Source organism: Triticum aestivum, chromosome 5B (genome assembly GCF_018294505.1).
Source record: "Triticum aestivum cultivar Chinese Spring chromosome 5B, IWGSC CS RefSeq v2.1, whole genome shotgun sequence".
Lineage (NCBI taxonomy): Eukaryota > Viridiplantae > Streptophyta > Magnoliopsida > Poales > Poaceae > Triticum > Triticum aestivum.
Window position 1 is genome coordinate 47945559 of NC_057807.1, and position 72089 is coordinate 48017647.

Below are 72089 nucleotides of genomic sequence, written 5' to 3' on the forward strand. Positions count from 1 at the left end.
CCTTAAAATCTACTCCGTAGTCAAGTTCCCATATGTCTGCTATGTAACCATAATATGTGTCATTTCCATTGTCGGTTGCTGCATCGAAGCGGACACCGCTGTTTTGGTTGGTGCTCTTTTCATCTTGGTCAATCGTGTAAAATGTATTCCCATTTATCTCGTATCCTTTCCAAATCATTACAGTCGAAGATGGTCCCCTGGACAACAAGTACAGCTCATCACAAACAGTGCTGTCACCTCTGAGACGTGTTTCCAACCAACTGCTGAAAGTCCTGATGTGTTCACATGTAATCCAGTCGTCGCACTGCTCCGGGTGTTTGGAGCGCAGACTGTTCTTGTGTTCATCGACATACGGGGTCACCAAGGTAGAGTTCTGTAGAACTGTGTAGTGTGCTTGAGACCAAGAATATCCGTCCCTGCATATTATTGAGTCCCTTCCAAGCGTGCCTTTTCCAGTCAGTCTCCCCTCATACCGCGATTTAGGGAGACCTATCTTCTTAAGGCCAGGAATGAAGTCAACACAAAACCCGATGACATCCTCTGTTTGATGGCCCATGGAGATGCTTCCTTCTGGCCTAGCGCGGTTACGAACATATTTCTTTAGGACTCCCATGAACCTCTCAAAGGGGTACATATTGTGTAGAAATACGGGCCCCAGAATGACAATCTCGTCGACTAGATGAACTAGGACGTGCGTCATGATATTGAAGAAGGATGGTGGGAACACCAGCTCGAAACTGACAAGACATTGCGCCACATCACTCCTTAGCGTTGGTACGATTTCTGGATCGATCACCTTCTGAGATATTGCATTGAGGAATGCACATAGCTTCACAATGGCTAGTCGGACGTTTTCCGGTAGAAGCCCCCTCAATGCAACCGGAAGCAGTTGCGTCATAATCACGTGGCAGTCATGAGACTTTAGGTTCTGGAACTTTTTCTCTGGCATATTTATTATTCCCTTTATATTCGACGAGAAGCCAGTCGGGACCTTCATACTGAGCAGGCATTGAAAGAATATTTCTTTCTCTTCTTTCGTAAGAGCGTAGCTGGCAGGACCTTCATACTGCTTCGGAGGCATGCCCTCTTTTTCGTGCAAGCGTTGCAGGTCCTCTCGTGCCTCAGGTGTATCTTTTGTCTTCCCATACACGCCCAAGAAGCCTAGCAGGTTCACGCAAAGGTTCTTCGTCACGTGCATCACGTCGATCGAAGAGCGGACCTCTAGGTATTTCCAGTAGGGTAGGTCCCAAAATATAGATTTCTTCTTCCACATGGGTGCGTGATTCTCAGCGTCATTCGGAACAGCTAGTCCGCCGGGACCCTTTCCAAAGATTACGTGTAAATCATTGACCATAGCAAGTACGTGATCACCGGTACGCATGGCGGGCTTCTTCCGGTGATCTGCCTCGCCTTTGAAATGCTTGCCTTTCTTTCGACATTGATGGTTGGTCGGAAGAAATCGACGATGGCCCAGGTACACATTCTTCCTGCAGCTTGCCAGGTATATACTATCGGTGTCAAGTAAACAGTGCGTGCATGCGTGGTATCCCTTGTTTGTCTGTCCTGAAAGGTTACTGAGAGCGGGCCAATCGTTGATGGTCACGAACAGCAACGCCTTTAGGTTAAATTCCTCCTGTTTGTGCTCATCCCACGTACGTACACCGTTTCCATTCCACAGCTGTAAAAGTTCTTCAACTAATGGCCTTAGGTACACATCAATGTCGTTGCCGGGTTGCTTAGGGCCTTGGATGAGAACTGGCATCATAATGAACTTCCGCTTCATGCACATCCAAGGAGGAAGGTTATACATACATAGAGTCACGGGCCAGGTGCTGTGATTGCTGCTCTGCTCCCCGAAAGGATTAATGCCATCCGCGCTTAAAGCAAACCATACGTTCCTTGGGTCCTTTGCAAACTCATCCCAGTACTTTCTCTCAATTTTTCTCCACTGCGACCCGTCAGCGGGTGCTCTCAACTTCCCGTCTTTCTTACGGTCCTCACTGTGCCATCGCATCAACTTGGCATGCTCTCCGTTTCTGAACAGACGTTTCAACCGTGGTATTATAGGAGCATACCACATCACCTTCGCAGGAACCCTCTTCCTGGGAGGCTCGCCGTCAACATCACCAGGGTCATCTCGTCTGATCTTATACCGCAATGCACCGCATACCGGGCATGCGTTCAGATCCTTGTAGGCACCGCGGTAGAGGATGCAGTCATTAGGGCATGCATGTATCTTCTCAACCTCCAATCCTAGAGGGCATACGACCTTCTTTGCTGCGTATGTACTGTCGGGCAATTCGTTATCCTTTGGAAGCTTCTTCTTCATTATTTTTAGTAGCTTCTCAAATCCTTTATCAGGCACAGCATTCTCTGCCTTCCACTGCAGCAATTCGAGTACGGTACCGAGCTTTGTGTTGCCATCTTCGCAATTGGGGTACAACCCCTTTTTGTGATCCTCTAACATGCGATCGAACTTCAGCTTCTCCTTTTGACTTTCGCATTGTGTCCTTGCATCGACAATGACCCGGCGGAGATCATCATCATCGGGCACATCGTCTGGTTCCTCTTGATCTTCAGCAGCTTCGCCCGTTGCAGCACCATCGTGCACATCGTCTGGTGCATCTTGATGTTCAGTAGCATCACCGTATTCAGGGGGCACATAGTTGTCATCGTACTCTTCTTCCTCGCCGTCTTCCATCATAACCCCTATTTCTCCGTGCCTCGTCCAAACATTATAGTGTGGCATGAAACCCTTGTAAAGCAGGTGGGTGTGAAGGATTTTCCGGTCAGAGTAAGACTTCGTATTCCCACATATAGGGCATGGACAACACATAAAACCATTCTGCTTGTTTGCCTCAGCCACTTCGAGAAAATCATGCACGCCCTTAATGTACTCGGAGGTGTGTCTGTCACCGTACATCCATTGCCGGTTCATCTGCGTGCATTATATATAATTAAGTGTGTCAAAAATCATTACAGAACATCATGAATAGATAATTAAGTGACCAAATTAATAGAAGTTCATCATCACATAAAAACCAAAGTAGATACATAGTTCTCATCTAACAACATAAAGCTCTGCAGAGCATCTAAATTAATTAAACCATACATTGAAACTATGTAAAACATTTCAATGCGAAAACAAATGCGATCATAATCGCAACCAAGGTAACAACTGATCCAACGGCATAATGATACCAAGCCTCGGTATGAATGGCATATTTTCTAATCTTTCTCATCTTCAAGCGCATTGCATCCATCTTGATCTTGTGATCATCGACGACATCCGCAACATGCAACTCCAATATCATCTTCTCCTCCTTAAGTTTTTTTATTTTTTCCTTCAAGAAATTGTTTTCTTCTTCAACTAAATTTAACCTCTCGACAATAGGGTCGGTTGGAATTTCCGGTTCAACAACCTCCTAGATAAATAAAATCTATGTCACGTTGGTCGGCATAATTTTCATAAACAATAAATGAACCAATAGTTATGAAAAGATAATATATACCACATCCGAATCATAGACAGGACGAGGGCCGACGGGGGCGGATACCAAAACCATCGGCGCACTATATAAGATGCAATAATAAAAGTAAGAAAATAATACAAGTATCTATCTAAACAAACAAGTAATAATATTTTTCCTTTCAGAAAGAAGATAAGAACAAGAGGCTCACCACGGTGGTGCCGGCGATGAGATCGGCGCGGGTGATCGACGGCGGTGAAGACGGGGACGGGGCGTGACGGACCGCTAAACCTAGATAAATATTGAGGAAAATGGAGCTTGGCGGTCGAGCTTGGAGAGGAGAAACCTTAAGTAGTGTGGCTCGGGCATTCCATCGAACACCTTGTGTGCATAGGAGGTGAGCTAGAGCACCACCAAGCCCTCTCCCCCTCGGCCAGAAAAAACAGAGCAGTGTGCTCTGCTCTTGCGCGAGGGGCTATATATAGGCACCACTATTGGTCCCGGTTGGTGGCATGAACCGGGACTAAAGGTAACCCTTTTGGTCCCGGTTCATGCCACCAACCGGGACCAATAGTGGTGGGCCAGGAGCCAGGACCATTGGTCCCGGTTCGTCCCACCAACCGGGACCAAAAGGTCCGGACGAACCGGGGCCAATGGCCCACGTGGCCCGGCCGGCCCCCTGGGCTCACGAACCGGGGCAAATAGCTCCATTGGTCCCGGTTCTGGATTGAACCGGGACTAATGGGCTAAACTGGCCTGGACGAAAGCCCTGTTTTCTACTAGTGCGTGCATGCTACGGGAATCACAAACTTTTAACACAACTATTCCTCAAATTCACAACTACCCAACTAGCATGACTCTAATATTACCAACCTCATATATCAGAACAATCATCAACCATCAAATTGAGCATAGCATTCAATGCACTCTATATGATAGTTTTTATTATACCCAACTTGGATGCCCATCATATTATGACTAATTTTATAACCAAAGCAAATACCATGCTGTTCTAAAAGGATCTCAAAATAATATAAGTCAAGCATGAGAGATCAATAATTTCTACCAAATAAAATCACCGCCGTGCTCTAAAAAGATATAAGTGAAGCACTAGAGCAAAATTGTCTAGCTCAAAAGATATAAGTGAAGCACATAGAGTATTCTAATAAATTCCTATTCATGTGTGTCTCTCCCAAAAGGTGTGTACAGCAAGGATGATTGTGGTAAACTAAAAATCAAAGACTCATATCATACAAGACACTCCAAGCAAAACATCTGGTGAATAAAAATATAGCTCCAAGTAAAGTTACCGATAGACGAACACGAAAGAGGGGATGCCTTCCGGGGCATCCCCAAGCTTAGGCTTTTGGTTGTCCTTGAATTTACCTTGGGGTGCCTTGGGAATCCCCAAGCTTAGACTCTTTCCACTCTTTATTCCATATTCCATCAAATCTTTACCCAAAACTTGAAAACTTCACGACACAAAACTTAACAGAAAATCTCATGAGCTCCGTTAGTGCAAAAAAGCAAACCACTACTTTAAGGTACTGTAATGAAATTATTCTTTATTTAAATTTGTGTTAAACCTACTGTATTCTAACTTCTCTATGGTTCATACCCCCGATACTAGCCATAGATTCATCAAAATAAGCAAACAACACATGAAAAACAGAATCTGTCAAAAACAGAACAGTCTGTAGCAATCTGTAACTTTCGAATACTTCTGGAACTCTAAAACTTCTACCAAAATAGGAAGTCCTAGTAAATTTGTCTATTAATCTACTGCAAAAAGAATCAACTTAAAATCACGTTTCTATGATTTATCAAAATTATGCTCGTGCGTGCAAAAGTTTCTGTTTTTCAGCAGGATTAAATTAACTATCACCCAAGATGATCCTATAGGTTCTACTTGGCACAAACCCTAATTAAAACATAAAGCCGGATCTTAATAGAGGATAGATGAATTATTTATTACTAAACAGGAACAAAAAGCAAGGAACGAAAATAAAATTGGGTTGCCTCCCAACAAGCGCTATCGTTTAACGCCCCTAGCTAGGCATAAAAGCGAGAATATATCTAAGTATTTCCATCTTTGGTATTCAATTCATCAATAGAACACTTATAACCCTTAGGAGTTTCCCTCTTTTTAGTAATTATTAAACTCCTAGGCAAGAAATCAAGAAATTCGTTTGTGGCAAAAGGTTCCTTAATGAGAGCGAAAAAATTGGGGTGAACACTTATTGATTTGAGATCCGCATTTTCCTTACTAGAAGATTCACCCTTATTTTTAGGAACAGACATTAATTTAGCAATTTTGGTAGGAGGATTTGGAGTATTTTTCACGGAAGAAAAGGCAGACCCTAAATTAGTGATAATATCCTCGAGTTTACCGATTCTTGTGGAATCTTGATCTATTCTTTCATTAACTATAGGTTCCTTTTCTTTAAAAAAAATCAGAGTAACTCCAACCTTAGATCCATATTGGGAAATTTGTTTGTGGATCTTTTTATCCCAATTTTCAATTAACTCAATAGTGGCAACTTTATTTTCAATAATTTCAAGCCTTTCCATCACATGTTCTAATGTTAAAATAGTTCCATTAACCAAAAGAAGTAGTGGACCAAACAAATCTAACATAGCATTATAAGCATCAAAAGTATGGCTACCCAAAAAATTTCTTCTGGTAATGGTATCAAGAATGCATCTATTCCAAGGAGTAATGCCAACATAAAAATTGCAAAGAAGAACGAAAGTAGATTGCTGCCTAGTAGATCTATTTTGAGCGGTGCAAATTCTATGCCAAGCATCTTTTAGATTTTCTCCCTCCCTTTGTTTAAAATTAAGAACTTCATGATCGGGAGTACTAACGATGATAGGAGGACTGGCCATGATGACGAAATAAATGACCTAACACATGAGCACAAAAGAGGCAAGCGAAAAAGAGGCGAACGGAAAAGAGAGGGCGAATAAAACAAGAAGGGTGAAGTGGGGGAGAGGAAAACGAGAGGAAAATGGAAAATAATGTAATGCGAGGGATAAGGGTTTGTGATGGGTACTTGGTATGTCTTGACTTGAGCGAAGACCTCCCCGGCAACGGCGCTAGAAATCTTTTTTGCTACCTCTTGAGCACTACGTTGGTTTTCCCTTGAAGAGGAAAGGGTGATGCAGCAAAGTAGCGTAAGTATTTCCCTTAGTTTTTGAGAACCAAGGTATCAATCCAGTAGGAGGCTACACGCAAGTCCCTCGTACCTACGCAAACAAACAAGAACCTCGCAACCAACGCGATAAAGGGGTTGTCAATCCCTTCATGACCACTTGCGAAACTGAGATCTGATAGAGATAATAACATAAGATAAATATTTTGGGTATTTTTATGATATAGATTGGAAAGTAAATATTGCAAAATAAAGTAGATTGGAAACTTATATGATGGAAAATAGACCCGGGAGCCATAGGTTTCACTAGTGACTTCTCTCAAGATAGCAGAAGTATTACGGTGGGTGAACAAATTACTGTCGAGCAATTGATAGAAAAGTTCATAGTTATGAGAATATCTAGGCATGATGATGTATATAGGCATCGCGTCTATGACAAGTAGATCGAAATGATTCTGCATCTACTACTATTACTCCACATATCGACCGCTATCCAGCATGCATCTAGAGTACAAAGTTCATAAGAATAGAGTAACGCATTAAGGAAGATGACATGATGTAGAGGGATAAACTCAAGCATTATGATATAAACCCCGTCTTTTTATCCTCGATGGAAACAATACAGTATGCACCTTGCTGCCCCTGCTATCACTGGGAAAGGACACCGCAAGATTGAACCCAAAGCTAAGCACTTCTCCCATTGCAAGAAAGATCAATCTAGTAGGCCAAACCAAACTGATAATTCGAAGAGACTTGCAAAGATAACCAATCATACATAAAAGAATCTAGAGGAGATTCAAATATTTATCATAGATAAACTTGATCATAAACCCACAATTCATCGGATCTCAACAAACACACCGCAAAAAGAGTTACATCAAATAGATCTCCAAGAAGATCGAGGAGAACATTGTATTGAGATTCAAAGAGAGAGAAGAAGCCATCTAGCTAATAACTATGGATCCGAAGGTGTGTGGTAAACTACTCACAACTCATCGGAGAGGCTATGGTGTTGATGTAGAAGCCCTCCGTGATCAATTCCCCGTCCGGCGGAGCGCCAGAAGAGGCTCCAAGATGGATATCACGAGAATAGAAGGTTGCAGCGGTGGAAATAGGGTTTCGTGGTGCTCCTGGATGTTTTCGGGGTACGTAGATATATATAGGCGAAGGAAGTCGGTCAGGGGAGCCTCGAGGGGCCCACGAGGGTGGGGGGCATGCCCACCCCCCTAGGGCGTGCCCTGGACCCTCGTGGCCGCCTCGTTTACTTCTTGACATCCACTCCAAGTCTCCTGAATTACGTTTGTTCCAAAAATAACTCTCCCGAAGGTTTCATTCCGTTTGGACTCCATTTGATATTCCGTTTCTGCGAAACACTGAAATAGGCAAAAAAACAGCAATTTGGGTTGGGCCTCCGGTTAATAGGTTAGTCCCAAAAATGATATAAAAGTGTATAGTAAAGCCCATAAACATCCAAAACAGGTAATATAATAGCATGGAACAGTCAAAAATTATAGATACGTTGCAGACATATCAGAGCACAAGTGAACAATACTAGTACTACTAGTAGTAAGTAGGAGTCGTACAGTTAGTCACCTTAAATAGAGAGTTTCTTTTCTTTAATGCCACGTACACAAATTGAAACGCTTGTTGTGGAGAGAAAAAGATAATCACTCCACTATATGTGTACACAGGGGCCTGAGCGCTTGCTTTACTAGGGTTGCTCTCTTCATTCTGTCATCCTCTCCAGATCTAAACAAGACAGTGGTAGCGACATTTTCTCTCTAGTCACCGCTGGTCACAGATCTGGCCGGATCCCTTCGGCCGGTGTGTGTAGAGGACTAAAAGGTGCATTGTTCACGCGGTCATCACCGCCGAGGGAGGAAACCCACAGCTGCAAGAGGGGCCCGATCCTCTACCCATGCCATTCTCTCTGACACAGCGCTGGCTCGGGAGGTCATCCGACCCTTCTTCCTTCCTGTCTTATTGTGCGCCAATCGGACCTGCCACCGCCGACATCCCGACGAACCTCAGGTATAAGTTCTTTGAAAGCGGCCTTGCTCTACCGCCCCAGCTCCCAACATGTCTGCATGTGCATCTTTTTCTACTTCCACCAGCTCTTCCAAATCCACCTAAATTTTTAGTATTATTAGAGGTAAAACTACTTCATGCAATTGAATCTAGGACTTGGTTCAAACAACGAAGAAAGGGGGGAAATCGTAGCATGAATCTAGGACTTTATTCAAAGAGGAAATAACAGGGGAAAGTAGTAGAGACCGGATACCCAACCGGTCTCTTGGTTGAAAAGGGAAATAATGGGAAAACTCAATACAAACTGGATAAGGAACAAATCAATTATTGGTTGAAAAAAGGATAGAAAGTGGCGGCTGGTGGACAAGTCAAAAGAGTATGTCCAGGATTAGATTTGCTTCCCTCACATAGTAAAAGGTCTCGAGGATTAGATTTGCTGCCCTCACATAGTAAAATGTCTACAGGATTAGATTTGCTGCCCTCACATAGTAAAAGTTCTCCAGGATTAGATTTGTTGCCCTCACAGAGCATGAACATACTCGGCATCACCACTTTATGCCTCCTTGTAGGTACATTGTGCTGATGCGTCCACTTTCGCATGTCCTTATACCAACCTTTTGCTGTTGTTAATGTAAGGGCGCATTCAAAATGAAGCTATCACACTGTTACCTTAAGGACATGTCTAATCAGTGTTATTGTTAATCTAATGCCTCCAGTGATATGATGCAATTAAATTGTGTTAACAAATGGTACTCATGCTATTTTCCCCAGTATGATAAGTAAGTTGCTTCTTTACGCTGCTGAGTGACCCGGTGTCCCCACGGTCCCATGCCCTTAAACCAACTCTTTGGCTGCTGTTGATTTACTGTATCTAGTAAACTAGCAATGCCACCATTAAAGTAATCCCATATTTGATGAATGTCATAGTTAATCGTAATGCTTCCAATAACATGAAGCATTCCTGATGTTTTCAAATTTCTACTGTCCTTGCGTTATTGCCATGAACATAATTAAGATGCTTTTTTTCATTTCATGTATGTTTCGTATATTCTTATTGACCAACAAATGTTTACTCTCTATCTTTTTGTGTAGATAGGGATATCCATTTCACCTTGTTGCTATTGTGACCTTTTGGTGAACTGCGTAAAACACTTTTTTTTGGAATGAGTGTCTTGTGCAGTTCAACTAAAATGTCACGTGGGTAACATCTCTCAATTTTGGTGGAACTGCACAAAATGGTGACTGGAGTTCCCAAAATCTCCGTCAAATTCTGTTGGTAATCTCGTGCAACATTTATTAGCCTTTGCAAGATGAGTCGTCACTGTCACCACAATGGCACTTTATTTTAGTGGAACTGCACAAAATGATAAGAAAACTATAGTTGCACCTTACATTAGCAGTTGCTCAATTTTAGTGCAACTATTAAAGAAGAACCTGCCAGCTCACGCGAGCAAGTAATTCTTGCTAGCTGAATGATGAAATATTTACTTCATTTCAGGTGAACTGCAGAAAAAGTCGCATGAATTGAATCATGGAGCTGCAGGTTGACCTCATCCGAGTGGAGTTGCAGGTTAACCAGATCGAGTTGTGGCGGCATAGGGCCCCTCAGACCGGTCAATACTGTCCTTGATCAACATGATTGTGCTTTATCATATTGTGCCAACGTTGTAATTTTTAAATAAAGCTATTCTATCGCAATCTTTTCTCATTTTGGAAATAAAGTTTGCTTCAACTAGTGCCACTATTATAGTAATTTCAAGGGATGCGTCAAAGATTGACGCATCAGGAATATAGATAGAATTGGTGGTCAAAAGAAAAGGCCAATGTTTGTACAACTATCTCTACGGCTGCTAGAGTCCTAAATCTAAGCTCTTTCTTATCTGTCCAAACGGGAATACTCTACTACAGATGTTGTGATGGTCAAGAGCATTCGCCAAGTTTTTGGGTTGTATGACACGGCTAGCCAAGATGGATTTAATCCCCATATTCACTTTATCAAAATGCTCTAATGGGTTGGTTCTGAATCTTGCAACCTGGGAATCAATCAGATGTGTAGGCATCTTTGTTGTACTTATTATTTGAATCTTATTTGTTGGTTATGAATCTTGGAAGCTGGGAATCAATGAGATGTGTAGGAATCTTTGTTGTACTTATTATTTGAATCAGCCCCGAAGATGAGCTGTGGTGAGACGGGCTGAGATCCGAACTACAAGATGAAAACTTCGGTTACCCTTAAAAATTAAGCAGGGGTATGCACTATTACAAAATTCCCCCTTTTCTACTTACGGCTCGCTGGAGGGCTGATTCCTCTGAGGAGACAGTGCGGCCGGGACTCTCCCCGGCACAGGACCTTTCGGTGCAGATTTCTTTCCCCGCTTCGAGGCCTTGGCTTCCGGGTCTCCGGAAGCTATCCTCTTCTCCCCCTGGAAGGAGGGACTCTTGACTCCTACCTTACTGAAAGCCTCCTTGGCAGAGGTGGTAGTTCCCCTGTGCTCCCCTTCGCTCTCCTCCGAGGGCGCAACCTCCAACATTTTAATTAGCACGGGATCCTGCGTGGTCTCAAGGAGGGGGGCCGGACACCATATCAATTTTGCTAGCTCTATCCACTCCTGTCCAAGGGATAGCTGGTTAAAAGGCAAACCCATGATAAATAAGTGGACAGTGTGTCCGGACACAGGGCTACTTACTTGAGTATCCGGGCGATTGCAGCTTAGGCTAGCATCCTCGGTCAAGACCGGACGCATCTCTTGCGATCCAAAGAACAGTTTGTACATCTCCATGGGTGTCAAACCCATGAAGTGTTGAAGAGCTCGTGGCCCCTCCGGATTAAATTCCCACAGGCGGAGGGGGCGACGTTTGCAGGGCAGTAGGCGCCGGATCAGCATAACCTGTACTACTGCGACCAGATTGATCTCCCTTTCTTGGAGGCCTCGAATCCGGTCCTGCAAAAGGGGTGCGTCTTTAGGCGGCCCCCACTCACGCCCCTTGTTGACCCATGACGTCGACTGTTGTGGAGGGCCCAAGCGGAAGACGAGCGGCGGCCTCTGCCTGCTGCCCCTAGGAGCGGTGATATAGAACCACTCCTGTTGCCACACGCCGAGCTCCTCTTGAAAAGAGCCCTCGGGCCATGGAGCATCGGCCCTCTTGCTTATAACCGCCCCGCCGCACTCTGCTTGGCGCCCCTCGATCATCTTCGGCTCCACGTCGAAGGTTTTGCGCCATAAGCCGAAGTGAGGGGTAGTGCGGAGGAAGGCTTCGCAGACGACAATGAATGATGAGATGTGGAGGATAGACTCCGGAGCCAGGTCATGGAATTCCAGCCCATAGTAAAACATGAGCCCCCTCACGAAGGGATCCGTCGGGAAGCCTAAACCCCGACGGAGGTGAGACACGAACATGACGCTCTCACCAGGCTCGGGAGTAGGAATAACTTTCCCTCGGGCAGGCAACCTATGTGAAATTTCATAGGTTAAATACCTGGCGTCTCTTAGCTTTAGCACGTCCTCTTTCGTGACGGAGGAGGGCATCCACCGGCCTCATAGGTCGGGGCCGGACATTGTCGAAGATCGAAGGTACCCAAATATGGAACCCTGGGTACTGGAACTCGGAGCGAGGGGCGGATTCGATAGAGGATTGAAGAGAAAGAACGGGCCTTGGTCTCATTATAAAGAGGGAGAATACCAAGAGCCGTCTGCGTGACTGTTTGGAACCCGCCTTCGATGGAGGGGGCGTGGCAACGGGCGCGGTTGGGTTACCCACGTCCGTATTGATGAGAATCCCGGAATAAGGGGAACACGATCTCTGCTTCGACAAGACGTGCCAAGGAAACCGCCTCGCTAAACGCGCGGAGGTGGAACAATAAAAACAATTCGAGTAAAGGCTTGGTAATGGTGTGACGTCACGCCACAAAATACGTCAGCAGATTGAACTTGTGTAATATTATTCTCTCTACGGTGGTATGTGGAATTTATTTTGCAGAGCCGGACACTATCCTAGTGTTCACAATCTTCTATAAATTATTTGGAGGAAGAACCCACCTTGCAATGCCGAAGACAAAATGCGCGCCGGACTCGTCGTCATTGAAGCCTGGTTCAGGGGCTACTGAGGGAGTTCCGGACTAGGGGGTGTCCGGATAGCCGAACTATCATAATCGGCCGGACTCCAAGACTATGAAGATACAAGATTGAAGACTTCGTCCCGTGTCCGGATGGGACTTTCCTTGGCGTGGAAGGCAAGCTTGGCGATACGGATATGTAGATTTCCTACCATTGTAACCGACTCTATGTAACCCTAGCCCTCTCTAGTGTCTATATAAACCGGATGACTTTAGTCCATAGGACGTACAACAATCATACCATAGGCTAGCTTCTAGGGTTTAGCCTCCTTGATCTCGTGGTAGATCCACTCTTGTAACACACATTGTCAATATTAATCAAGCAGGACGTAGGGTTTTACCTCCATCAAGAGGGCCCAAACCTGGGTAAAACATTGTGTCCCTTGTCTCCTGTTACCATCCGCCTAGACGCACAGTTCGGGACCCCCTACCCAAGATCCGCCGGTTTTGACACCGACAACCACCTAAACAAAACAGACAAAAGCAGGGCCCTGTTCTGGCCCTGGCCAAAGCTCCACACATTCTCCAATGATGCCAATCAACATCACCAAAACGTAGATGAGACCAAGACCAATCATATTAGGTCGGGGTTTTCCTTCGCGTGCGCACCAAGGCACCCGGAAGTTGATGACGCCACCACCTCTGTACCACGAGCTAGACACCTCGACTAAACCCTATTCAATGCTAGGTCGGCTCAAACTCCAAGACCAATCATATTAGGTCGGGGTTTTCCTCCGCATTGCCAGCGCACCAAGGCACCCAAAAGTGAGAGTAACCGGTGGCGGTGGTGATTCATATATATGTGTGTACCTATTTAATAAAGGGAGAAGTGTTTCCGCCCGTCCCTTGCAATTTTATAGAAAAGCCCCTGTTGTTTTTCGAAATCAACTCGCGGTCCTACTTTGAGTGAGAAAAAAGGCTAGCTTTTATTTTGTAGAGAACTCCCTGATCTTTTGGTTAATCAACTCGCGATCTTGTTTTAAGTGAGTCTAGAAAATGTTATATTTTTTGCAAAAAACATTGATATTTATTTAATCAAACGGTGGTCCTATTTTAAGTGAGTTCAAATGATTTTTAAATATCCATATCTTCTAATCTCTAACTACAATTTTTACATTTTATATATGAAACTTGATTAGAAAAATATATAGAATATGAATATGATGTTGTTTTACCTGCTAACATTTTTCAAAAGCTATTTAGGGTGCAACCTTAATCATTAGTGCATGATTTGTCTTTCTTTCATACTGGTGTAGAACCAGATTAGAAATCAACACCTTAGTAAATTCAGTTTGAAGACGAAGAAACCATCTATAACCACACATGCATGCCTTCATAAGAACCTCTAGGTGAAAAAGAAAGAAGATTTCTCATCTTATGTGGAGAGACACACATTGAAGTTGATCACATTCAAACACGTTGTGACTATGTGAGCACTGAGGCCAGCATCGACGAGGGTGGGAAGGAGGGTAAGAGGCAAGACAAATGTGATGCATGTGGACCTATTGGATCTTCAATCATGGTTATTGTATTAGGGACGTGGAATATTTTTTTCCATTGCAACACACAGACTCTTTTGCTAGTTAAAAGATAATTATGGAATTAGTGGTGAAAAGGACCTGAGGCTAATGTAATCCAAGTAATATTATTCTCTTATCTTCGTTAGAGGTTGCCCATAAATTTGGAATTGTCATCGTTTAAAAAACATAACATACATTGTCCCTCCTTGTTCTCTGTAACGCCCCAGACACACCAGCCGGTGGTCATTACTCCTGGCGGGATCTAGACTGGCCCCACAGATCAATACTAGTCTTTTCTATGCACTTTGTCCTCACTCGTGCGCACCCGGGAGCAACTTCCCGGTCGGTCACCCATCCTGAAATTACTCCAAGCTGAGCATGCTTAACTTTGGAGTTCTGTCCAAATGGGCTTCCAGAAAATAAGGAATTCCTTATTGATATGAGTAGTCTATTGATGTATACTACACAACCTTCTTCTTGTAGACGTTGTTGGGCCTCCAAGTGCAGAGGTTTGTAGGACAGTAGCAAATTTCCTTCAAGTGGATGACCTAAGGTTTATCAATCCGTGGGAGGCGTAGGATGAAGATGGTCTCTCTCAAACAACCCTGCAACCAAATAACAAAGAGTCTCTTGTGTCCCCAACACACCCAATACAATGGTAAATTGTATAGGTGCACTAGTTCGGTGAAGAGATGGTGATACAAGTGCAATATGGATGGTAGATACGAGTATTTGTAATCTGAAATTATAAAAACAGCAAGGTAACTAATGATAAAAGTGAGCGTAAACGGTATTGCAATGCTAGGAAACAAGGCCTAAGGTTCATACTTTCACTAGTGCAAGTTCTCTCAACAATAATAACATAATCGGATCATATAACTATCCCTCAACATGCAACAAAGAGTCACTCCAAAGCAACTAATAGCGGAGAACAAACGAAGAGATTATGGTAGGGTACGAAACCACCTCAAAGTTATCCTTTCTGTTCTATCCATTCAAGAGTCCATAGTAAAATAACATGAAACTATTCTTTCCGCTCAATCTATCATAGAGTTCATACTAGAATAACACCTTAAGACAAAAATCAACCAAAACCCTAATGTCACCTAGATACTCCATTGTCACCTCAAGTATCTGTGGGTATGATTATACGATATGCATCACACAATCTCAGATTCATCTATTCAACCAACACAAAGTACTTCAAAGAGTGCCCAGAGTTTCTACCGGAGAGTCAAGACGAAAACATGTGCCAACCCCTATGCATAAGTTCATAGAACCCGCAAGTTGATCACCAAAACATATATCAAGTAGATCATGCAAATATCCCATTGTCACCACAGATAAGCACAGCAAGACATACATCAAGTGTTCTCAAATCCTTAAAGACTCAATCTGCTAAGATAACTTCAAAGGGAAAACTCAATCCATTACAAGAAGGTAGAGGGGAGAAACATCATAAGATCCAACTATAATAGCAAAACATGCGATACATCAAGATCGTGCCAAATCAAGAACATGAGAGAGAGAGAGAGATATCAAACACATAGCTACTAGTACATACCCTCAGCCCCGAGGGTGAACTACTCCCTCCTCATCATGGAGAGCATCGGGATGATGAAGATGGCCACCGGTGAGGGATCCCCCCTCCAGCAGGGTGCAGGAATAGGGTCCCGATTGACTTTTGGTGGCTACGGAGGCTTGTGCCAGCGGAACTCCTGATCTATCTTCCGTTCTGATGTTTTCGGGGTATATGGAGATATATAGGTGAAAGAAGTCGGTCGGGGGATGCTCGAGGGGCCCACGAGACAAGGGGGCGCGCCCAGTAGGGGGGGCCCTCCTATCTCCTGGCCTCCTCGAAGCTTCCCTGGCTTGTACTCCAAGTCTCCCGGATCATGTTCGTTCCAAAAATCACACTCCCGAAGGTTTCATTCCGTTTGGACTCCGTTTGATGTTCCTGTTCTTTGAAACACTAAAATAGGCAAGAAAACAACAATGTGGGCTGGGCCTCCGGTTAGTAGGTTAGTCCCAAAAATGATATAAAAGTGTAAAATAAAGCCCATAAACATCCAAAATAGGTTATATAATAACATGGAACAATAAAAATTATAGATACGTTGGAGACGTATCATCTATCATTCCTAATAAGCCAGGCTATCAAATACACCCCCACTTGGAGGAACCAACGTCCTCGTCGGGCCACAGGAACGTTCCCTCTTGGCACATACATCTGTGTATCCAGTCCGGCATACGCTGGGTCACGAACGTCATGACCAACATGACCGCGCACCTATCCGCAAACATCCGTGTAACCATGAGGGTCGGCTCTGATACCAACTTGTAATGCCCCAGACACACCCGCCGGTGGTCGTTACTCCTGGCTTATTAGGGATGATAGACTACTCATATCAATAAGGAATTCCTTCTTTTCGAGACCCCATTCATAAAGAACTGTAAAGTTAAGCGTCCTCAGCTTGGAGTAATTTCAGGATGGGTGACCGACTGGAAAGTTGCTCCCGAGAGCGCACGAGTGAGGACAAAGTGCGTAGAAAATACTAGTATTGATATGTGGGGCCATTCTAGATCCCGCCAGGAGTAACGACCACCGACGAGTGTGTCCGGGACGTTACATTCTCCTTCTCCGTTTTGATTTATTTTCACCCATCTCTAATTTTTTAACAGATTACTCTAAAAAGTCCACCTCTTATTTATTTTTGTGAAATAAAGTTATGTCCTCTTTGGTAAGTCAAAAATTACTTAGTACCAACCAGATGTTTATTAAATAAAATCATATCTTTTTACACATTAGAATTAATATAAGCAGGTAAATTAATCTATTAGAATATTTTATGTCCCGGTTGTGTGTGTGTAGAGAGAGAGAGAAAACCAACACGTTAACAAGCTGCTAAGGATGCCAATTTTACCCATGGACATGGATACCCATGGATATCCGACCCGGATGGATATGGTTTGGATATGCTTTTGTGCCCATGGGTGGTGCCCAAACTCGACCCGATTACTCATCGGTAGGGCATGGATATAGTCTTGTACTCGTGGGTATACCCAAACCCGACCTCATAGTATGAATTAATGGGCAAAAATCTACTATCTCTACCCCATAGTCACATGTCCCTCTACCATTTGACACCTTTTTAATCTAAAACATGCAAAAGAAATTGCACAATCCCTGTCATAACTTTTATTAGTTGACATTTAATCCCCTCCGTAACATACTACAATGCCCCTTATTTTTATCTCCTTGTTAAATGACTCGTCATTCTCATCTATTAGAAAAACTAGGTGATTTTCCCGCGTGTTCCTGTGGGATTTTAAAGATTAATTTTTGATACATTCTATATGGATGAAATGATCTAAACAGAACGCTATTATTTTCGAAAGTAATTATGTGTGAACAAAAGGTATGCATGTACATTGGACTATTGGAGATGGAGCAACTAAATTGGGGTATGCATGTGCTACAAAATAGTTCTAGTGGATGATGACGTGGCGCATTTGGTGATGTGGAGGGCTGCATGTTGAGAGAATTAGACTTAGTGGGGATAAACTATTTATGTATTATAGATACTAAATGATCTTAGGTTGTTAGTGGACGTTGATTTACCATAAGTTGATGTTTACCGTAAGTGGGGCCTAGCCTGCCACGAGGTGAAGAATGGAAGAGCTTATGTTAACCTTGTGTTATGTCTTATTTATATGTCTTGAAAGGACCCAATGGAAATCCAGTGGATATGGATTTCCATCGAGTTTGGACATGGACACAATTTTTCATCCATGGATTTTTTCATGGACGGGCAAAGACTGTCTTCATGGATATTATATGGATTTGATAATGTTTAACATGATCCAAACCCGACCCATCGCCATCCTTACAAGTTGCGGCAGCAGTCTAGCAGTTAGTACATGATTTAGGTGCTAAGTGGTCGCGCCATGGTCGGTAGGTTTGATTTGCCTCGCATTAGCGCATGAACGCATATGGTCCCAACAACGGTGCAACCAGAGATTGAAGCGGGTGTGATCTGTGGGGAGAGCACGAGTTGACTATTGTCTGATCAGTCTCACCCATAGTGCTGCCACGGTGATGGGAAAGTTGCCTGCAAAAGAGTCGCTTCCGAACTGCAAAATATCACGAACCAAACCTATGGTCGGATTGTCTGGATAATAGTGATACGTCTCCAACGTATCTATAATTTTTGATTGCTCCATGCTATTATATTACTTGTTTTGGATGTTAATGGGCTTTACTTTACACTTTTATATCATGTTTGGGACTAACCTACTAACCGGAGGCCCAGCCGGAATTGCTGTTTTTTTGCCTATTTCAGTGTTTCAAAGAAAAGAAATATTAAACAGAGTCCAAACGGCATGAAACCTTCGGGAGCGATCTTTTTGGAACAAACGCAGTCCAGGAGACTTAGAGTGGACATCAAGAAGCAGCCGAGGTGGCCACGAGGGTGCAAGGCGCGCCCTAGGGGGGTGGGCGTGCCCCCACCCTCGTGGGCCCCTCGTGGCTCCACCGACCTACTTCTTCCTCCTATATATATCTACGTAGCCCAAAAACATCCAGGAGCACAATAGATCGGGAGTTCCGCCGTCGCAAGCCTTTGTAGCCACCAAAAACCAATCGGGACCCTATTCTGGCACCCTGCCGGAGGGGGATCCCTCACCGGTGGCCATCTTCATCATCCTGGTGCTCTCCATGATGAGGAGGGAGTAGTTCACCCACAGGGCTGAGGGTATGTACCAGTAGCTATGTGTTTGATCTCTCTCTCTCTCTCTCTCTCTCTCTCTCTCTCGTATTCCTGATTTGGCACGATCTTGATGTATCGCAAGCTTTGCTATTATAGTTGGATCTTATGATGTTTCTCCCCTCTACCTTCTTGTAATGGTTTGAGTTTTCCCTTTGAAGTTATCTTATCGGATTGAGTCTTTAAGGATTTGAGAACACTTGATGTATGTCTTGCGTGGGATACCTATGGTGACAATGGGGTATTCTATTGATTCACTTGATGTATGTTTTGGTGATCAACTTGCAGTTTCCGTGACCTTGGGAATCTATGCATAGGGGTTGGCACACGTTTTCGTCTTGACTCTCTGATAGAAACTTTGGGGCACTCTATGAAGTTCTTTGTGATGGTTGAATAGATGAATCTGAGATTGTGTGATGCATATCGTATAATCATGCCCACAGATACTTGAGGTGACAATGGAGTATCTAGGTGACATTAGGGTTTTGGTTGATTTGTGTCTTAAGGTGTTATTCTAGTACGAACTCTATGATAGATCGAATGGAAAGAATAGCTTCCTCTTATTTTAATACGGACTCTTGAATAGATCGACCAGAAAGGATAACTTTGAGGTGGTTTTGAAGGAAATATGCCCTAGAGGCAATAATAAAGTTATTATTTATTTCCTCATATCATGATAAATGTTTATTATTCATGCTAGAATTGTATTAACCGGGAACATGATATATGTGTGAATACATAGACAAACATATAGTCACTAGTATGCCTCTACTTGACTAGCTCATTAATCAAAGATGGTTATGTTTCCTAACCATAGACACGTGTTGTCATTTGATTAATGGGATCACATCATTAGAAGAATGATGTGATTGACATGACCCATTCCGTTAGCCTAGCACTTGATCGTTTAATATATTGCTATTGCTTTCTTCATGACTTATACAGGTTCCTGTAACTATGAGAAATATGCAACTCCCGTTTACCGGAGGAACACTTTGGGTACTACCAAACGTCACAACGTAATTGGGTGATTATAAAGGAGTACTACAGGTGTCTCCGAGGTACATGTTGAGTTGGCGTATTTCGAGATTAGGTTTTATCACTCCGATTGTCGGAGAGGTATCTCTGGGCCCTCTCGGTAATGCACATCTTTATAAGCCTTGCAAGCAATTTGACCAAATGAGTTGGTTACAGAATGATGCATTATGGAACAAGTAAAGAGGCTGCCGGTAATGAGATTGAACTAGGTATTGGATACCGACGATCAAATCTCGGGCAAGTAACATACCGATGACAAAGGGAACAACGTATGTTGTTATGCGGTTTGACCGATAAAGATCTTCGTAGAATATGTAGGAACCAATATGGGCATCCAGGTTCCGCTATTGGTTATTGACCGAGAATAGTTCTAGGTCATGTCTACATAGTTCTCGAACCCGTAGGGTTCGCACGCTTAACGTTATGATTACAGTTTTATTATGAGTTTATAAGTTTTGATGTACCGAAGTTTGTTCGGAGTCCCGGATGTGATCACGGATGTAACGAGGAGTCTCGAAATGGTCGAGACATAGAGATCGATATATTGGAAGCCTATATTTGGACATCGGAATCGTTCCGGGTGAAATCGGCATTTTACAGGAGTACCGGGAGGTTATTGGAACCCCCTGGGGGGTTATTGGGCCTACATGGGCCTCGAGGGAGAAGAGGGAAGGAGGCAGGAGGGGGCCGCGCGCCCCTCCCCTTCCTAGTCCGAATAGGATAAGGGAAGGGGGGCGGCGCCCCCCCTTTCCTTCCCCTCTTCCTCCTCTTTCCCCCCTTCTCCTATTCCAACTAGGAAAGAAGGGAGTCCTACTCCCGGTGGGAGTAGGACTCCCCCCTTGGCGCGCCCTCCTTGGCTGGCCGCCTCCTCCCCCCTGGCTCCTTTATATACGGGGGCGGGGGGCACCCCATCGACACACAAGTTGATCTACGGATCGTTCCTTAGCCGTGTGCGGTGCCCCCCTCCACCATATTCCACCTCGGTCATATCATCACGGAGTTTAGGCGAAGCCCTGCGCCGTTAGAGCATCATCATCGTCACCATGCCGTCGTGCTAACGGAACTCATCCCCGAAGCTTTGCTGGATCGGAGCCCGGGGATCGTCATCGAGCTGAACGGGTGCTGAACTCGGAGGTGCCGTACGTTCGGTACTTGGATCGGTCGGATCGTGAAGACGTACGACTACATCAACCGCGTTGTCATAATGCTTCCGCTTACGGTCTACGAGGGTACGTGGACAACACTCTCCCCTCTCGTTGCTATGCCATCACCATGATCTTGCGTGTATGTAGGAATTTTTTTGAAATTACTACGTTCCCCAACAGGTTTCGTACCCTATAATAATCTCTTCGTTTGTTCTCCGCTATTAGTGACTTTGGAGTGACTCTTTATTGCATGTTGAGGGATAGTTATATGATCTAGTTATGTTATTATTGTTGAGAGAACTTGCACTAGTGAAAGTATGAACCATAAGCCTTGTTTCCTAGCATTGCAATACCGTTTACGCTCACTTTTATCACTTGCTACCTTGCTGTTTTTATATTTTCAGATTACAAAAACCTAAATCTACCATCCATATTGTACTTGTATCACCATCTCTTCACCGAACTAGTGCACCTATACAATTCACCATTGTATTGGGTGTGTTGGGGACTAAAGAGACTCTTTGTTATTTGGTTGCAGGGTTGTTTGAGAGAGACCATCTTCATCCTACGCCTCCCACGGATTGATAAACCTTAGCTAATCCACTTGAGGGAAATTTGCTACTGTCCTACAACCTCTGCACTTGGAGGCCCAACAACGTCTACTAGAAAAAGGTTGCATAGTAGACATCAAGCTCTTTTCTGGCGCCGTTGTCAGGCAGGTGAGTGCTTGAAGGTATATCTTTAGATCTTGCAATCGAATCTTTTAGTTTTTTGTTTTGTCACTAGTTCAGTTTATAAAATAAAAATACAAAAAAAGGAATTAAGTTTGCCTCATATGCTTCATCTTTTTAATGTCTTTCGTGAAAATGATGGGAAGGAAAATTGTGCTCAAGTACTAGAAGAAGAATTACATAGAATGCTTGGCATAAACTATGTGAATGATGAGCATGATTGCAATGTTGTTAGTATGAATTCTTTGAATACCCATGATGCTAATGATATGCAAAGCCACAAGCTTGGGGATGCTATGTTTGATGAAGATGATATGTTTAGTCCCCCCAAGTTTTGATGAGAATATTTATTATGATGAAAGCATGCCTCCTATTTATGAAGATTATATTGATGAAAGTGGGTTTGGAAGAGTGTCAACTTTAGGAAGAAATGATCCCACTATTTTGGAGGATGTTCAATATTATTGTGATAATTATGCAAGTGGATTTGGATAGGTCATGACTTTATTTAGTGATGAATCCACTATTTCGGAAGAGGTTCCAATTGATTATGAGAACAAAGTTGCTATCTATGATGATTATTGTGATGACTTGTATGCTATTAAGAATAATGATAACCATGAAAATTGTCATGGTAATTTTAGTTTTCAATTGGATTATGCCTCACATGATAATTATTTTGTTGAGTTTGCTCCCACTACTATTCATGAGAAGAAATTTGCTTATGTGGAGAGTAGTAAATTTTCTATGCTTGTAGATCATGAAAAGAATGCTTTATGTGATGGTTATATTGTTGAATTCATTCATGATGCTACTGAAAATTATTATGAGGGAGGAACATATGATTGTAGGAATTGCAATAATATCAAGTTTCCTCTCTATGTGTTTAAAGTTTTAAAGTTATGCTTGTTTTGCCTTCCTATGCTAGTTGATTATTGTTCCCATAAGTTGTTTGCTCGCAAAATCCCTATGCATATGAAGTGGGTTAGACATAAATGTGCTAGTCATATTCTTCATGATGCTCTCTTTATGTTTCAATTCTTATCTTTTATGTGAGCATCATTGAAATCATCAAGCCTAGCTAGGGGCATTAAGCGTTAGCGCTTGTTGGGAGGCAACCCAATTTTAATTTTGTTCTTTGCTTTTTGCTACCATTTAGTAATAACTAATTCATCTAGCCTCTGTTTAAATGTGGTTTTATGTTTAGATTAGTGTTTGTGCCAAGTAGGACCTTTGGGAAGACTTGGGTGAAGTCTATGCAATCTTGCTATAAAAGATAAAAACTTTTGCGCTCACGAGTTTAACTGGCATTGTTTACTTGAGAGCGATTTTAGGTTGATTCTTTTTGCAGATGATTAATATACAATTTCCTCACGCCCACCAGCTTATTTTAGAATTGTTGGAGTTACAGAAGTATTCAAATGATACAGATTACTACAGTCTGTTCTGTTTTTTTAACAGATTCTGTTTTCATTATGTTGTTTGCTTATTTTGACGAATCTATGAGTAGTATCGGAGGGTATGAACCATAGAGAAGTTGGAATACAGTAGAAAATACGCCAATATGAATTTAGAATAAGTTCACAAGATTACCAAAAGTGGTGATTTATTTTCTTATACTAACAGAGCTTACGAGTTTTCTGTTAAGTTTTGTGTTGTGAAGTTTTCAAGTTTTGGGTAAAGATTCGATGGACTATGGAATGAGGAGTGAAAGAGCCTAAGCTTGGGGATGCCGAAGGCACTCCAAGGCAATATTCAAGGACAACCAAGAGCCTAAGCTTGGGGATGCCCCGGAAGGCATCCCCTCTTTCGTCCTCGCCTATCGTTAACTTTACTTGAGGCTATAATTTTATTCACCACATGATATGTGTTTTTCTTGGAGCGTCTTCTATGATATGAGTCTTTGAATTTTAGTTTACCACAACTATCCTTGCTGTACACACCTTTTGGGAGAGACACACATGAATCAGAATTTATTAGAATACTCTATGTGCTTCACATATATCTTTTGAGCTAGATAATTTTGCTCTAGTGCTTCACTTATAAATATTTAGAGCACGGTGGTGCTTTTATTTTGTAGAAATTATTGATCTCTCATGCTTCACTTATATTAATTTGAGAGTCTTTTAGAACAGCATGCTACTTGCTTTGGTTATAAAATTTGTCCTAATATGATGGGCATCCATGTTGGGTATAATAAAAACTATCATAGAAAGTGCATTGAATACTATGATCAATTTGATGCTTGATAATTGTTTTGAGATATAAAGGTGGTAATGTTAGAGTCATGCTAGTTGGTTAATTATGAAAATGAGAAATACTTGTGTTAAAGTTGGCAAGTCCCGTAGCATGCACGTATGGTGAAAGTCGTGTGACAAATTTGAAGCATGGGGTGTTCTTTGATTGCCTTCCTTATGAGTGGAGGTCGGGATCGCGCGATGGTTAACTCCTACCAACCCTTCCCCTAGGAGCATGCATAGTAGTACTTTTCTTCGAGGGCTAATAAACTTTTGCACTAAGTATATGAGTTCTTTATGACTAATGTGAGTCCATGGATTATACGCACTCTTACCCTTCCATCATTGCTAGCCTCTACGGTACCGTGCATTTCTCTTTCTCACCTTGAGACTTGGTGCAAACTTCGCCGGTGCATCCAAATCCCGTGATACGATACGCTCTATCACACATAAACCTCCTTATATCTTCCTCAAAACAGCCACCATACCTACCTATTATGGCATTTCCATAGCCCTTCCGAGATATATTGCCATGCAAATTTCCACTGTTTCATTTATTATGACACGTTTCATCATTGTCATATTGCCTTGCATGATCATGTAGTTGACATCGTATCTGTGGAAAAGCCACTATGCATAATTTTTCATATATGTCACTCTTGATTCATTGCCCATCCCGGTACACCACCGGAGGCACTCATATAGAGTCATATTCTATTCTAGTATCGAGTTGTAATCCATGAGTTGTAAGTAAATAGAAGTGTGATGATCATCATTATTAGAGCATTGTCCCTTGAAAAAGAAGGGACAAAAAAAAGAGAAAGGCCAAATAAAAAAAGGAGAAAGGCCAAAAAAAGGAAATGGCCCAAAAAAAGAAAATAAAAAGGGGGATAATGCTACTATCTTTTTCGACACTTGTGCTTGAAAGTAGCACCATGTTCTTCATATAGAGAGTCTCCTATGTTGTCACTTTCATATACTAGTGGGAATTTTTCATTATAGAACTTGGCTTGTATATTCCAACGATGGGCTTCCTCAAAATGCCCTAGGTCTTCGTGAGCAAGCAAGTTGGATGCACACCCACTTAGTTTCTTTTGTTGAGCTTTCATACATATTGTAGCTCTAGTGCATCTGTTGCATGGCAATCCCTGCTCCTCATGTTGACATCAATTGATGGGCATCTCCATACCCCGTTGATTAGCCTCGTCAACATGAGACTTTCTCTTTTTTGTCTTCTCCACACAACCTCCATCATCATATTCTATTCCACCTGTAGTGCTATATCCATGGCTTACGCTCATGTATTGTGTGAGAGTTAAAAAAGCTGAAGCGCGTTAAAAAGTATGAACCAATTGCTTGGCTGAAACTAGAGTTGTGCATGATGGGAGTATTTTGTGTGACAAAAATGAAGCATAGCCTAACTATATGATTTTGTAGGGATAAACTTTCTTTATCCATGTTATTTTGAGAAGACATAATTGCTTTGTTAGTATGCTTGAAGTATTATTACTCTTATGTCAATATGAACTTTTATCTTGAATCATTTGGATCTGAACATTCATGCCACAATAAAGAAAACTACATTGAGAAAAATGCTACGTAGCATTCCACATCAAATTTTTTGTTTTTATCATTTACCTACTCGAGGACGAGCAGGAATTAAGCTTGGGGATGCTTGCTACATCTCCAATGTATCTATAATTTTTGATTGCTCCATGCTATTATATTACTTGTTTTGGATGTTTATGGGCTTTACTTTACACGTTTATATCATTTTTGGGACTAACCTATGATACGTCTCCAACGTATCTATAATTTATGAAGCATTCATGCTATTATATTATCTGTTTTGGATGTTTATTGGCTTTACTAAGCACTTTTATATTACTTTTGGGACTAACCTACTAACCGGAGGCCCAACCCAAATTGCTGTTTTCTTGCCTATTTCAGTGTTTCGAGGAAAAGTAATATCAAACGCAGTCCGAACGGAATGAAACCTTCGGGAAAGTTATTTTTGGAACAGAAGCAATCTAGGGGACTTCGAGTGCTTGTAAGGGAAGCTTCGAGGTGGCCACGAGGCAGGGAGGCGCGCCCCCCACCCTCATGGGCCACTCGTGGCTCCCCTGACCGACTTCTTTCGCCTATATATCTCCGTATACCCTAAAAACGTCAAAGAGCAAGATAGATCGGGAGTTCCGCCGCCGCAAGCCTCTGTAGCCACCAAAATCTCTCGGGAGCCCTTTCCGGTGCCCTGCTGGAGGGGGAACCCATCACCGGTGGCCATCTTCATCATCCCGACGCTCTCCATGACGAGGAGGGAGTAGTTCACCCTCGAGGCTGAGGGTATGTACCAGTAGCTATGTGTTTGATATCTCTCTCCCTCTCTCTCTCTCTCTCGTGTTCTTGACTTTGCACGATCTTGATGTATCGTGAGCTTTGCTACTATAGTTCGATCTTATGATGTTTCTCCCCCTCTACTCTCTTGTGATGAATTGTGTTTTCCCTTTGAAGTTATCTTGTCGGATTGAGTCTTTAAGGATTTGAGAACACTTGATGTATGTCTTGCCGTGCTTATTTGTGGTGACAATGGGATATTCACGTGATCTAGTTGATGTATGTTTTGGTGATCAACTTGCGGGTTCGATGAACTTATGCATAGGGGTTGGCACACGTTTTCGTCTTGACTCTCCGGTAGAAACTTTGGGGCACTCTTTGAAGTACTTTGTGTTGGTTGAATAGATGAATCTGAGATTGTGTGATGCATATCGTATAATCATGCCCACGGATACTTGAGGTGACATTGGAGTATCTAGGTGACATTAGGGTTTTGGTTGATTTGTTCTAAGAGACTCTCAAAATAATATAAGTGAAGCATGAGAGACTAACAATTTCTCCAAAATTAAGACACCACCGTGCTCTAAAGGATATAAGTGAAGTACTAGAGCAAAAACTATCAAGCTCAAATGATATAAGTGAAGCACATAGAGTATTCTAGCAAATTCTAATCAAATAGGCTTCTCCAAAAAGGTGTGTACAGCAAGGATGATTGTGGTAAACTAAAAATCAAATACTAATATAATACACGACGCTTCAAGGAAAACACATATCATGTGGCGAATAAAAATATAGCTCTAAGTAAAGTTACCAATGAACGAAGACGAAAGAGAGGATGCCTTCCCGGGGCATCCCCAAGCTTAGGCTTTTGGCTATCCTTGAATATCTTGGGGTGCCTTGGGAATCCCCAAGCTTAGGATCTTGCCACCCTTTATTCCATAGTGCATAAAAGCTTTACCCCAAACTTGAAAACTTCACAACACAAAACTCAACAGGAAATCTTATAAGCTCCGTTAGTGAAAGAAAACAAAACCACCACATAAGGTACTGTAATTAACTCATTATTTATTTATTTTGGTGTTAAACCTACTGTATTCCAACTTCTCTATGGTTTATAAACTATTTTACTAGCCATAGATGCATCAAAATAAGCAAACAACACATGAAAAACAGAATATGTCAAAAACAGAACAGTCTGTAGCAATCTGTAACTAACACAAACTTTTGTAACTCTAAAAATCCTACCAAAATAGGACGTACTGGAAAATTTGTTTATTGATCAGAATCAAAAAGAATCAATGCAAAATCTCGTTTCTGTGATTTATTGATTGTTTTCTCGTGATCACAAAGTTTCTGTTTTTCAGCAGAATCAAATCAACTAACATCATAGTTTATCCTATAGGTTCTACTTGGCACAAACACTAATTAAAAGATAAAAACACATCTAAACAGAAATTAGAAGCAAAATTTATTACTAAACAGGAGCAAAAACAAAGAACATAAAGAAAAATTGGGTTGCCTCCCAACTAGCGCTATCGTTTAATGCCCCTAGCTAGGCATAAAAGCAAAGATAGATCTAACGAGTGCCATCTTTGGCACTTGATTCATAAGTAGCCCGCATGATAGATTCATAAGGTATTTTGACTTTCTTTCTTGGAAAGTTCTCCATGCCTTTCTTTAATGGAAATTGGAATCTAATATTCCCTTCCTTCATATCAATAATCGCACCAATCGTTCTAAGGAAAGGTCTACCAAGAATAATAGGGCAAGAAAGATTGCAATCTATATCAAGAATGATAAAATCAACGGGCACCAAATTTCTATTTGCAACAATAAGAACATCATTGATCCTTCACATTGGCTTTTTAATGGTGGAATCCGCAAGGTGCAAATTTAACGAGCAATCATCAAGATCATGGAAGCCTAGAATATCACATAAAGTTTTCAGAATCATGGAAACACTAGCACCCAAATCACACAAAGCAAAACACTCATGATCTTTAATTCTAATCTTTATATTAGGTTCCCACTCATCATTAAGATTTCTAGGTATAGAAACTTCCAAATTAAGTTTTTCATCATAAGATTGCATCAAGGCATCAACAATGTGTTTGGTAAAAGCTTTGTTTTGACTATAAGCATGAGGAGAATTAACAACGGATTGCAACAAGGAAATACAACCTTTTAAAGAACAATTATCATAATCAAATTCCTTGAAATCCGAGATAGTGGGTTCAATAGTATTTAAAGTTGTGACTTCTCCGATCTCACTTTTACCAAAATTAGCATCAAAATCTAAAGACTCCAAATTTTTGGGACGCCTTCTAGGCAAAGTTGATTCATCATCAGTCCCATGATCATCAAAATTCATATTGAAAAACATAGATCTAATAGGAGACACATCAATAACTTTAAGATCCTCATTATTATTTTCATGGAAACTGGAAGAACACGCTTTTATAAAGTTATCTTTTTTAGCACGCAATCTAGCGGTTCTTTCCATACACTCATCAATGGAAATTCTCATTACCTTGAGAGACTCATTGATATCATGCTTAGAAGGAGAAGATCTAAGTTTAAGAGAATCAACATCAAGCGAAAGTCTATCAACATTCCTAGCCAAATCGTCAACTTTGAGCAAATTTTCTTCAAGCAAAGCATTAAAATTCTTTTGAGAAATAGTAAATTCTGTGATGCTATTCTCAAAATCAGAGGGCAGCTTATCAAAATTACCATAATAATTATTTTAGGAATTTCCATAATTATTAGAGGAATTACTAGGGAACGGTCTAGCATTAAAGTTTCCTCTATAAGCATTGTTTCCAAAACTATTCCTACCAACAAAATTCACATCCATAGATTCATTATTATTCTCAATCAAGGAAGACAAAGGCATATCCTTGGGATCAAGAGGAGTGTTTTTAGTAGCAAACAATTTCATAATTTCATCCATCTTTCCACTCAAAACATTGATTTCTTCTATAGCATGCACTTTTTTACTAGAAGATCTTTCGGTGTGCCATTGAGAATAATTAGCCATAATATTATCAAGAAGTTTTGTAGCATCTCCTAACGTGATTTCCACAAACGTGCCTCCCGCGACAGAATCTAAGAGATTTCTAGAAGCAAAGTTCAAACCGACATAAATTTTTTGTATGATCATCCATAAATTCAAAGCATGAGTAGGGCAATTGCGAAGCATCAATTTCATTCTTTCCCAAGATTTTGCAACATGCTCATGATCAAGTTGTTTACAATTCATAATATCGTTCCTAAGACTGATGATCTTAGCGGGAGGAAAATATTTAGAGATAAAAGCATCTTTGCACTTGTTCCAAGAATGAATCCTATTTTTAGGCAAAGACTAAAACCAAACTTTAGCACGATCTCTAAGTGAAAATGGAAATAACTTTAATTTGACAATATTGTTATCCGTATCTTTCTTATTTTGCATACCACACAAATCAACAAAGTTGTTTAGATGAGTAGCGGCATCTTCACTAGGAAGGCCGGCAAATTGATATTTCATAACAAGATTCAGCAAAGCAGCATTGATTTCACAAGACTCAACATCATTAAGAGGGGCAATCGGAGTACTATGGAAATCATTATTATTGGTATTCGAGAAATCACACAATTTGGTATTATCTTGCGCCATGGCAACAAGTAATCCAACACACAAGCAAACACAAAAAGGCAAGCGGAAAAGAGAGGAGGAGATTGGGAAAGAGAGGGCGAATAAAACGGCAAAGGTGAAGTGGGGGAGAGGAAAACGAGAGGCAAATGGCAAATAATGTAAATGCGAGGGAGATGAGTTTGTGATGGGTACTTGATATGTCTTGACTTGAGCGAAGACCTCCCCGACAACGGCGCCAGAAATCCTTCTTGCTATATCTTGAGCTTGCTTTGGTTTTCCTCGAAGAGGAGAGGGTGATGTAGCAATAGTAGCATAAGTATTTCCCTCAGTTTTTGAGAACCAAGGTATCAATCCAGTAGGAGGCTTCTCAACAAGTCCCACGAACCTACACAAACAAACAAAGAACTCGCAACCAACACGACAAAGGGGTTGTCAATCCCTTCACGGCCACTTGCGAAAGTGAGATCTGATAGAGATAATATGATAAGATAAATATATTTTTGGTATTTTATAATATAGATGCAGAAAATAAAGATGCAAATAAAAGTAGATTAGGGGCAAAAATGATAGGAGATAGACCCGGGGCCATAGGTTTCACTAGAGGCTTCTCTCAAGATAGCATAAGTATTACGGTGGGTGAACAAATTACTGTCGAGCAATTGATAGAAAAGCGAATAATTATGAGATTATCTAGGCATGATCATGTATATAGGCATCATGTCCATAACAAGTAGACCGACTCCTGCCTGCATCTACTACTATTACTCCACACATCGACCGACTCCTGCCTGCATCTAGAGTATTACGTTCATAAGAATAGAGTAACGCATTAAGCAAGATGACATGATGTAGAGGGATAAACTCAAGCAATATGATATAAACCCCATCTTTTTATCCTCTATGGCAACAATACAATACGTGTCTTGCAACCCTTTCTGTCACTGGGTAAGAACACCGCAAGATTGAATCCAAAGCTAAGCACTTCTCCCATGGCAAGAAATATCAATCTAGTAGGCCAAACCAAACCGATAATTCGAAGAGACTTGCAAAGATAACTCAATCATATAAAAGAATTAAGAGAAGATTCAATCATTATCCATAGATAAATCTGATCATAAACCCACAATTCATCGGGTCTCGACAAACACACCGCAAAAAGAGATTACATCGAATAGAACTCCACAAGAGATGGGGAGAACATTGTATTGAGATCCAAAAAGAGAGAAGAAGCCATCTAGCTAATAACTATGGACCCGAAGGTCTGTGGTAAACTACTCACAACTCATAGGAGGGTAAAGGATGTTGATGTAGAAGCCCTCCATGGTGGATTCCTCCTCCGGCAGAACACCGACGACATCTCCAAGATGGGATCTCGCGGATACAGAAGGTTACGGTGGTGGAAATTGTGTTTCAGGTGCCTCCTGGATGTTTTCGGGGTACGTAGGTATATATCGGAGGAAGAAGTACGTCGGTGGCCGCCCGAGGGGCCCATGAGACATGGGGGCGCGCCCTACAGGGGGGGCCTCCTATCTCGTCGGAGCCTCGGCTGCTTCTTGACTTGCACTCCAAGTCCTCCGGATCACGTTCGTTCCAAAAATCACGCTCCCGAAGGTTTCATTCCGTTTGGACTCCGTTTGATATTCCTTTTTCTTCGAAATACTGAAATAGGCAAAAAAAAACCGCAATACGGGCTGGGCCTCCAGTTAGTAGGTTAGTCCCAAAAATGATATAAATGTGTAAAATAAAGCCCATAAACATCCAAAAGGGGTAATATAATAGCATGGAACAATAAAAAATTATAGATACGTTAGAGACGTATCAACCTTGTGTTATGTCTTATTTATCTGTCTTGAAAGGACCCAATGGAAATCTAGTGGATATGGATATCCATCAAGTTTGGACATGGACACAATTTTTCATCCATGGATTTTTTCATGGACGGGCAAAGACTGTCTTCATGGATATTGATATGGATTTGATAATGTTTAACCCGATCCAAACCCGACCCATCGCCATCCTTACAAGTTGCGGTAGTAGTCTAGTAGTTAGTACATGATTTAGGTTGTAAGTGGTCGCGCCATGGTCGGTAGGTTTGATTTTCCCGGCATTAGCGCATGAACGCATCTGGTCCCAACAACCGTGCAACCAGAGATTGAAGCGGGTGTGATCTGTGGCGAGAGGACGAGTGGACTACTGCCTCATCAGTCTCACCCATAGTAATGCCACAGTGATGGGAAAGTTGCCTGCAAAAGAGTCGCTTCCGAACATCAAAATATCACGAACCAAACCTATGGTTGGATTGCCTGGAGAATAGTGATACGTCTCCAACGTATCTATAATTTTTGATTGCTCCATGCTATTATATTACTTGTTTTGGATGTTAATGGGCTTTACTTTACACTTTTATATCATTTTTGGGACTAACCTACTAACCGGAGGCCCAACCGGAATTGTTGTTTTTTTGCCTATTTCAGTGTTCCGAAGAAAAGGAATATCAAACAGAGTCCAAATGGAATGAAACCTTCGGGAGTGATCTATTTGGAACAAACGCAGTCCAGGAGACTTGGAGTGGATGTCAAGAAGCAGCCGAGGCGGCCACGAGGGTGCAAGGCGCGCCCTAGGGGGTTGGGCGCGCCCCCACCCTCGTGGGCCCCTCGTGGCTCCACCGACCTACTTCTTCCTCCTATATATATCTACGTACCCCAAAAACATCCAGGAGCACAATAGATCAGGAGTTCCACCGCCGCAAGCCTTTGTAGCCACCAAAAACCAATCGGGACCCTATTCCCGGCACCCTGCCGGAGGGGGGATCCCTCACCGGTGGCCATCTTCATCATCCGGCGCTCTCCATGACGAGGAGGGAGTAGTTCACCCTCGGGTCAGAGGGTATGTACCAGTAGCTATGTGTTTGATCTCTCTCTCTCTCTCATGTTCTTGATTTGGCACGATCTTGATGTATCGCAAGCTTTGCTATTATAGTTGGATCTTATGATGTTTCTCCCCTCTACCTTCTTGTAATGGATTGAGTTTTCCCTTTTAAGTTATCTTATCGGATTGAGTCTTTAAGGATTTGAGAACACTTGATGTACGCATTGCGTGGGATACCTATAGTGACAATGGGGTATTCTATTGATTCATTTGATGTATGTTTTAGTGATCAACTTGCGGTTTCCGTGACCTTGGGAATCTATGCATAGGGGTTGGCACACGTTTTCGTCTTGACTCTTTGATATAAACTTTGGGGCACTCTTTGATGTTCTTTGTGATGGTTGAATAGATGAATCTGAGATTGTGTGATGCATATCGTATAATCATGCCCACGGATACTTGAGGTGACAATGGAGTATCTAGGTGACATTAGGGTTTTGGTTGATTTGTGTCTTAAGGTGTTATTCTAGTACGAACTCTATGATAGATCGAACGGAAAGAATAGGTTCATGTTATTTTATTACGGACTCTTGAATAGATCGATCAGAAAGGATAACTTTGAGGTGGTTTCGTACCCTACAATAATCTCTTTGTTTGTTCTCCGCTATTAGTGACTTTGGAGTGACTCTTTGTTGCATGTTGAGGGATAGTTATATGATCCAGTTATGTTATTATTGTTGAGAGAACTTGCACTAGTGAAAGTATGAACCATAAGCCTTGTTTCCTAACATTGCAATACCGTTTACGCTCACTGTTATCGCTTGCTACCTTGCTGTTTTTATATTTTCAGATTACAAAAACCTATATCTACCATCCATATTGTACTTGTATCACCATCTCTTCGCCGAACTAGTGCACCTATACAATTCACCATTGTATTGGGTTTGTTGGGGACTAAAGAGACTCTTTGTTATTTGGTTGCAAGGTTGTTTGAGAGAGACCATCTTCATCCTACACCTTCCACGGATTGATAAACCTTAGGTAATCCAGTTGAGGGAAATTTGCTACTGCCCTACAACCTCTGCGATTGGAGGCCCAACAACGTCTACTATAAGAAAGTTGCGTAGTAGACATCAAGCTCTTTTCTGGCACCGTTGTCGGGCAGGTGAGTGCTTGAAGGTATATCTTTAGATCTTGCAATCGAATGTTTTAGTTTCTTGTTTTATCACTAGTTCAGTTTATAAAATAAAACTACAAAAAAAGGAATTAAGTTTGCCTCATATGCTTCATCTTTTTAATGTCTTTCGTGAAAATGATGGGAAGAAAAATTGTGCTCAAGTACTAGAAGAAGAATTACATAGAATGCTTGGCATAAAATATGTGAATGATGAGCATGATTGCAATGTTGTTAGTATGAATTCTTTGAATACCCATGATGCTAATGATATGCAAAGCCACAAGCTTGGGTATGCTATGTTTGATTAAGATGATATGTTTAGTCCCCCCAAGTTTTGATGAGCATATTTATTATGATGAAAGCATGCCTCCTATTTATGATGATTATATTGATGAAAGTGGGTTTGGAAGAGTGTAAACTTTAGGAAGAAATGATCCCACTATTTTGGAGGATTTTGAATATTATTGTGATAATTATGAAAGTGGATTTGGAGAGATCATGACTTTATTTAGTGATGAATCCACTATTTCGGAAGAGGTTCCAATTGATTATGAGAACAAAGTTGCTATATATGATGATTATTGCGATGACTTGTATGCTATTAAGAATAATGATAACCATGAAAATTGTCATCATGATTTTAGTTTTCAATTGGATTATGCCTCACATGATAATTATTTTGTTGAGTTTGCTCCCACTACTATTCATGAGAAGAAATTTGCTTATGTGGAGAGTAGTAAATTTTCTATGCTTGTAGATCATGAAAAGAATGCTTTATGTGATGGTTATATTGTTGAATTCATTCATGATGCTACTGAAAATTATTATGAGGGAGGAACATATGATTGTAGGAATTGCAATAATATCAAGTTTCCTCTCTATGTGTTTCAAGTTTTAAAGTTATGCTTGTTTTGCCTTCCTATGCTAGTTGATTATTGTTCCCTTAAGTTGTTTGCTCACAAAATCCCTATGCATGTGAAGTGGGTTAGACTTCAATGTGCTAGTCATATTATTGATGATGCTCTCTTTATGTTTCAATTCTTTTCTTTTATGTGAGCATCATTGAAATCATCAAGCCTAGCTAGGGGCATTAAGCGTTAGCGCTTGTTGGGAGGCAACCCAATTTTACTTTTGTTCTTTGCTTTTTGCTACTGTTTAGTAATAACTAATTCATCTAGCCTCTGTTTAGATGTGGTTTTATGTTTTAATTAGTGTTTGTGCCAAGTAGGACCTTTGGGAAGACTTGGGTGAAGTCTATGCGATCTTGCTATAAAAGATAGAAACTTTTGCGCTCACGAGTTTAGCTGCCATTGTTTACTGGAGAGTGCTTTTAGTTTGATTCTTTTTGCAGATGATTAATATACAAATTCCTCACACCCACCAATTTATTTCAGAATTGTTGGAGTTATAGAAGTATTCGAATGATACAGATTACTACAGACTGTTCTGTTTTTTTTACAGATTCTGTTTTTATTATGTTGTTTGCTTATTTTGATGAATCTATGAGTAGTATCGGAGGGTATTAACCATCGACAAGTTGGAATACAGTAGAAATTACACCAATATGAATTTAGAATAAGTTCACAACAGTACCAAAAGTGGTGATTTATTTTCTTATACTAACAGAGCTTACGAGTTTTCTGTTAAGTTTTGTGTTGTGAAGTTTTCACGTTTTGGGTAAAGATTCGATGGACTATGGAATAAGGAGTGGAAAGAGCCTAAGCTTGGGGATGCCGAAGGCACTCCAAGGCAATATTCAAGGACAACCAAGAGCCTAATCTTGGGGATGCCCCGGAAGGCATCCCCTCTTTCGTCCTCATCTATCGGTAACTTTACTTGAGGCTATTTTTTATTCACCACATGATATGTGTTTTTCTTGGAGCGTCTTGTATGATATGAGTCTTTGCCTTTTAGTTTACCACAATTATCCTTGCTGTACACACCTTTTGGGAGAGACACACATGAATCGGAATTTATTAGAATACCCTATGTGCTTCACTTATATCTTGTGAGCTAGATAATTTTGCTCTAGTGCTTCACTTATATCTTTTTAGAGCACGGCGGTGCTTTTATTTTGTAGAAATTATTGATCTCTCATGCTTCACTTATATTATTTTGGGAGTATTTTAGAACAACATGGTACTTGCTTTGGTTACAAAATTTGTCATAATATGATGGGCATCCATGTTGGGTATAATAAAAACTATCATAGAAAGTGCATTGAATACTATGATCAATTTGATGCTTGATAATTGTTTTGAGATATAAAGGTGGTTATGTTGGAGTCATGCTAGTTGGTAATTATGAAATTGAGAAATACTTGTGTTAAAGTTGGCAAGTCCCGTAGCATGCACGTATGGTGAACGTCGTGTGACAAATTTGAAGCATGGGGTGTTCTTTGATTGCCTTCCTTATGAGTGGAGCTCAGGATCGCGGGATGGTTAACTCCTACCAACCCTTCCCCTAGGAGCATGCGTAGTAGTACTTTGCTTCGAGGGCTAATAAACTTTTGCAATAAGTATATGAGTTCTTTATGACTAATGTGAGTCCATGGATTATACGCACTCTTACCCTTCCATCATTGCTAGCCTCTACGGTACCGTGCATTTCCCTTTCTCACCTTGAGAGTTGGTGCAAACTTCGCCGGTGCATCCAAATCCCGTGATACGATACACTCTATCACACAAAAACCTCCTTATATCTTCCTCAAAACAGCCACCATACGTACCTATTATGGCATTTCCATAGGCCTTCCGAGATATATTGCCATGCAAATTTCCACTATTTCATTTATTATGACACGTTTCATCATTGTCATATTGCCTTGCATGATCATGTAGTTGACATCGTATCTATGGAAAAGCCACTATGCATAATTTTTCATACAAGTCACTCTTGATTCATTGCCCATCCCGGTACACCACCGAAGGCACTCATATAGAGTCATATTTTGTTCTAGTATCGAGTTGTAATCCATGAGTTGTAAGTAAATTGAAGTGTGATGATCATCATTATTAGAGCATTGTCCCTTGAAAAGAAGGGCCAAAAAAGAGAAAGGCCAAATAAAAAAAGGAGAAAGGCCAAAAAAGGAAAAGGCCCCAAAAAATAAAATAAAAAAGGGGGATAATGCTACTATCTTTTTCCACACTTGTGCTTGAAAGTAGCACCATGTTCTTCATGTAGAGAGTCTCCTATGTTGTCACTGTCATATACTAGTGGGAATTTTTCATTATAGAACTTGGCTTGTATATTCCAACGATGGGCTTCCTCAAAATGCCCTAGGTCTTCGTGAGCATGCAAGTTGGATGCACACCCACTTATTTTCTTTTGTTGAACTTTCATACATTTATAGCTCTAGTGCATCCGTTGCATGGCAATCCCTACTCCTCGTGTTGACATCAATTGATGGGCATCTCCATATCCCATTGATTAGCCTCGTCAATGTGAGACTTTCTTCTTTTTTGTCTTCTCCACACAACCTCCATCATCATATTCTATTCCACCCATAGTGCTATATCCATGGCTTACGCTCATGTATTGCGTGAGAGTTAAAAAAGCTGAAGCGCGTTAAAGAGTATGAACCAATTGCTTGGCTGAAACTGGAGTTGTGCATGATGGGAGTATTTTGTGTGACAAAAAGGAAACATAGCCTAACTATATGATTTTGTAGGGATAAACTTTCTTTATCCATGTTATTTTGAGAAGAAATAATTGCTTTGTTAGTATGCTTGAAGTATTATTACTCTTATGTCAATATGAACTTTTATCTTGAATCATTTGGATCTGAACATTCATGCCACAATAAAGAAAACTACATTGAGAAAAATGCTAGGTAGCATTCCACATCAAAAATTCTGATTTTATCATTTACCTACTCGAGGAGGAGCATGAATTAAGCTTGGGGATGCTTGCTACATCTCCAACATATCTATAATTTTTTATTGCTCCATGCTATATTGATGCGCCCACCTCCCTTTGAAGTTATATTGATGTATCGTGAGCTTTGCTACTATAGTTGGATCTTATGATGTTTCTCCCCCTGTACTCTCTTGTGATGAATTGAGTTTTCCCTTTGAAGTTATATGAGGACGAGCAGGAATTAAGCTTGGGGATGCTTGCTACATCTCCAACATATCTATAATTTTTGATTGCTCCATGCTATTATATTACTTGTTTTGGATGTTTATGGGCTTTACTTTACATTTTTATATCATTTTTGGGACTAACCTATGATACGTCCCCAACATATCTATAATTTATGAAGCACGCATGCTATTATATTATCTGTTTTGGATGTTTATGGGCTTTACTAAGCACTTTTATATTATTTTTGGGACTATCCTACTAACCGGAGGCCCAGCCCAAATTGCTGTTTTCTTGCCTATTTCAGTGTTTCGAGGAAAAGTAATATCAAACGGAGTCTAAACGGAATGAAACCTTCGGGAAAGTTATTTTTGGAACAGAAGCAATCCAGGGGACTTGGAGTGCATGTAAGGGAAGCTTCGAGGTGGCCACGAGGAAGGGCGGCGCGCCCGCCTCCCTTGGGCGCGCCCCCCACCCTCGTGGGCCCCTCGTGGCTCCCCTGACCGACATCTTTCGCCTATATATCTCCATATGCCCTCAAACATCAAAGAGCAAGATAGATCAGGAGTTCCGCCGCCGCAAGCCTCTGTAGCCACCAAAAACCTCTCGGGAGCCCTTTCCGGTGCCCTGCCGGAGGGGAAACCTATCACCGATGGCCATCTTCATCATCCCGACGCTCTCCATGACGAGGAGGATGTAGTTCACCCTCGAGGCTGAGGGTATGTACCAATAGCTATGTGTTTGATCTCTCTCTCTCTCTCTCTCGTGTTCTTGACTTTGCACGATCTTGATGTATCATGAGCTTTGTTACTATAGTTGGATCTTATGATGTTTCTCCCCCTCTACTCTCTTGTGATGAATTGAGTTTTCCCTTTGAAGTTATCTTGTCGGATTGAGTCTTTAAGGATTTGAGAACACTTGATGTATGTCTTGCTGTGCTTATCTGTGGTGACAATGGGATATTCACGTGATCTACTTGTTGTATGTTTTGGTGATCAACTTGCGGGTTCGATGAACTTATGCATAGGGGTTGGCACACGTTTTCGTCTTGACTCTACGGTAGAAACTTTGGGGCACTCTTTGAAGTACTTTGTGTTGGTTGAATAGATGAATCTGAGATTGTGTGATGCATATCGTATAATCATGCCCACGGATACTTGAGGTGACATTGGAGTATCTAGGTGACATTAGGGTTTTGGTTGATTTGTGTCTTAAGGTGTTATTCTAGTACGAACTCTATGATAGATTGAACGGAAAGAACAGCTTCATGTTATTTTACTACGGACTCTTGAATAGATCGAGCAGAAAGGATTACTTTGAGGTGGTTTCGTACCCTACCATAATCTCTTCCTTTGTTCTCCGCTATTAGTGGCTTTTGAGTGACTATTTGTTGCATGTTGAGGGATAGTTATATGATCCAGTTATGTTATTATTGTTGAGAGAACTTGCACTAGTGAAATTATGAACCCTATGCCTTGTTTCCTAGCATTGCAATACCGTTTACACTCACTTTTATCATTAGTTACCTTGCTGTTTTTATATTTTCAGATTACAAAAACCTATATCTACCATCCATATTGCACTTGTATCACCATCTCTTCGCCAAATTAGTGCACCTATACAATTTACCATTGTATTGGGTGTGTTGGGGACACAAGAGACTCTTTGTTATTTGGTTGCAGGGTTGTTTGAGAGAGACCATATTCATCCTATGCCTCGCACGGATTGATAAACCTTAGGTCATCCACTTGAGGGAAATTTGCTACTGTCCTACAAACCTCTGCATTTGGAGGCCCAACAACGTCTACAAGAAGAAGGTTGTGTAGTAGACATGAAGCTCTTTTCTGGCACCGTTGCCGGGGAGGTGAGTGCTTGAAGGTATATCTTTAGATCTTGTAATCGAATCGTTTTGTTTCTTGTTTTATCACTAGTTTAGTCTATAAAAGAAAACTACAAAAAATGGAATTGAGTTTTCCTTATACACTTCATCTTTTTAATATCTTTCGTGAGAATGATGGAAAGGAAAATTGTGCTCAATTGCTAGAAGAAGAATGCATTAAAATGTTTGGTACTAGATCTTTGTATGATGAGCATGATTGCAATGTTGTTAGTATGAATTCCTTGGATATCCATGATGCTAATGATATGCAAATCACAAGCTTGGGGAAGCTATGTTTGATGAAGATGATATTTTTTGTCCACCAAGTTTTGATGAGCAAATGTATTATGATTAAAGCATGCCTCCTATTTATGATGATTATTGAGATGATACGTATGCCATAAATAAGAAGTTTGCTTATGTGGAGAGTAATAAATTTTCTATGCAAGTAGATCATGAAAAGAATGCTTTAGGTGCTGGTTATATTGTTGAATTCATTCATGATGCTACTGAAAATTATTATGAGGGAGGAACATATGCTTGTAGGAATTGCAGTAATATCAAGTTTCCCCTCTATGTGTTGAAAATCTTGAAGCTATGCTTGTTTTACCTTCCTATGCTAGTTGATTATTGTTCCCATAAGTTGTTTGCTCACAAAATCCCTATGCATATGAAGTGGGTTAGACTTTTGTTCTTTGCTTTTTGTAACTGTTTAGTAATAAATAATTCATCTAGCCTCTGATTAGACGTGGTTTTATGTTTTAATTAGTGTTTGTGCCAAGTAGGACCTTTGGGAAGACTTGGGTGAAGTCTATGCGATCTTGCTGTAAAGATAGAAACTTTTGCACTCACGAGTTTAGCTGCCATTGTTTACTGGAGAGTGATTTTAGGTTGATTCTTTTTGCAGATGATTAATATACAAATTCCTCACACCCACCAATTTATATCAGAATTGTTGGAGTTATAGAAGTATTCGAATGATACAGATTACTACAGACTGTTCTGTTTTTTTAACAGATTCTGTTTTCATTATGTTGTTTGCTTATTTTGACGAATCTATGAGTAGTATCGGAGGGTATGAACCATAGAGAAGTTGGAATACAGTAGAAAATACGCCAATATGAATTTAGAATAAGTTCACAACAGTACCAAAAGTGGTGATTTATTTTCTTATACTAACAGAGCTTACGAGTTTTCTGTTAAGTTTTGTGTTGTGAAGTTTTCAAGTTTTGGGTAAAGATTCGATGGACTATGGAATAAGGAGTGGAAAGATCCTAAGCTTGGGGATGCCGAAGGCACTCCAAGGCAATATTCAAGGACAACCAAGAGCCTAAGCTTGGGGATGCCCCGGAAGGCATCCCCTCTTTCGTCCTCGCCTATCGCTAACTTTACTTGAGGCTATATTTTTATTCACCACGTTGATATGTGTTTTTCTTGGAGCTTCTTCTATGATATGAGTCTTTGCCTTTTAGTTTACCACAATTATCCTTGCTGTACACACCTTTTGGGAGAGACACACATGAATCGGAATTTATTAGAATACTCTATGTGCTTCACTTATATCTTTTGAGCTAGATAATTTTGCTCTAGTGCTTCACATATATCTATTTAGAGCACGACGGTGCTTTTATTTTGTAGAAATTATTGATCTCTCATGCTTCACTTATATTATCTTGAGAGTCTTTTAGAACAACATGGTACTTGCTTTGGTTATAAAATTTGTCCTAATATGATGGGCATCCATGCTGGGTATAATAAAAACTATCATAGAAAGTGCATTGAATACTATGATCAATTTGATGCTTGATAATTGTTTTGAGATATAAAGGTGGTAATGTTAGAGTCATGCTAGTTGGGTAATTATGAAATTGAGAAATACTTGTGTTAAAGTTAGCTAGTCCCGTAGCATGCACGTCTGTTGAACATCGTGTGACAAATTTGAAGCATGAGGTGTTCTTTGATTGCCTTCCTTATGAGTGGAGGTCGGGATCGCGTGATGGTTAACTCCTATCAACCCTTCCCCTAGGAGCATGCGTAGTAGTACTTTGCTTCGAGGGCTAATAAACTTTTGCAATAAGTATATGAGTTCTTTATGACTAATGTGAGTCCATGGATTATACGCACTCTTACCCTTCCATTATTGCTAGCCTCTACCGTACCGTGAATTTCCCTTTCTCACCTTGAGAGTTGGTGCAAACTTCGCCGGTGCATCCAAATCCCGTGATACGATACGCTCTATCACACATAAACCTCCTTATATCTTCCTCAAAACAGCCACCATACCTACCTATTATGGCATTTCCATAGCCATTCCGAGATATATTGCCAGGCAACCTTCCACTGTTTCATTTATTATGACACGTTTCATCATTGTCATATTGCCTTGCATGATCATGTAGTTGACATCATATTTGTAGAAAAGCCACTATGCATAATTTTTCATACATGTCACTCTTGATTCATTGCCCACCCCGGTACACCGCCGGAGGCACTCATATAGAGTCATATTTTGTTCTAGTATCGAGTTGTAATCCATGAGTTGTAAGTAAATAGAAGTGTGATGATCATCATTATTAGAGCATTGACCCTTGGAAAGAAGGGCCAAAAATAGAGAAAGGCCAAATAAAAAAAGGAGAAAGGCCAAAAAAAGGAAAAGGCCCAAAAAACAAAATATAGAGAGTCTCCTATGTTGTCACTTTCATATACTAGTGGGAATTTTTCATTATAGAACTTGGCTTGTATATTCCAACGATGGGCTTCCTCAAAATGCCCTAGGTCTTCGTGAGCAAGCAAGTTGGATGCACACCCACTTAGTTTCTTTTGTTGAGCTTTCATACATTTATAGCTCTAGTGCATCCGTTGCATGGCAATCCCTACTCCTCATGTTGACATCAATTGATGGGCATCTCCATATCCCGTTGATTAGCCTCGTCAATGTGAGACTTTCTCCTTTTTTGTCTTCTCCACACAACCTCCATCATCATATTCTATTCCACCCATAGTGCTATATCCATGGCTTACGCTCATGTATTGCGTGAGAGTTAAAAAAGCTGAAGCGCGTTAAAAAGTATGAACCAATTGCTTGGATGAAACCGGAATTGTGCATGATGGTAGTATTTTGTGTGAGAAAAATGAAACATAGCCTAACTATATGATTTTGTAGGGATAAACTTTCTTTATCCATGTTATTTCGAGAAGACATAATTTCTTTGTTAGTATGCTTGAAGTATTATTACTCTTATGTCAATATGAACTTTTATCTTGAATCATTTGGATCTGAACATTCATGCCACGATAAAGAAAACTACATTGAGAAAAATGCTAGGTAGCATTCCACATCAAAAATTCTGTTTTTATCATTTACCTACTCGAGGACGAGCAGGAATTAAGCTTGGGGATGCTTGCTACATCTCCAACATATCTATAATTTTTGATTGCTCCATGCTATTATATTACTTGTTTTGGATGTTTATGGGCTTTACTTTACATTTTTATATCATTTTTGGGACTAACCTATGATACGTCCCCAACATATCTATAATTTATGAAGCACGCATGCTATTATATTATCTGTTTTGGATGTTTATGGGCTTTACTAAGCACTTTTATATTATTTTTGGGACTATCCTACTAACCGGAGGCCCAGCCCAAATTGCTGTTTTCTTGCCTATTTCAGTGTTTCGAGGAAAAGTAATATCAAACGGAGTCTAAACGGAATGAAACCTTCGGGAAAGTTATTTTTGGAACAGAAGCAATCCAGGGGACTTGGAGTGCATGTAAGGGAAGCTTCGAGGTGGCCATGAGGAAGGGAGGCGCGCCCGCCTCCCTTGGGCGCGCCCCCCACCCTCGTGGGCCCCTCGTGGCTCCCCTGACCGACTTCTTTCGCCTATATATATCCATATGCCCTCAAACATCAAAGAGCAAGATAGATCAGGAGTTCCGCCGCCGCAAGCCTCTGTAGCCACCAAAAACCTCTCGGGAGCCCTTTCCGGTGCCCTGCCGGAGGGGAAACCTATCACCGATGGCCATCTTCATCATCCCGGCGCTCTCCATGACGAGGAGGGAGTAGTTCACCCTCGAGGCTGAGGGTATGTACCAATAGCTATGTGTTTGATCTCTCTCTCTCTCTCTCTCTCTCTCTCTCTCTCGTGTTCTTGACTTTGCACGATCTTGATGTATCGTGAGCTTTGTTACTATAGTTGGATCTTATGATGTTTCTCCCCCTCTACTCTCTTGTGATGAATTGAGTTTTCCCTTTGAAGTTATCTTGTCGGATTGAGTCTTTAAGTATTTGAGAACACTTGATGTATGTCTTGCTATGCTTATCTGTGGTGACAATGGGATATTCACGTGATCTACTTGTTGTATGTTTGGTGATCAACTTGCGGGTTCGATGAACTTATGCATAGGGGTTGGCACACGTTTTCATCTTGACTCTACGGTAGAAACTTTGGGGCACTCTTTGAAGTACTTTGTGTTGGTTGAATAGATGAATCTGAGATTGTGTGATGCATATCGTATAATCATGCCCACGGATACTTGAGGTGACATTGGAGTATCTAGGTGACATTAGGGTTTTGGTTGATTTGTGTCTTAAGGTGTTATTCCAGTATGAACTCTATGATAGATTGAACGGAAAGAACAGCTTCATGTTATTTTACTACGGACTCTTGAATAGATCGAGCAGAAAGGATTACTTTGAGGTGGTTTAGTACCCTACCATAATCTCTTCCTTTGTTCTCTGCTATTAGTGGCTTTTGAGTGACTATTTGTTGCATGTTGAGGGATAGTTATATGATCCAGTTATGTTATTATTGTTGAGAGAACTTGCACTAGTGAAATTATGAACCCTATGCCTTGTTTCCTAGCATTGCAATACCGTTTACACTCACTTTTATCATTAGTTACCTTGCTGTTTTTATATTTTCAGATTACAAAAACCTATATCTACCATCCATATTGCACTTGTATCACCATCTCTTCGCCAAATTAGTGCACCTATACAATTTACCATTGTATTGGGTGTGTTGGGGACACAAGAGACTCTTTGTTATTTGGTTGCAGGGTTGTTTGAGAGAGACCATATTCATCCTATGCCTCGCACGGATTGATAAACCTTAGGTCATCCACTTGAGGGAAATTTGCTACTGTCCTACAAACCTCTGCATTTGGAGGCCCAACAACGTCTACAAGAAGAAGGTTGTGTAGTAGACATGAAGCTCTTTTCTGGCACCGTTGCTGGGGAGGTGAGTGCTTGAAGGTATATCTTTAGATCTTGTAATCGAATCGTTTTGTTTCTTGTTTTATCACTAGTTTAGTCTATATAAGGAAACTACAAAAAAATGGAATTGAGTTTTCCTTATACACTTCATCTTTTTAATATCTTTCGTGAGAATGATGGAAAGGAAAATTGTGCTCAATTGCTAGAAGAAGAATGCATTAAAATGTTTGGTACTAGATCTTTGTATGATGAGCATGATTGCAATGTTGTTAGTATGAATTCCTTGGATATCCATGATGCTAATGATATGCAAATCACAAGCTTGGGGAAGCTATGTTTGATGAAGATGATATTTTTTGTCCCCCAAGTTTTGATGAGCAAATGTATTATGATTAAAGCATGCCTCCTATTTATGATGATTATTGAGATGATACGTATGCCATAAAGAAGAAGTTTGCTTATGTGGAGAGTAATAAATTTTCTATGCAAGTAGATCATGAAAAGAATGCTTTAGGCGCTGGTTATATTGTTGAATTCATTCATGATGCTACTGAAAATTATTATGAGGGAGGAACATATGCTTGTAGGAATTGCAGTAATATCAAGTTTCCCCTCTATGTGTTGAAAATCTTGAAGCTATGCTTGTTTTACCTTCCTATGCTAGTTGATTATTGTTCCCATAAGTTGTTTTCTCACAAAATCCCTATGCATAGGAAGTGGGTTAGGCTTAAATGTGCTAGTCACATGCTTCATTATGCTCCCGTTATGTTTCAATTCTTATGTTTTATGTGAGCATCATTGTCATCATCATGCCTAGCTAAAAGGCATTAAAGAAAAGCGCTTGTTGGGAGACAACCCAATATTTAACTTTACTATTTTTGTGTGTTCACATGATTATGCTACTGTAGTAATCTTGTTTTATATCTTTTGTTTCAATAGAGTGCCAAGTAAGACCTTTAGGGTAACTTACGGTGATAGTTGTGTTGATCCTGCTGAAAATCACAAACTTTTGCACACAGTAAATTAGTTTTGATAATTCACAAAAATGTGTTTTTGATATTATTATTTTTGCTATGGATTGTTCCACAGATTTATTAGGACTTCCTAATTTGGTAGGATTTTTGGAGTTCCATAAGTATATGTTTGATACAGATTACTATAGATTGTTCTGTTTTTGACAGATTCTGTTTTCTATGTGCTGTTTGCTTATTTTGATGAATCTATGAGTACTATCGGAGGGTATGAACCATAGGGAAGTTGGAATTCATTATATATTACACCAATATGAATTTAGAATGAGTTCATAACAGTACCTAAGTGATGATTTATTTTCTTATACTAATGGAGCTTACGAGTTTTCTGTTGAGTTTTGTGTTGTGAAGTTTTCAAGTTTTGGGTAAAGAATCGATGGACTATGGAATAAGGAGTGGAAAGAGCCTAAGATTTGGGATGCCCAAGGCACCCCAAGGTAATACTCAAGGACAACCAAGAGCCTAAGCTTGGGGATGCCCCGGATGGCATCCCCTCTTTCATCTTCGGTCATCGGTAACTTTACTTGGAGCTATATTTTTATTCACCACATGATATGTGTTTTGCTTGCAGTGTCATTTTATTTTATTAGTTTTGCTTTCTGTTATTTATAAAAATGTTTTGCATCTATATTTTCAATAAAGATGTCAAGGATGGCCTTTTCCATGCTTATTTTGCTAGTATGCATGTTTCTGTTTGAAAACAGAAAGTTTACCGCTGTTGCAAAAATTCCCTAGAAAAGTCAGGGAATGATATAATGTTGAATTTTTTTGCATATTGAGATCTGATAAATCTTCTACAGGTTATTATTTGTTTCATAATTTTTGGAGTTAGGGAAGTATGATGAATCTTGCATTCTTTACAGACTATACTGTTTTGGCAGATTACTGTTATGTTTGCATTGTTTGCATATGTTTGCTTGTTTAATGATTCTATTTTAGGATAGGAGTATTAAATATGCAGACACATTTAGTATGCAATGTTGAATAATAATTTTAGTGATTTGTTACAGTAGAAAATGATAAGGTTTTTCCATTGGTTTATACTAACTTATCTCACGAGTTCTTGTTGAGTTTGGTGTGGATGAAGCTTTCGAGATTTAGGAAACCAAGATATAAAAGGAATTAAGGAGACACAAATGCTCAAGCTTGGGGATGCCCAAGGCACTCCAAGATAATATTTAAAGAAGTCTCAAGCATCTAAGCTTGGGGATGCCCCGGTAGGCATCCCACCTTTCTTCTTCGACAATTATCGGTTAGTATCGGTTGAACCTAAGTTTTTGCTTCTTCACATGGGTTGTCCTATCCTTGAAATGTCATTTTATTTTGTTTTGCTTGCTGTTTGAATAAAATACCAAGATCTGAAATTCTTAAATGAGAGGGAGTCTTCACATAGCTACATAATTATTTAACTACTCATTGATCTTCACTTATATCTTTTTGGAGTAGTTTGTCACTTACTCGTGTGCTTCACTTATATCCTATGAGTAAATGGTTGAATGATTTGAATATCATAAATCTGAAATTATATATGTTTCATATGCTTACCTCGTTGGGAGTAATGACTTCACATCTAAGAAGTAGAGGTAGTAAATTTATTGAAGGTTAGCAAGCATTGTATTGGTCACTTGAACAATTCATGAAAGAATATTGAAGGAAGAGAAATTTCACATATAAATATACTATCTTAGACATATTCTATGATTGTGAGCCCCATTAATTATTTTCAAACCTGAGAAATTAGTTGAAGTTGGACAAGGAAGACAACGTAATGAGTTATGCTTGGGTGTATTTTTTTGAATCAAAAGGGGTTTCCCCCCACTCCAACTTTATAAAAAGACAAGGCAAACTCAACCTAACATGGACTATTAACAGCGCTCGGCGACAACCGGAGAGTAGCTGCCACAGATAGAGAACGGGTTTTAAAACTGCCCTATTACAAGTTCTTGGGTAGTTCAGATCAAGAGACATAACCAGGGAGAACCTGCCAGCTTACTAAAGATCAAAGCTAATAATTGTAAACTAGCAGAAACATAGCCCAACGATGTCCTTGGGGTGGAATGGCATTTTATCTCCACGCAATCCTAAGCAATTCCCCTCTTTGGTGGTCTAGTAGCCTTAAACATCGGAGAAGTAGCGCACCCTGAGATTCTGAGCATAGTATTTTCCACTTCTTGATCGTTGCCCCCAATAGGTCCAAAACACATCGTATACTTCGCCATCTTCGCCCCTAGAAAACAAAGTCATTTCGAAAATGCCATAAGCTCCACAAGGTAGCAACAGTAGCAATGTTTAAAGCTTCAAAGTGTTTTCTTCTCTTCCAAAAGGAAGTCAGTAGATCAAATGAATTAGGAACATCAATCTTAAAAATATCGGCAACTAGATTCCAGACATTTTTAGCAACAATGCAATCAAAGACATGTCATCTACATGCCTGTGTTTGGCCAGGTTCTCTCTAGTCAAGCTCTTGTTATAGTATATCAACCAGAGAAAAACATGTATATTCAGTGGTACTTTGATTTTCCACATATCATCTTTAATGACAGAAGGTATCCCTCCAAAGTTAATTAGCTTATAGAAGGATTTGACCGAGTACTTGTTAGAAGAATCCAACACCCACACAGGCTGATCTGGAGAGTCAGATAGACAGATAGGTTCAACCATTTTGATAAGCTCCTCCCATCTCCCTAAATCATTTTCTGTGACACACCTCCTAAAGGTTAATCGTAGCTCACCATTCACCTAGACCTGTGCTAGGGTAGAATCTTGCTGTTGGCAAATTTTATACAGGTCCCAAAATGCAGTTTTTAAAGAGCAGTCCCCGGTCCAAATGTCATGCCAGAAGGCAATTCTTTTACCATCTCAAGGTATCCATCTATAAAAGTTCTTAGCAGCTGCAAGGGCCCATGATAAACTTTTCATGAATGGTGAACCAAGGGTCACCCTAGTGTTAAAGAAATTAGGGCTAGTAGTGTTATATTTATATATCAAAACCTTCTTCCAATCACTATCTCTTTCATCATAAAACATTTCCCCCCAAGAGGCCAAAAGGGCCATGTTAAATTCCCTTAGATTGGGAACCCCCATACCTCCATACCCTTTCTTTCTAGAAATTAAACCCCAATTAGCAAGGTGATACTTATGAGAGTCCCCCATGTTCCCCCATAAGAAATGAGGCATTTGAGAAGTGATCATATCAATCGCCCATTTGGGAAATTTCACAATAGACATTAAATAAGCAGGAATACTAGCAATGCAGGTGGTAAACAAAATAATTTTTCCTCTATAGGAGAGAAATCTCCCCAACCAACCAGAAATATTTTTGACGATCCTATCAATAATGGGTTGAAGGTCCTCCCTTCTCAACTTTTTAAAATGAAGGGGAACACCTAAATACTTAAAGGGGAAATCCCCAAGTTGGCAACAGAAGACCTGAGCAAAATCATTAGATAGCTGCTCAGAGATGTTAATAACATGAAGATCACTTTTATGGAAGTTAATCTTCAAGCGAGACAGACTTCCAAAGCAGGAAAGAATCCATTTCAAATTCTTGGCACATTCCAATGAGTTATCCAAGAATAAGATGGTGTCATCAGCATACTGTAGGCTGACCACACCACCTGGAAAGGCATGTGGTAGAAGTCCATGAATCAAACCATTATTTGTAGCCTTTTGAAGTATTTTAGAGAACACATCAGCAACTAAATTGAACAGAAGGGGTGAATGGGGATCACCCTGCTTCAGGCCTTTCCCCCCAGAGAACTGGGGACCATTAGAATCATTAATCCTAACTTGAAAAGTCCCTTGATGGATGGTAGATATAACCCAATCCACCCATTTATTACCAAAGCCTCTAGATAGAAGCATCTCTTTCAAAAAATCCCAACTAACTCTATCATAGGCTTTCTCATAGTCTAATTTAAGAATCAAGCCAACAGATCCAGACCTATGAACTTCATGAATGACCTCATGAGCCATAACCACACTCTCGAGAATGAATCTACCTTTAATAAATGCAGTTTGGTTAGAGGATATGAGCTTGTCACACAAGGGAGAAACCCTAGTGGTCATAGCTTTAGAGAAGATCTTAACAGCACAATTACTAAGGCTAATAGGCCTGAAATTTTTCATGTCTCTGGCCATGGGGATTTTAGGAATAAGTGTAATAATGGCATGGTTAAGCTTATATATATCCAGGATACCATTCTCAAAGTCTCTAACCATCCACATAAAGTCTTTTTTAATCAGGTCCCAAAAGGTTTGGTAAAATAAAAAGGACAAGCCATCAGGGCCAGGGGCACCACTAGCATATGAACTCATCACAGCTTGCTTGATTTCCTCCTTAGAAAAAGGCCTCTCTAACTGCTCTCTCTCATCATTACTAACCATTTCATCCTCAGACCAGAAGTTAGCATCCAAATGGATATCAGGTTTGTGTTCAAAAGCAAACAACTCTTTATAAAAAGAGGTGGCCACCTCAAGCATCTCTTCGGTCGAATTGACCACACCATCAGGGCTATTCAGCTCAGAAAGATGATTCTTCCTGTGTTTGTGACTAGCCAGGGCTTTGAAATAAGCATTATTCCTATCACCTTCTAGAATTTTTCTATCTCTAGATCTTTGCCAAAGAGCAGTTTCCTCTTTTTTCCACACTTCATCCAACTCTTTCTTAATCTCTTTCATTCTGTTATAATCAGTAACAAATAATTGGTGGGTTTCAGACATGACATCCAATATGTCAAACTCCAGAAGGAGTGCCCTCTTCTTTTTCTTTAGAGTTGCCTCTCTATTAGTGCTCCACCCCTTAGTTTTTTTCCTGAGAATTCTAGTTTTAAGCATCCAATTATCAGCTGAGGATTTGGATGAGGACAAAGAGTTCTAGGCTTCCACCACCATATGATGAAAGTCTGGTTGGGAGAGCCACCATTTCTCAAACCTAAAAGGTTTGGGGGTGTTTGGGGCTCTGGCACCAGTGTCCAGGACCAAAGGAGTGTGATCACTCCCCACCCTGGGATGAGCTACCAAAGTGGAGAAAGGAAAATGGGTGTCCCAATTCACAGAAATGAATACTCTATCTAACACAGCAAACACAAGGGAGGTCTGGTTGTTAGACCAGGTAAACACCCTATTAGAGATAGAAATCTCCATCAACGCCCATCTATTGATCCAATCATTGAACAAAAAAACAGTTTGCTAATTCACCAAACCACTACTCTTCTCCTTATCATTCCTAACCAAATTGAAATCTCCACATATCATAATAGGATAAGAAGCATTATATAAAGTATCATGCAGTTTAGTGATAAAGTCTATCTTAAATTTAGGGTAGGCAGGCCCATACACCAACACCATCTGCCAAACAAAGCCATCTGATTTATTTTTAACAGTAGCAATTATGGGAAAAAATCGTTAATAAAACCAACAACTTCAAAGTACATTCTTTTGAAACCCACAAGGATTCCTCCAGCAGTATTATCAGTTGGCAAGAAGTGCCACACAAATTTATCAAATTTATCAATGGCCTTGAGGAAACCCTCAGAAATAATCTCTCTCTTAGTTTCTTGAAAACCAATGAAATCAGGATTAGACTTGGCAATGGTATCACAAAGGCACTATATTTTCCCATGTTACCCTAGAACTTTGTTGTTCCAAATAAGACCTATCATTAATTAATTCTGAAGGGGTGGGACAAGCCACAAGGCTTAAATTTAGTTAGAACCATTGGTATTCCTCTGGAAGCATCAGCAGTGCCCACTGGTTCCAAGGGGAGGGCACCTTTAGGTGTACTAACTAAGTCATTAGAATCAATATCAAGGTTGTCAGGATGCACAATTTTAGGGTTATTGTTGGCAAACACCAAACACCTCTCTTTCTCCATAGCTATCATCTCATCAATGGCAAGATTCTTTTGGATGTCATCCCCCCCCCCCCAATCATTAAGTTCATTTGACTCATTTGGTTAGTAAGAATGTTTTTATCCATAGAGAAGGATTTACCTTTTAATGTGGGTGGGATTTCCAGATTCTTCTTCCTCTTGTAGGCTGCAACTTTTTCCATGATCTTAACATTGCCATGGCCTCTAGTAGCGGGTCTTTTGGTAACAACCGGGCCCCATCTTGTCTTGTTCTCATGACCAGCCTCTTCTTTGGTTTGAGTAAGTGATTCTAGCAGGGACCTCCTCCAAGTTTCACTTTGGAGGATTTGGACACCCTCAGGAGGTAGAACCCCCAACTCATCTTTTGTTTCCTCATTTTCAGAGTCACACATGTCCACTGATCTCAATAGATCTTCATAGTATTCCATGTTCTCAGTATTCCTCTCAGGAGTCATGTTTGCAGAATCTTCCTTGGTTGGAGGAGTTTTGTGGATAGCATCCCATTTTCCCCATCAGCATCCATGGTTTGATCTGTAGGATTACCCACACAATCAGGAAAAGGTTCATGTCCATCAGAAGATGAATCATCAGTGCTAGCAGCTGTCAAAGCACATTTCAGAATAAATTCTTCCTGGTCAACATCTATTCCATCTCTCATGTGTGTAACCACCATCATCTAAGTATCAGACTTGTTTGAGGATCTTTGTTTGGTTGGGAAATTGGCTTTGTCAAGTTCATCAATAGCTAGGTCACCACCCCCTGACCCATCAGAAGCATGTTCACCCTATGTTCCATCTTGTCCTCCTGTCTGATCTTCCTCAGCTCTCTGATCCTCCTCAAAATCATCCTCATCCCCATCTACATCGATAACAGAATCAACCCCACCTGTTTGTTCAAAGCCCTCAACAGTGAAGCCAAGCAAGAACAACTTCTTCTTCATTTCAATTAGTCTCTCAAAAGGAATCTTGGTTGGATCTCTGCAGGCTATCTTAACTCTGACATTCTCAAAGAAAGTTTTGAACATCCCATTCTAGTCCACATCTGTAAGCACCCCAAACAATGAGCAATTTGTGCAAATACTTTCCAAGTGCACCATTTTGGGGGAATCCCTTCAATCAGTACCTAGGCTTTTATCAACTCACCAAAAGGGTCACACCCACCCTTCCATTCAGTTAGTGTCACATTGACATCCTGTGGCAGGGAGAACCCAGACAATTCAATAAGATCTTCCACTTTCTTCCAAGGGGGGAACCTAACCAGAAAAGTCTTACTAGAGAGCCCTCTGATTTGCTAAGGCCAACGTTTAGTTTTACAAAAAGTAGCAGATAGCAATTCCATCAGTTTGGCACAATTCACATCCCCCTTCAGGATGTTGACCACTACACAATTCTGGAAGTTTAACCATTTGGATTCATTTGCAACAGGTACATTGATACGTCTCCAACGTATCTATAAATTTTTATTGCTCCATTCTACTTTATCTACTGTTTTGGACTATATTGGGCTTTATTTTCCACTTTTATATTATTTTTGGACTAACCTATTAACCGGAGGCCCAGCCCAGAATTGCTGTTTTTTGCCTATTTTCAGTGTTTTGACGAAAGAGAATATCAAATGGAGTCCAAATGGAATGAAACCTTCGGGAACGTGATTTTCTCACCGAACGTGATCCAGGAGACTTGGACCCTGCTCCAAGGAACAACCAAGGCGGTCATGAGGGTGGGGGCGCGCCCTCCCCCTGGGCGCGCCCACCTACCTCGTGGGCCCCCTGTTGCTCCACCGACGTACTCCTTCCTCCTATATATACCTACGTACCCCCGACAGATCAAATACGGAGCCAAAAACCTAATTCCACCGCCGCAACTTTCTGTATCCACGAGATCCCATCTTGGGGCCTGTTCCGGAGCTCTACCGGAGGGGGCATCCACCATGGAGGGCTTCTACATCAACACCATAGCCTCTCCGATGAAGTGTGAGTAGTTTACTTCAGACCTTCGGGTCCATAGCTAGTAGCTAGATGGCTTCTTCTCTCTTTTTGGATCTGAATACAATGTTCTCCCCCTCTCTCTCGTGGAGATCTATTCGATGTAATCTTCTTTTTTGCGGTGTGTTTGTTGAGACCGATGAATTGTGGATTTATGATCCACCTTATCTATGAATAATATTTGAATCTTCTCTGAATTCGTTTATGTATGATTGAGTTATCTTTGCAAGTCTCTTCGAATTATCCGTCTGGTTTGGCCAACTAGATTTGTAGTTCTTGCAATGGGAGAAGTGCTTAGCTTTGGGTTCAATCTTGCGGTGTCCTTTCCCAGTGACAGCAGGGGCAACAAGGCACGTATTGTATTGTTTCCATCGAGGATAACAAGATGGGGTTTTTATCATATTGCATGAATTTATCCCTCTACATCATGTCATCTTGCTTAAAGCGTTACTTTGTTTTTAACTTAATACTCTAGATGCATGCTGCATAGCGGTCGATGAGTGGAGTAATAGTAGTAGATGCAAAATCGTTTCGATCTACTTGTCTCGGACGTGATGCCTATATACATGATCATACCTAGATAATGTCATAATTATTCGCTTTTCTATCAATTGCTCAACAGTAATTTGTTCACCCACGATAGAATACTTATGCTCTTGAGAGAAGCCACTAGTGAAACCTATGGCCCCCGGGTCTATTCTCATCATATCAATCTCCATTACTTTATTACTTGCTTTGTTTTTACTTTGCCTTTTACTTTTCACTTTGCATCTTTATATCAAAAATACCAAAACTATTATTTATCATCTCTATCTGATCTCACTCTCGTAAGTGATCGTGAAAGGATTGACAACCCCTAATCGCGTTGGTTGGGAGTAGCTATTGTTTTGTGTAGGTACGAGGGACTTGTGCATGGTCTCCTACTGGATTGATACCTTGGTTCTCAAAAACTGAGGGAAATACTTACGCTACTTTGCTGCATCATCCTCTCCACTTCGGGGAAATCCAATGCAGTGCTCAAGAGGTAGCAAGAAGAATTTCTGGCGCCGTTGCCGGAGAGGCTCACGCAAGCAAGTCAACCATACCAAGTATCCATCACAATCCCTATTTCTCGCATTATATTATTTGCCATTTGCCTCTCGTTTTCCTCTCCCCCACTTCACCCTTGCCGTTTTATTCACCCTCTCTTTCCCAATCTCCTCCTCTCTTTCCCGTTTGCCTTTTTCCATTGCCCTGCTGTTTGCTTGTGTGTTGGATTACTTGTTGCCATGGCGCAAGATAATACCAAATTGTGTGACTTCTCGAATACCAATAATAATGATTTCCTTAGTACTCTGATTGCTCCTCTTAATAATGATGAGTCTTGTGAAATCAATACCGCTTTGCTGAATCTTGTTATGAAAGATCAATTCGCCTGCCTTCCTAGTGAAGATGCCGCTACTCATCTAAACAATTTTGTTGATTTGTGTGATATGCAAAAGAAGAAAGATACGGATAACAATATTGTAAAATTGAAGTTATTTCCATGTTCACTTAGAGATCATGCTAAAGTTTTCTTTTCGTCTTTGCCTAAAAATAGTATTGATTCTTGCAACAAGTGCAAAGATGCTTTTATCTCTAAGTATTTTCCTCCCGCTAAGATCATCACTCTTAGGAACGATATTATGAATTTTAAACAACTTGATCATGATCATGTTGCCCAATCTTGGGAAAGAATGAAATTGATGCTTCACAATTGCCCTACTCATGGTTTGAATTTATGGATGATCATACAAAAATTTTATGCCGGATTGAATTTTGCTTCTAGAAATCTTTTAGATTCGTCCGCAGGAGGCACGTTTATGGAAATTACGTTAGGAGATGCTACAAAATTACTTGATAATATTATGGCTAATTATTCTCAATGGCACACCGAAAGATCTTCTAGTAAAAAAGTGCATGAACTTATGAAGATGTTTGCTACTAAAAATACTTCTCTTGATCCCAATGATATGCCTTTATCTACTTTGATTGAGAATAATAATGAATCTATGGATGTGAATTTTGTTGGTAGGAATAGTTTTGGAAATAACACGTATAGAGGGAATTTCAATTCTAGGCCTTATCCTAGTAGTCCTTCTAATAATTATGGAAATTCCTACAACAACTCTTATGGAAATTTTAATAAGATGCCCTCTGAATTTGAGAGTAGTATTAAAGAGTTTATGAATTCACAAAAGAATTTTAATGCTTTGCTTGAAGAGAAATTGCTTAAGGTTGATGATTTGGCTAGGAATGTTGATAGAATTTCTCTTGAAATTGATTCTTTAAAGCTTAGATCTATTCCTCCTAAACATGATATCAATGAGTCTCTCAAATCTATGAGAATTTCCATTGATGAGTGCAAGGAAAGAACCGCTAGGATGCGTGCTTCCAAAGATGCCTTTATTAAAGCATGTTCTTCCAATTCATATGAAAATCAAGATGAAGATCTAAAAGTTATTAATGTGTCCCCCATTAAATCTTTGTTTTTCAATATGAATCTTAATGAAACTGAATATGATCTTTCTTTACCTAGAAGGTGTTCTAAGAATTTGGAGTTTTTAGACCTTGTTGATGAAATTGATGAAAGTGGGATTGAAAGAAATAAAAACCTAGATGTTGCTAAACCCACTATTTTGGATCTCAAGGAATTTAATTATGAAAATTGCTCTCTAATTGATTGTATTTCCTTGTTGCAATCCGTGCTAAATTCTCCTCATGCTTATAGTCAAAATAAGGCCTTTACCAAACACATTGTTGATGCCTTGATGCAATCTTATGAAGAAAAATTTGAGTTGAAAGTTTCTATCCCTAGAAAAATCTATGATGAGTGGTAACCTACTATTAAAATTAAAATTAAAGATTATGAGTTTCATGCTTTGTGTGATTTGGGTGCTAGTGTCTCCACTATTCCCAAAACTTTGTGTGATTTGCTAGATTTCTGTTACTTTGAAGATTGCTCTCTAAACTTGCATCTTGTGGATTCCACTATTAAAAAGCCTATGGGAAGAATTAATGATGTTCTTATTGTTGCAAATAGGAATTATGTGCCCGTAGATTTTATCCTTCTTGATATAGATTGCAATCCTTCATGTCCTATTATTCTTGGCACAAACGATTGGTGTGATTATTGATATGAAGGAAGGGAATATTAGATTACAATTTCCCTTAAAGAAGGGCATGGAACACTTCCCTATAAAGAAAATAAAATTACCTTATGAATCTATCATTAGAGCCACTTATGGATTGCCTACCAAAGATGGCACAACCTAGATCTATCCTTGTTTTTATGCCTAGCTAGGGGCGTTAAACGATAGCGCTAGTTGGGAGGCAACCCAATTTTCTTTATGTTCTTTGTTTTTGTTCCTGTTTAGTGTTAAATTTTGTTTCTACTTTCTGTTTGGATGTGGTTTTATGTTTTAATTAGTGTTTGTGTCAAGTAGAACCTATAGGATAACCTACGATGATAGTTGATTTGATTCTGCTGAAAAACAGAAACTTTGTGCTCACGAGAAAAAATTCAACAAATCACAGAAACGTGATTTTGCATTGATTCTTTTTGCTGCTGATCAATAAACAAATTTTACAGTACGTCCTATTTTGGTAGAAGTTGTAGAGTTCCATAAGGTTTCGTTAGTTACATATTGCTACAGACTGTTCTGTTTTTGACAGATTCTGTTTTTCGTGTGTTGTTTGCTTATTTCAATGCATCTATGGCTAATAAATTAGTTTATAAACCATAAGGAAGTTAGAATACAGTAGGTTTAACACCAATATAAATAAAGAATGAGTTCATTACAGTACCTTAAAATAGTCTTTTGTTTTCTTTCACTAACGGAGCTCACGAGATTTCTATTGAGTTTTGTGTTGTGAAGTTTTCAAGTTTTGGGTGAATTCTTTTGATGGATTATGGAACAAGGAGTGGCAAGAGCCTAGGATTGGGGATGCCCATGTCACCCCCAAGATAATCCAAGGATACCAAAAAGTCAAAGCTTGGGGATGCCCCGGAAGACATCCCCTCTTTCGTCTACTTCCATCGGTAATTTACTTGGAGCTATATTTTTATTCACCACATGATATGTGTTTTGCTTGGAGCGTCTTGTATTATTTGTGTCTTTGCTTGTTAGTTTACCACAATCATCCTTTCTGTACACACATTTTGGGAGATCCATACACCAATTGGAATTTTCTAGAATACTCTATGTGCTTCACTTATATCTTTTGAGCTTGATAGTTTTGCTCATAGTGCTTCACTTATATCTTTTGAGCGTGATAATTTTTGCTCTAGTACTTCACTTATATCTTTTAGAGCACGGTGGTGGATTTGTTTTAAAGAAACTATTGATCTCTCATGCTTCACTTAGATTATTTTGAGAGTCGTTAATAGCATGGTAATTCGCTTAATATTAAATACTTGGTATTCAAGATATGTGAAACTTTCTTTTGAGTACGTTGAATACTAAGATAAGTTTGATGCTTGATAATTGTTTTGAGATATGGAGGTGATAATATCAAAGTCGTGCTAGTTGAGTAATTATGAATTTAAAGAATGCTTGTGTTGAAATTTGCAAGTCCCGTATCATGCACGTATGGTTAAAGTTGTGTAACAAATTTGAAACATGAAGTGTACCTGGCTTGTGCATCCTTATGAGTGGCGGCCGGGGACGAGTGATGGTATTTTCCTACCAATTTATCCCCCTAGGAGCATGCGCCTAGTACTTGATTTTTGATGACTTCTAAATTTTTGCAATAAGTATATGATTTCTTTTGACTAATGTTGAGTCCATGGATTATACGCACTCTCACCTTTTCGCCTTTGCTAGCCTCTTCGGTACCATGCATTGCCCTTTCTCACCTTCAGAGTTGGTGCAAACTTCACCGGTGCATCCAAACCCCGTGATACGATACACTCTATCACACATAAACCTCCTTATATCTTCCTCAAAACAGCCACCATACCTACCTATTATAGCATCTCCATAGCCATTCCGAGATATATTTCCATGCAACTTCCATCATCATATTCATGACATACATTACTTTTGTCATATTGCCATTGCATGATCATGTAGTTGACATCGTATTTGTGGCAAAGCCACCATGCATTATTTTTCATACATGTCACTCTTGATTCATTGCACCATCCCGGTACACCGTCGGAGGCATTCATATAGAGTCATATCTTGTTCTAAGTTTCGAGTTGTAATCCTTATGTTGTAATCAATAGAAGTGTAATGATCATCATTATTAGAGCATTGCCCAAGAAAAAGAGAATGGCCAAAAAAAAGGCCCAAAAAAAGAAAATAAATAAAAAGGGAAATGCTACTATCTCTTTCTCCACACTTGTGCTTCAAAGTAGCACCTTGTTCTTCATATAGTGAGTCTCATAAGGTGTGCTTCAAAGTAGCACCTTGTTCTTCATGTAGTGAGTCTCATAAGTTGTCTTTTTTATACTAGTGGGAATTTTTCATTATAGAACTTGGCTTGTATATTCCTGTGATGGGCTTCCTCAAATGCCCTAGGTCTTCATGAGCAAGCAAGTTGGATGCACATCCACTAGTTTTCTTCTTGTTGAGCATTCATAGCTCTATTGCATCTGTTGCATGGCAATCCCTACTCCTCATGTTGACATCAATCAATGGGCATCTCCATAGCCCGTTGATTATCCTCGTCAATGTGAGACTTTCTCTTTTTTTGTCTTCTCCACACAATCCCCATCGTCATATTCTATTCCACCCATAGTGCTATATCCATGGCTCACGCTCATATATTGCGTGAAGGTTGAAAAAGTTTGAGATTATTTAAGTATGAAACAATTGCTTGGATTGTCATCGGGGGTATACAAGTTGGGAACATCTTTGTGTGATGAAAATGAAGCATAGCCTAACTATATGATTTTATAGGGATGAACTTTCTTTTGCCATGCTATTTTGAGAAGACATGATTGCCTTGATTAGTATGCTTGAAGTATTATTATTTTTATGTCAATATGAACTTTTTTCTTGAATCTTTCAGATCTGAATATTCATACTACAATTAAGGAGATTTACATTGAAATTATGCCAAAGTATCACTCCGCATCAAAAATTCTTTTTTATCATTTACCTACTTGAGGACGAGCAGGAATTAAGCTTGGGGATGCCTGATACGTCTCCAACGTATCTATAATTTTTGATTGCTCCATGCTACTTTATCTACTGTTTTGGACTATATTGGGCTTTATTTTCCACTTTTATATTGTTTTTGGGACTAACCTATTAACAGGAGGCCCAGCCCAGAATTGCTGTTTTTTTGCCTATTTCAGTGTTTCGATGAAACAGAATATCAAACGGAGTCCAAACGGAATGAAACCTTCGGGAACGTGATTATCTCAGCGAACGTGATCCAGGAGACTTGGACCCTGTTCCAAGGAACAACCGAGGCGGTCACGAGGGTGGGGTGCGCCCTCCCCCTTGGGCGTGCCCCCCTACCTCGTGGGCCCCCTATTGCTCCACTGACGTACTCCTTCCTCCTATATATACCTACGTACCCCCGACAGATCAAATACGGAGCAAAAAACCAAATTCCACCGCCGCAACTTGGGGCCTGTTTTGGAGCTCCACCGGAGGGGGCATCCACCATGGAGGGCTTCTACATCAACACCATAGCCTCTCCGATGAAGTGTTAGTAGTTTACTTCAGACCTTCGGGTCCATAGCTAGTAGCTAGATGGCTTCTTCTCTCTTTTTGGATCTGAATACAATGTTCTCCCCCTCTCTCGTGGAGATCTATTCGATGTAATCTTCTTTTTTGCGATGTGTTTGTTGAGACCGATGAATTGTGGGTTTATGATCCAGCTTATCTATGAATAATATTTGAATCTTCTCTGAATTCTTTTATGTATGATTGAGTTATCTTTGCAAGTCTCTTCGAATTATCCGTTTGGTTTGGCCAACTAGATTGGTAGTTCTTGCAATGGGAGAAGTGTTTAGCTTTGGGTTCAATCATGCAGTGTCCTTTCCCAGTGACATCAGGGGCAGCAAGGCACGTATTGTATTGTTGCCATCGAGGATAACAAGATGGTGTTTTTATCATATTGCATGAATTTATCCCTCTACATCATGTCATCTGGCTTAAAGTGTTACTCTGTTTTAACTTAATACTCTAGATGCATGCTGGATAGCGGTCGATGAGTGGAGTAATAGTAGTAGATGCAGAATCGTTTCGATCTACTTGTGTTGGACGTGATGCCTATATACATGATCATACCTAGATAATGTCATAATTATTCGATTTTCTATCAATTGCTCAACAGTAATTTGTTCACCCACCGCAGAATACTTATGCTCTTGAGAGAAGCCACTAGTGAAACCTATGGCCCCCGGGTCTATTCTCATCATATCAATCTCCATCACTTTATTACTTGCTTTGTTTTTACTTTGCCTTTTACTTTTCACTTTGCATCTTTATATCAAAAATACCAAAAATATTATTTATCATCTCTATCGGATCTCACTCTCGTAAGTGACCGTGAAGGGATTGACAACCCCTTATCGCGTTGGTTGCGAGTAACTATCATTTTGTGTAGGTATGAGGGACTTGTGCGTGGTCTCCTACTGGATTGATACCTTGGTTCTCAAAAACTGAGGGAAATACTTACGCTACTTTGCTGCATCATCCTCTCCTCTTCGGGGAAATCCAACACAGTGCTCAAGAGGTAGCATACATCCACATGGTAGATACCAAGGCCTTGAGTTCCACTACCGAAAAAGGCAGCAGTAGGTTGAATTTTAGACCACGCTGTGCAGTTGTTTATGTTGTGGTTCTGCTGACAGATAAAGCAGACTTTCTGCTTCACACAATTTCCAACATAGTGTCCCGGTCTACCACAGTTAAAACATATCATGTCCTTATACCTAGGATCAAGAACTTGCTCCACATCAACCTCTACAAACTAAGACGATTGTACCTGAGTAGATCCAGCAGTTGAAGCTGTCGATCTGGTGGGCTTGGGGGCGGGGGGCCTGCTCCTTTGATGCAGGCGCAGTTGGTTTCCGCCCAGCAAAAGTAGCAGGCTTCTGCCCTGCCCCCTTGGCCGGGGCAGACGGATTGCTGCTCCCCCCAACACGGCGGTCTGACATCTTCAGCCCTCGCTTAACAGCCTCGATGAAGGAGATAGAACCAGGGCCAATCCCCTCATGAAAGACGTTGATTTGTTTTGGAGGTGGATCAAAAGGACGACGGGTTGCAGGAAAACAATCCGCAGCCGAACAGGACTTGTTCTTGACCAAGTCTCTCTGGATCCAGCAAAGGAATTCGGATTTTCGGGGTTCTTGTGGTTGTTTGGTAGGGTTTCTAAGGGGGCGGCGGCGAGGGGGAGAGGGAATGAGCCAGAGCTGGCCAAAGTGCTCCTCTACATTTTCTAGGGATTCGACTTTACGTAATCCCCTCGTCTTATCCGCTTTCTCCCCAACAACACGTAATTTGAGCGTGGGTCCAGGCAAAACTGGGTTCACCAGGTGGGGACGGCATGGAGGCCTTGCTCCTGGGTCGGGGTTGGAATTCAAACTCTGGCTGATCCCCTCGCCGGAGATAGCCTCCGACAAGGTCTCACCCGCCGCAGAAGCATCCACACAGATCTCATTGCGCTGGGAGTCAATAGGGAGAACCCTAAACTTCACAAAATCCTAACCAGGTGCAGCAGAAATTGATCCAGATGAACGCTCAAACGGACCAACAAACCCATGCATCCCCCGATGGTGCAATCGGAATTCCCTCAATCTAGCCTTAAGAATTGAATCAACATGAATGTGCATACCCAACTCACCAGGCCATGGGGGTGGATCGATGGGTCGTTGCTGTGTCTGAACCAGTCAGGGCAGGCAATCTACTGACGGTGCGGAGGCTAGACGGTCCCCGGAGGGAGGAACTCCGGCGGGATCCTGGCGATTCCCTCCCATGACGGCGGCCCGATGTTGAGCCTTGAGGGGTTTGCCGTCTGGAAGTTCTCCCAGCGGGTGGCCTGCCGCGGATCTGGCGATTCCGCCTCCTGAATCGCCTAGAATAGGAGCTCCACATCCTCGTAGCCGTCATCTCCGATGAAGCACGCACGCTCGACGAAGTTCGCATGGCAGATGATGTGCATGTGGATCTCCCCCCACTCGTCGCGGTCGGGGAAGCGCTCCAGCACCACCCGCTTCATCTCGCGGCGAGCCTCCGGTGAATGCGGATCGATTTCGAGTAGCGGCGCCGCACTTGGAGGTGGAAGTGCCCTCGGCTCCGCAACCCGCGCCACCGGGATAAGCCGGCGAACCCGCACGCCATGGCATCGCGCTCCCGCCATGCGTCTTCTCAGATGGGGATTTGGAGCGGGGAGGACTCGGTGAGATGCAGGGGTGGGTGGGAAGCTGGGGATTGGGCTTTAATGGCGGCTTCGTCACTTCGCCCGAGGGGGAGGGGAGGGGGCGGGAGGGAGGTGTCATCTCCTCTCTGAGCTTGGGTGTATTTGTATAGAAGTTATATTGTTATAGATCCTCCAACATGTGGTGCTTGCTTTTTAGAATCCTTTGCTAGCCAAAATATCTGTACTAAGCGAGAATACTGCTTGTGCATCCAAATTCCTTGAACCAAGTTTCTTCCATGAGTGTCCACCATACCTACCTATATGCGGTATTGACCTGCCATTCCAAGTAAATTTGCATGTGCCAAACTCTAAACCTTCAAATAATAATCTGTTTTGTATGCCTGAATCTCTCATGTAGCGACTAGGGGTTGTCAGTATCTTCCATTCTAGGTGGGTTATTCTCACGATGAGTGGACTCCACTCATCATTCATGAGAAAATGGCTGGTAACTGGGATGCCCAGTCCCATGATCAAAAGATCAAAATCAAATCAAAAATAATTGCAAACAAAACTCCCCCAGGATTGATGTTAGTTGGAGGCCCCCGTTGTTTCGGGAAAGCCATGGATTGATGATTGTTGGTGGAGGGGGAGTAAAAACTTTACCATTCTGTTTGGGAACCGCCTATAGTGTATGTAGTATGGAAGATAATGGGAACTCTCGGTTGTTATGTTGACAATGAAAGCATATCTCTCAAAATTATTTTCCTCTCTATTTCAAAATCAAGCTCTGGCACCTCTGCAAATCCCTGCATCCCTCTGTGAAGGGCCTATCTTTTACTTTTATGCAAGAGTCAGTAGTATTCCTTCTCATTCCTACCTACTCTTTAGTTGGCAAGCATCATGTGTTGGGGAAAGATCTAAGCATATATGGCCATGCAAATATATTTGATCATTAATTAGTATTGTTGACAATTATCTATATGATAAGTGAGTTGGGAGGCGAAACACTAAGCCCCTATCTTTCTCTATGTTTGATGGATGCTATTTGTTCTAAGATATGCTTTGAGTGGTAGAAATCATGGAATACTATATGATAGTCGAGTATGTGGAGTTTGCTAAATCAAAGCTCAGACATAGACCCTTCCTGAAAATAAGATGAATTGTAATTGTTTGATGACTAAGAATGAAGTTTTATAGTTTTCAAGAAAGTTTATGGTCTATGCTTTAACATGTGAATAGCTTGTTACTTGATCTTGAGAAGTTTTATGAGATGAACTACTGTTATGACATATAATTATGCTAGAAAAGGTGATTGAAATTAACATTGATCAACCTTGTGCACCTGCTAGCATTCTCACTTCATAAATTATTTCTTTTATCATTTACCTACTCGAGGACAAGCAGGACCTAAGCTTGGGGATGCTGATACGTCTCCAACGTATCTATAATTTATGAAGCATTCATGCTATTATATTATCTATTTTGGATGTTTATGGGCTTTACTAAGCACTTTTATATTATTTTTGGGACTAACCTACTAACCAGAGGCCCAACCCAAATTGATGTTTTCTTGCCTATTTTAGTGTTTCGAAGAAAAGGAATATCAAACGGAGTCCAAATGGAATGAAACCTTCGGGAAACTTATTTTTGGAACGAAAGCAATCCAAGGGACTTGGAGTGCACGTAAGGGAAGCTTCGAGGTGGCCACTAGGCAGGGAGGCGCGCCCACCTCCCCTGGGCGCGCCCCCACCCTCATGGGCCCCTTCTGGCTCCCCTTACCGACTTCTTTCACCTATATATCTCCATGTACCCTAAAATCATCGAAGAGCAAGATAGATCGGGAGTTTCGCCGCCGCAAGCCTCTGTAGCCACCAAAAACCTCTCGGGAGCCCTTTCCGGCGCCCTGCCCAAGGGGGAACCCATCACCGGTGGCCATCTTCATCATCCCAGCGCTCTCCATGACGAGGAGGGAGTAGTTCACCCTCGAGGCTGAGGGTATGTACCAGTATCTATGTGTTTGATCTCTCTCTCTCTCATGTTCTTGACGTTGCACGATATTGATGTATTGCGAGCTTTGCTACTATAGTTGGATCTTATGATGTTTCTCCCCCTCTACCCTCTTGTGATGAATTGAGTTTTCCCTTTGAAGTTATCTTGTCGGATTGAGTCTTTAAGGATTTGAGAACACTTGATGTATGTCTTGCCGTTCTTATCTGTGGTGACAATGGGATATTCACGTGATCTACTGGATGTATGTTTTGGTGATCAACTTGTGGGTTCGATGAACTTATGCATAGGGGTTGGCACCCGTTTTCGTCTTGACTCTCCGGTAGAAACTTTGGGGTACTCTTTGAAGTACTTCTGTTGGTTGAATAGATGAATCTGAGATTGTGTGATGTATATCGTATAATCATGCCCACGGATACTTGAGGTGACATTGGAGTATCTAGGTGACATTAGGGTTTTGGCTGATTTATGTCTTAAAGTGTTATTCTAGTATGAACTCTATGATAGATTGAACGGAAAGAATAGATTCGTGTTATTTTACTACAGACTCTTGAATAGATCAAGCAGAAAGGATTACTTTGAGGTGGTTTCGTACCCTACCATAATCTCTTCCTGTGTTCTCCGCTATTAGTGACTTTGGAGTGACTCTTTGTTGCATGTTGAGGGATAGTTATATGATCTAGTTATGTTATTATTGTTGAGAGAACTTGCACTAGTGAAAGTATGAACCCTATACCTTGTTTCCTAGCATTGTAATACCGTTTATGCTCACTTTTATCATTAGTTACCTTGCTGTTTTTATATTTTAAGATTACAAAAACCTATATCTACCATCCATATTGAGCGTGTATCACCATCTCTTCGCCGAACTAGTGCACCTATACTATTTACCATTGTATTGGGTGTGTTGGGGACACAAGAGACTCTTTGTTATTTTCTTGCAGGGTTGTTTGTGAAAGACCATCTTCATCCTATGCCTCCCAAGGATTGATAAACCTTAGGTCATCCATTTGAGGGAAATTTGCTACTGTCCTACAAACCTCTGCACTTGGAGGCCCAACAACGTCTACAAGAAGAAGGTTGTGTAGTAGACATCAACCTACTAACCGGAGGCCCAGCCCGAATTGCTGATTTTTTGCCTATTTAGAGTGTTTCGAGGAAAACGAATATCAAACGGAGTCCAAATGGAATGAAACCTTCGGGAGCGATCTTTTTGGAACAAATGCAATCCAGGAGACTTGGAGTGGACGTCAAGAAGCAGCAGAGGCAGCCACGAGGGTGCAAGGCGCGCCCTAGGGGGTGAGCACGCCCCCCCCCACCCTCGTGGGCCCCTCGTGGCTCCACCAACCTACTTCTTCCTCCTATATATATCTACATACCCTGCAAACATGCAGGAGCACAATAGATCGGGAGTTCCGCCGCCGCAAGCCACTGTAGCCACCAAAAACCAATCGTGACCCTGTTCCGGCACCCTGCCGGAGGGGGATGCCTCACCGGTGGCCATCTTCATCATCCTGGCGCTCTCCATGACAAGGAGGGAGTAGTTCACCCTCGGGGCTGAGGGTATGTACCAGTAGCTATGTGTTTGAGCTCTCTCTCTCTCTCTCGTGTTCTTGATTTGGCACGATCTTGATGTATCGCGAGCTTTGCTATTATAGTTGGATCTTATGATGTTTCTCCCCCTCTACCTTCTTGTAATGGATTGAGTTTTCCCTTTGAAGATATCTTATCGTATTGAGTCTTTTAGGATTTGAGAACACTTGATGTATGTCTTGCCTGAGATACCTCTGGTGACAATGGGGTATTCTATTGATTCACTTGATGTATATTTTGGTGATCAACTTGCGGGTTCCGTGACCTTGGGAATCTATGCATAGGGGTTGGCACACGTTTTCATCTTGACTCTCTGATGGAAACTTTGGGGCACTCTTTGAATTTCTTTGTGATGGTTGAATAGATGAATCTGAGATTGTGTGATGCATATCGTATAATCATGCCCACTGATACTTGAGGTGGCAATGGAGTATCTAGGTGACATTAGGGTTTTGGTTGATTTGTGTCTTAAGGTGTTATTCTAGTACGAACTATATGATAGATCGAACGGAAAGATTAGCTTCTTGTTATTTTACTACGGACTCTTGAATAGATCGACCAGAAAGGATAACTTTGATGTGGTTTTGTACCCTACAATATTCTCTTCGTTTGTTCTCCGCTATTAGTGGCTTTGGAGTGACTCTTTGTTGCATGTTGAGGGATAGTTATATGATCCAGTTATATTATTATTGTTGAGAGAACTTGCACTGGTGAAAGTATGAACCCTAGGCCTCGTTTCCTAGCATTGCAATACCGTTTAAGCTCGCTGTTATCGCTTGCTACCTTGCCGTTTTTATATTTTCATATTACAAAAACCTATATCTACCATTCATATTGCACTTGTATCACCATGTCTTCGCCGAACTAGTGCACTGATACGTCTCCCTCGTATCTACTTTTCCAAACACGTTTGCCCTTGTTTTGGACTCTAACTTGCATGATTTTAATGGAACTAACCCGACTGACGCTGTTTTCAGCAGAACTGCCATGGTGTTATTTTTGTGAAGAAATAAAAGTTCTTGGAATGACCTGAAAATCCACGGAGCAACTTTTCAGAATTAATAAAAAATACTAGCGAAAGAATCAGCACCAGGGGGCCCACACCCTACCCACGAGGGTGGGGGCGTGCCCCTTGCCTCGTGGCCCCCCTAAACCTCCACCGACCTCAACTCCAACTCCATATATTCACGTTTGCGGAGAAAAAATGAGAGAGAAATATTCATCGTGAGCCGCCGCCAAGCCCTAAACTCTCTCGAGAGGGCTGATCTAGAGTCCGTTCGGGGATCCAGAGAGGGGGATTCGACACCATCATCATCATCAACCATCCTCCATCACCAATTTCATGATGCTCACCGCCGTGCGTGAGTAATTCCATCATAGGCTTGCTGGACGGTGATGGGTTGGATGAGATTTACCATGTAATCAAGTTAGTTTTGTTAGGGTTTGATCCCTAGTATCCACTATGTTCTGAGATTGATGTTGCTATGACTTTGCTATGCTTAATGCTTATCACTAGGGCCCGAGTTCCATGATTTCAGATCTGAACCTATTATGTTTTCATGAATATATGTGAGTTCTTGATCCTATCTTGCAAGTCTATAGTCACCTATTATGTGTTATGATCTGACAATAATTGGGATACTTCTCGATGATGACCGTAGTTTGAGGAGTTCATGTATTCACTAAGTGCTAATGCTTTGGTCTGGTACTCTATTCAAAGGAGGCCTTAATATCCCTTAGTTTCCATTAGGACACCGCTGCCATGGGAGGGTAGGACAGAAGATGTCATGCAAGTTCTTTTCCATAAGCATGTATGACTATATTCGGAATACATGCCTACATTACATTGATGAATTGGAGCTAGTTCTGTGTCACCCTATGTTATAACTATTACATGAGGAATCGCATCCGACATAATTATCCATCACTAATCCAATGCCTACGAGCTTTTCACATATTATGCTTTGCTTATTTACTTTACCGTTGCCACTGTTACAATTACTACAAAACTGCTACTGTTACTTTTGCTACTGTTACCATTACTTCCATACTACTTTGCTACTAAATACTTTGCTGCAGATACTAAGTTATCCAGGTGTGGTTGAATTGACAAGTCAACTGCTAATACTTGACAATATTCTTTAGATCCCCTTGTGTCAAATCAATAAATTTGGGTTGATGTGGCACCCCGGCTCAAAAAAACCGGAACGCCCTGTATTCCAGCCCAGAGATTGAGGAGAAGTCTTCTGGAATACGGCACTGCTTAGCATAGAACAAATCAACTCTTCATTGCAATATATATGGGTACAAGGGGGGTTACATCGGCACGGCGACACTACGCCTGCCACAGTTGCTCCATGCAAGCAGCAGAACAACTCAACGTAGCGGAATAATTCTAGCAGCAGAACAGCAAGGCCGGTGATGAACTCCACTCCGCAGGGACTCTGGCTGGAACGCTTGTCCTAGCTCGCAAACAAGGAATCCACAGCAAACAAGCAATCAAATCCGGCATGACCTGCAAACTAGCATGACACGCCAGGTCAATACATTGAATGTACTTGCATGCTCACAGCAACCAAAGCAATCAAGACAAACAATAGCATGCCAATTACAGGTTAACAAGGATTAACGTAATATCATCAGAACAACATGGCATGAATAACATGATACTTCTAGCACAATATAAGCATGGCATGAACATATAAACATGATGAAACTAGCATACAACATGATGACATTATCATGCACCAACTTATTCTGCTCGGGTTACATCGTAACCATCACCTGCACACACTTACCACCACAAACCTCACACGATCATCTCAGGATCCAATAAAGCTTGGTATTAACAATACCGTAGTAATCATTCATGACCACAAGGAGCTTGTCCGTTACCCTTGACTTTCGCATAACATCCCAAATATCCAACAAGTTGGTATTCACGATACCACAGTGATCCTCTCTCGATCACATAAATATCAACCAACTTATTTCATCATCAAACCAAGATTGTTATTTAGCACATCATTATTATTACTGTTGACCCACAGTGTGACCAACTATGAAGTGGGCCCATATCCGCGAGCGCGGCTATTGATAGATTTAACACACACACACACACACTACAGAGGTTAGCACAATGTACCCACACCACGGAACCCATGGCCTCGCACTCCCATTCGGGTGGACCAACAGCGTTCCAACAAAATAGATCTACTGCCATGACACTCTCCCGGCCATTCCGACCAACACCCCCTTTGGGTTCAGTCCTGGGTGGCCCGTCCCTACCAAAGGACTTACGGCCCCGGTCGTGGCAAAACAAAAACGGTCCCAAATGGGGACAGAGCGTGCAAAGAACTTGGGCACACAAGGCTTATGTCGTCCTACCCGGCCAAGGTAGCGCCTATGCATAACCTTCCCTCCTTTGAGGCACCGACGAGAGGCATGACAATCGACTGCTAGGGCCCTGCCCATTCCAGAGCAAATGTGGTTGCACTGGTCAGCTCGATATGGTGGCACCATGACTCTGCCAACAGTTGTTCAAGTTTGTTTAAGTCCGGTTAAACTTGAATGCGATAAGCCGAGTCATATGAAAATAACATGATGCAACTACAATGCATGAGCATGATATCAACATGAACATGGATGCAGCATAAATCTTAAGCATAACAACCGTGAAGCATTTATCCACATGAGCATGTCATACTGACGAGTATAACACTACTCATGGCATAACTACTAGCATTAATGACAACTATCCTACGATAATATAACAATAACACTACATGCAAACATTTAACCGGCTGGATGCAAAGGGACATGCATAGCAACGGCATTCGGAACAGACGATAGTCATGCACCGGAGACCATCGCCAACATCAACATGTACTACCACCAAGCATGAAAGTAATACTAGCAAGATAAATAATAACCAGATGCATCGGAACATAGCACAAAAGTGAACAAGAAACCATAGGCAGTACCAAAACAACGATAACAGTAGCAGGTCAACCAACAGACACTTATTAAATGTTCAAGTTGAAAACCATGGCTACTGCATGACCATCATGCAAATGGGTGTTGTGTCTTGCCTGGGGATGAAGGATACTCCGGGGAGATGTGCGGTGAAGCCGCGAAAAGAATCATCGGAACGGGTTCTCTCTCGGAGGCTGATTAGGGGCAAGGGCAAAATGGTCATTTCCAGTATGTCAATCCATATTCAAAATGAGGGGAACATAACGGGCTCGACGAGATGAAGATTTGGGCGTTGGATTTACCTCAATCGGAGTTATGGATAAAAAGTTGTGAGGTGATGAAGATCAGGGACTTTTCTGTAAGAATAATATTCACAGCCGGGTCCCTGAGTGGATAAGGCAGGGGCGTAAATTGAAAATACACTTTCAGAAGTTGAAAACACACATGCCCAAAATACATCTCCACTTGCCACGTTATCAGAGGCGGGGCCAGCTTAACACACACACTCTGCAGAGGTTAGCACACTGTACCCACACCATGGAACCCATGGCCTCGCACTCCCATTCGGGTGGACCAACAGCGTTCCAACAAAACAGATCTACTGCCATGACACTCTCCCGGCCACTCCGACCAACACCCCCTTTGGGTTCAGTCCTAGGTGGCCCGTGCCTACCAAAGGACTTACGGCCACCGTCATGGCAAAACAAAAACGGTCCCAAACGGGGACAGAGCACACAAACAACTTGGGCACACAAGGCTTATGCCGTCCTACCCGGCCAAGGTAGCGCTTGTGCATAACCTTTCCTCGTTGGAGGCACCGGCGAGAGGCATGACAATAGACTGGAAGGGCCCTGCCAATTCCAGAGCAAATGTGGTTGCACT